This window comes from Silurus aristotelis, assembly GCF_946808225.1.
Source record: "Silurus aristotelis genome assembly, chromosome: 14".
Taxonomy (NCBI): Eukaryota; Metazoa; Chordata; class Actinopteri; order Siluriformes; family Siluridae; genus Silurus; species Silurus aristotelis.
The window spans coordinates 9,053,609-9,125,697 of NC_139587.1; the positions used below are offsets into that span (position 1 = coordinate 9,053,609).

The following is a 72,089-nucleotide window of genomic DNA, read 5'->3' on the forward strand; positions in this document are numbered from 1 at the left end:
TCTTTCATTAATGCTTTCCACTTGATGTTGGAGCATTGCTGTGGGGAATTACAAATGTATAAGGCACTGATGTTGGGCAGAGTGGCCTGGCATGCAGTTTGTTTTTCAGTATATCCTAGGAGTACTATGTTTGGTTTAGGACAGGGCTTTTTTTCCAGAACACCACAAACTTGGCCAGCTATGTTGTCATTGACCACAATTTGAGAGCAACAACTTTGTCATGCACAATGTCATGTACCTTTTAGTTTTATTGACCAAACCTACACAGATCTGCTAAAGGTAATTATGATAATTACATTAATAAAATTGTATTTCAATCTAATTAAAATATTTAAATATGAGCTAATAGTTCCATAGAAACCTAAAGTACATTAACTGTACAATCACAATAGTGTTATCAATGCCATTTTGTAAATGATAGGAAAGTATAGTGGAAATCAATATGCCCTCTATTTCTGTTCTGGCAAGATTTCACCTTGTATATTTGTCACACTTAATGTTGAAGAAGAGCTTGAAATTTCCAGTTTAAATAAAACACACCCTGTCCTTAATATGACTAAAAATAACAACACGCTGTAGAGTCTGTTTTGTTAAAAGAAAAAACAATCTCTATATGTGGGTAAAACTTTCAGATTTATTTAAAAGGCACCAGTTACTAAAAAAAAAAAAAAAAAAACCCCACTGTTTAGATAAATAATACCTTTAACGGAAGGCTGTGGCACTGAGGCCCACACACAACCATTGATACCTGAATGTTACACACAGTCTGAGAATTCAAATGACTGACTAAACTCGGAAAGTGAGGATAAATATGCTTTCTTTCTTCTTGTTCATCATCTTATCCATCTTCAGCTGCACTGGGGCCAGGCTAAATGTAGACATACGTACATTTCTGAAAAGGTGCATTTTCTTTTACTCTAAATATTAAGTGGCTATCTATTTACTGTTAAAAGCACAATGACATCTTTGTTTCAGTGTAGATTTGTTAACTGTAAAATGCTTGACAGCACTTCCTTTTCACCCATGTATTGTTGTCAATGGTCAATCCTTCTGAAGAAGAAAACAAAACACTAATCTTAAATAGGTAATCTGAGCAAACATTGTTATGCTTGGTGCACCAGTAGTTCTTGATAAACAAACTATGATATTACTTAAGTGTCCTCTGTAGTAACTAAGAAAAACCTTTTAAGTGAAATAGAAACTGCAAATGGAAGATAACTGTAGAAGATATCTGTGGCCTACAGGACTTTCTTGGTAATGAAACAATTACTTATTAACTTAAATTCATTGACTTTACTGACATTGTTTGCTGGTCTTGGAAACAAAAAAGGGAAATAAAAACAGTTAAAGGCTTAGACTAACAATAGAAATTACAATATAAAACAATACAAATGTTTATTTAAGACAAACATTTGTAACCTGCCAAACCTATTAAAGTATGTGTGTTTAGATTTTTATAATCGGTGTAAAATTAAATTAAATTAAATTAAAATTAATCTGTGTGCACATTAACTTCTTTGCTGCTCATTCACACTTCACACTTTAAATGGTGAATGAATTAAAGGCTTAATTAAGAAATCTAATATATAAGATATAGATATAGTGAAATATAATGGAGACTGATAAAACAAACAGTGTAAGAACACAAGTATTGGATAATTGATCATTTCCAGCTATATATGTTTCTTCCCCAAGCGGTTACCACAAAGTTAGAGGCACAAAATTGTATAGCGTTTTGACCTTAAGTGAACACCTTTAGGATTAATTGAAATGCTGATTGCACCCCAGACATCCTCACCCTACATCAATACTTGACTTACTTGGCTTTAATACCATTGTGCCTGAATAAGCACAAGTCTCACTCCAAAATCTTCCCAGAAATGTGTGGTTTATTATAACAGCAAACAGGGATTAAATGTGGAATGTGATGTTCAAAAAGTGGATAAAGACTCTTATGTTCAGGTGTCCACATGCTTTTGTCTATATAGTGCAGCTAGCATATAGGCAGAAAAATGTGAATTTTGAGAAATGTCAAAAGTTTAAAGTTCACAGCATTATCTAACAACAGATTGGCTTTTAATCAAATGATCAAATAAAACTATTTTTACGTGTGTCCTGTTCACTGAAAATAGAAAAATGAGATGATCATGCAGAAGGATGTCTTTCATTATGAATGTGACTCATTTTAACTTGTACTTTATTTCCTGCATAATTTCCAGCATCATTGTAAGTAATGTTTTTTATGCAGCATGTGACATTTGATGAAAAAGTGATAATTTATTTACAATTAATTAGACATCAGTTACTCATGTACAAAGCTGGTATAAATTGTTATTTCAGTGTTATCTATCTGGAGGTTAATTTAGTTCATTAGTGTTTTCAGCAATAGTTATGATCACAAGTTCTCTATTCAGAAGTTTTAGATTCTTAATGACCATCCAATAGGCTGAATGAACCTTTAAGCAACCAGACCTGAATCGATAATGAATTGTGTTTTAGAATACATTATTAAACATAAGCTTATTTTGAATACATGTGCTTTAATAACCACATGCTTAATGTTTTTAGCAGCAGTTGAATATAAGGCTTTATTAAGAAACACAATAAATATACACTAGATTGGCAAATGTTTTGCAGCACATTTTTTGTGCTTTGTTTTGAGCATTGCAGTCCACAATTAATCACAATTTGCTCTCATTTCCACACTTCTGGGAAGATATTCCACTAGATTTTGGAGTGTGCTTGTGGATATTTGTGTTAATCGGCCAAAAGAGTGTTAGTGAAGTTAGCCCTTGATGTAGGGTGAGGAGTCTATTCAGTGCTTCAATTTATCCCAAAGGCATTTAGTAAGATTAATAACAGAGCTCTATAGCAGGCCACTCAATATCGTCCTCCCCAAACCATGAAAATCATCGGCGGATGTGCAGATAAATATGCATTCTTAACCTTAATCAACTTCATGGTCTAATTGCAGCTAAGGGGGAATGTTAAATTCTGAGAAGCTGCATTTCCTTTTTCCTTTTTATTATAAAGGGCCATGCATTTACTATAAAGAAGTTTAAAATAAAAATGATTAACAGTACTTCCTTTTCACCCATGGGTTGTGTCCAAGTCCAAGGTCTGAATAAGGAAACGAAAAAGACTAAGCTAATTATAACAAGCTTTGGTGAACGTGACTCACCTTCGCCTTCAAGTACTGTTTCCTTTTTTTTATAATGAAACTATGAGATCACTTGAATGTGCCTTGTCCATGCAATCCCTAAACTCCATTTCCAAGAATAATATAGTGGCCTACAAACAAAAACAACACACACACACACACACACACACACACACACACACACACACACACACACACACACACACACACACACACACACACACACACACACACACACCACGCACTAAAACACACCTGTTACAATCTCACAAACTCACACAGACTATCATTCTCAGTATTTTGCAGTCAGAACTCAATTCATCTTGTACATCTGACTTTTACCAAGCTTTTACCAAGACTGTCTATGCTTGTTGCCTTGGTTTTCAACTGTTTGCATACATCTCTTTTTTCCTTAGCAAATATTTTCAAATATGGCTCCCGTATTAAAGCTTTTTTTCTTTCTTTATTTTTCCTTATTTTTTTCTCTAAATTGAGCTTGCAGAATTTGGATTTGTTTGGATTGTTGTCATTAGAAAGTTTGAAATGCAACTTCATCTGTCTCAATAACTTTCTGACAATGGGTCTGTTGAAGTTACTATGGAACCCTTGTTAGATAATTATTACAAAATAGAAGATATTAAATGACCTATAACATATTAAAACCCCAGTACTAGTAGTATTTTCCCACTGTGGGCACCTAGGGGACTTTCCTGACATTGAAAACAATTACTTATTCACACCCATTCACGCAAGAAAAATTTGTCTTAAAATACAAAACAAAACACAAATCTAATGCAATAGAAATATTTATTTAAGACAATCATTTGTAAACTGCTAAACCTATTCAAGTGTGTTTATTTTTGATTGTATTGATTGATTGTATTAGATTTTTGTTGTAGTTGTAGAAATGGGAATTTTAAGTAATATCTTGATAATGATGATCTATTTTTGTATGTTTGCTGTGTTCTATAAATAGCATTAAGAGATGATTATACACAAGAAAAGTCTTACATTATTAATATGATTCATTCACCTTGTAATTTATTTGCATACATCACAGAGTCAGTGAAACAATTGTTTATTTTATATAGTATGCCACCTTTTCTGAGGAACTATTATTTTTAGCCATTATTTAAAGATCTGGTATTCCTCTACAAATAACTGACCAAAAAAAAAAAAAAAAGTTATTTTATAATAGATAAGATCACAAAGCCACACAAATCCAGATCGCTAATGACATCTAATAGGTTACATTTGCATGACATGAAGCAGATCCTTTGGAAAGAACCATAAACAAATCCTGGTTTACATTGAATAATGTGATTATAAACCATTTCAGAATATATTTGTAGACAAGTAAAGGCAAAAAGTTCACTTCCAGAAGTTGTCCAGTATAAACTTATTGTGGAAAGGATGCTAGGATAGGTTTAGAGCACTCTTTATGAATACAGCAGCAGTTCTTAAGTAGTATATACTGTATAGATAAACGGGGGATTTCTGTAATTGGGGAGAATAAAAATAAATAATCTATCTGCTTTGGTTAATATGCATAAATCTATTAGCAAAAATCCTTAATATTTGCATAATAAGTAATAAGGTAAGTAATACTTTATTGACTTGTAAATAGAATTTAAACAATTGTTACAGTTTTATTACTGTAGCTATTGTTATAGTTGTACTTGCTGGAATGTGAAATTATATAGTACATCATTCAAAGCAGAAATTCACCTAAAATCTTCACCCAGATAAAACTTCATAATTCTTTACTACTAACTACTAATGTAATGTTTTATTGTAGAGTAATATCACACAGGATAGAATGACAGTAAATCTGTCCTACTGTGATCTGCATTTAATCAGTAGCATAAATAAATACAAATATTTCATTTATATTTTAAAAGTACAATAATAAATGCAAATGAGTAAAAAAGACAAATTACAAGGGCCAAGAATAAAATAATATACTGAAATTATATTCTATATACAAGAATAAATGGCTACTTGTTTCAATAAAATCTCTCAAGGCTTTGAATAAAATTACAGAATAACCCAGAGCTCTGATTGTATTTTGGCAGTTGTGCTTGGTGACTAATGTAATGCCTTGTGTGCAAAAGGAATTTTGTACAGTTGCATATATTGTGTGATATTTTCTTTATATTGTTTTATATTAATAATAATAATAAAAAACATATAAACAATAAACATCTCTATATATATTAGTGATAATATTGTGTCATTTTACTTGATTACTTTCCATCCCATACATTTATTCTCATTTCATTTTCTGTTGTTGTATAAACAATGTATTGTATAATGGTACAATTGATTATGTATTATTTACAGGTTTACTATTAACACATTTAAAGCTGTCAATAGACAGAGTCCATCTTTATAATTCATCTTCGTCATCGTTGATGCTGTGTTGGCTGAGGTCTAGTGAACTCAACGAGTCCGCAGGGGTTGGCTGACTTAAACCTGAATCTGTTTCAAAACCTGTTTGAGATTCTGTGCTGTCCCCATGAGGTTCAGTGATGTCTGTCTCATAGGCATCATTCAAGTGGCCATGCTGATGTTTTTTCTGAATTTCCTCAAATAGCTGCAGAACCTAAAAAAAAGAAAAAAAAGAATGATGAAATACCATGTTCAGTCTGATTATGTAATTTCTTCAAACTGTTTAAAGCACAGGTAGTTTTGTCTGTTTATGTTAGGTATATATTTTAATGTGTTGCCTTATAATTAATTGTAACCATAATAACATACAGTTACAATTAAATGTATACATTTGGTTGGCTTTTCACTGCAAGAAATTCTGTGCCTCATGCGCTATTCATTACAATTTAGTAATGCACACCAAGCCATGGATTATCTTTTATTTACATTATCTGCAGAGGAGTGCATAAAAGTGTTACCTTTGATTTAGGAATAAGGCCGACTCTAAAAAAGCCAATTTGGCCACTCTCGATTTTGGTGCAGTCCACTACAGTGGAAGCAATATTCTCTGGTGAAGGCCCATCACATAACACGCCATCAACCTATGTACAGAAATAATATTCCTTGTGGTTATACTGTATATATGACATAAACACTTCTTCTTTAAAAACACTAAGATGTACCTTGTCACCCAACTTTGCATACACCTGGTTATGATGGGTGGTGTCTGCTTCACCTGTTGGATTTGCTGATGTAACAGCAATTGGGCCCACCTACAGGGCAAATTGTAAAAGGCATTTAATATATATTTTATGACATCAGTTAAACTGGTCTCTTTATTAAACAAATTTTTACTGAATATTTGAAATGATAACACAACTCCATTGTTCAGCGATTGGAATTTCAACGTATTAGAGAGATTATAATATTTATGAGGCAAAATAGCTAATTCAAGCAAAATAGAAAATATAAAAAAATAAAATGACCTACCAAGCTAATTAGATGGTTTACAACAGTGCAGTCTGGGTTTCTGATGGCTATGCTTTGTGGTGTGCCGATATATTTTGATGAATCATTCAAACCAAAAAATTCCATCCATGGTGCTAAGGAACAAAGCAACATTGCATTTTGGCCCGTGTGTGATAATGCACGAAGGGTGTTAGTTTGTAATAGAATGTGCTGACATCTCTGAAGAATGTAAAGTAACAAACCCCTGGGAATGACCAGGCTGATGGATGAAGGCCAAGCTACCTCCATGAAGTCCCAGAGCAGTGGATTGATCTGTTTTTTAACTTGGTGCAACTGTTTAATAGAAGAGAGCCATAATGACATTGGACGCTCTTGAGCCTGTTTCTTCACCCTGCATATACAAATAAACATGATTAAAATAAAATATACATAGATTTGCTATAAAGCTATTCAACCATTGTTACAGATTTAAATATGTCTTTATCATTATTTATATAATGTAGATTAGAAATAAAACCCTATGGGGTGCTTTGTTGTAGGAAAATAATTACAAAAGGTGTGCTGTGACATAAAGCAAGGTTATTATTATTACTCTGAAATGGATTATTTTCTGATAAGCAAGTACTGGTGTGTTTTATAACCACAATTTGTCAATGATTCCAATTTTAAATGTATGCATAAATATCTATTACTAACTTGAATACATATTTTAAATAATCTATTTGATTACTAGTTAATGAATTTAATTTTAATATTAGTTGAACAGAGCCTTCTGAATTAGCTGTTAGGTCATAGCTAGTAAGAACAAACTCATAAATTTATAGTAAGAACCTGAATTACTTGTAAGGGCATACACATTTACATACATAGCAAATGTATCAACAACTTGTAACCAATCAGATTGGAAAATTTAATAATAATTTGGAATAGGCATTAAAATTGGATCTTACTTATAAGCCTTCTCAACAGCCTCTGGTCGATTGCAAGCTGCCACAAGCACATACACTGTGTCGGTGGGCACTCCGCATATTCCTCCATTCTTCATGATGTCTAAGAATATATATTTTAAAAGTCTTTCAAATTAAACCTGCACCCTAATTTAATCTAAATTCCTTGTTTAACGAGATTAACGTCTCACCTGCAATCTGCTTCACTGATGAAACCTTCCTGGAGGATAGGTGTGGACAGCTGTCCCTGCCTCCACCAAATCCTTTCAACTTGATCAGAGGACCACCAATAGGAAGGTGCAGAAACTCAAAAGTACAGTTCAGTATACTGGCCAAGAAAAAGTAGAAACTAACCAGACCAAAGATAATAGTCACACCAATGTCATAGCCATATGGCAGCACTCCTAATGCGTCAAGCAGAAAACTAATGATAATTAGCTCAAAGGTGACAGCATAGACAAACCATGCTACATTAAGAAACAGGGCTCCAATAGCCACAAGTACATTAAAAACCATGAAGCTGATGATTCCAACTGCTAGGTGGAACCCACGGACATCACCATAGAGACCACCAAAACGTGTCAGGCCCCATACTGTCCACATAATGCCATAGAATATAAAGGTGGTACTTTCTAGAGTTTTACCTCGAGCAAAGGCAACAGAACCACATAGCAACTGCAGGACACCACCTGAAACTACAGCCCATGGCAAAATTAGAACTGCTAAGGGGTCCTGATTAGCTACACTAGCAGTAATAGCAAAAGCTGCCAGCACACTACAACCATGGCCCAACACCTCAGCATCTGCATATTTTGAGTATCCTAAATAGGGAGCATGCAGGTCTTTGTCTTGAGTCCGAAGCATAAATTTATTGCTGCGAGCCAGATGATTCTTGAGGAGGCTTTCACCTGTGGGGATCTTTTTTTGAGAAACCTGGTTATAGAGAGTTACCAGAAGCATTAGGGCAGATGCCACAAATATAGCTGCTTGGACACCTTGTGTGCCGCCTTGATAGAAGCCTCTGGGTTGTGCAGCAATTGCTATAGCATAAGCCATGAAGAAGAGCAGGTATAGGCCATCAACCAAACTTCTGGTGCAACTAAACAAAGCCAGGACAAAAAAGAGCACTGCAAAAACAGTGGGGAAAGGTACTGGTGAATACGGCATTTGGTTTGTTAAGTCCCTCACAAGCACACTATACCCTTCAGAAAACTTCAATATAGCTGTGAAGCCAGAGAAGGTTGCTACCAAGGTGTCCATGGCTCTGTAGGATAGGACAGACACACCTAGCTGGAACACACCAGCTGTCCAAAGCCATGGGACATGGCCAGAGAACAGGCTAGGGACCACACTAAGCAGTGGACAAGCTAGCACACAGGCTGACAACAGGTTCATGACCAAACCCACAGCAATTACATTGTTATGTTCTTGACCCTTTGCTGACTGCTGACTGCTTTTATGCAGCAAATTTGTCCCTGGTAGGTTAATCTTACCATGTGAGATGTAGAAAAGCAGACGCCCACTGCCAAAATAGGCACATACAAAACAGACCAAGAGGTAACAAGCAGCAGTGGCTGACTGGCCAAAGCTTGCATTCGCCAAACCAGCGATTTCATGTGCACATGCCAAACAAATGGTGAGTGAAATAATGCTGAGGAAGACCTTCTTATGTAGAACAGAAATTAAACTGATGATTAGCAATGCCAAAGCAAAAGCTGCGAGACCTGGTACCATGGCATTTTTCAGCCCATTTCCTTTACTGATTATACCTTCCCCTGCAAGTATATGAACAAGTCCTGATCCACACCACAGAGCTGACACAGTCAGACACAGTGTGGTATAGAGAAAGCTGTGGGACAAACTTCGACAAAATCCTAAAACACAAGACAAGAGAAGTACTGTTTAGAACTTAGACTAGCAGATATGGTATAAAAATATGATGTACACAGTGTTTACAAGTAATGTAGGTACAAGTAAAGGACAGAATAAACAATTGAAAGATTTAAATAAGCAATATCAAAAGAGTCGGTTTTTGGTTTGATCAATTTTGCATATAATTTCATATTTAATTTAAATATACAGTAAATATGTTAATAAATATGTACAGTAAATATGATATAATATAGCTTTCAATGTATAATATAAAATGATACTGATTTTGATTCATGTAGAATATAATGTATCTTAATTTTTAAATAATACATCGTTCCTAATATTTTTACAAGTACCTTCATGCACCCACCTGCATAGGCCACCAAGGCAGCAATAATGATCAGCTCAATCCCCAGAGCAGTAGATGGAATTAAGGCCTTATCAGGCGTGCTGGCATAGTCATTAACCAGAAGCAGCAAAGAGCCTTGATTGGAAAAAAATTTGCAATGACCCATCAGATGTCTCCTAAAGATTTTTTTTTCCTTCTATAATTTTTTGCATTCAAGAATGACTATTGTAAACTTTATGGCATTCAGGTTGGTTAAAATCTTAACTTGAATTCAATATTCAAAACTTAAAAAAAAGAAGCTTATATAACCAGTCAGAAATCAGCAGTTAGTTAAAGCTTTTAAGAAACAGAGAAAACAGACAAAATCTGTTTGGATTTAGGCTATATATAGACTAATAAAACTACCAGCACCAATGCTAATCAGGGAAAATATATGTATTTATTTATGTATTTATTGATTGATTACACATTTTTAATAACTGAGGAACGATTACAGCAACTTATTATAAAATAAAGCCTAGCGCACACAACCTTTTTATATATACATATATAAAAACCACTGCTTCCGAATTATTGAGGTATGGAAAAAAAGGTGAAACATACCACCAGATATGCCCAAAATACCGATGGAGTAATGCAGTGATTCGGAATCAGATGAAAATTCTGCCATTATTACAGGAGCTGCTCATCCGTGAGCGCGCTGTGTCTTATAAGCAGTCCGAAGGGTGACGTCACATCTCTGACCTGCCCACTCGGCTTAGGTTTCCTGAAAGTCCCTAACTGCGTTGTAGTAAAGTGGGATAAGAAAAAAACTTATTTTTATTAAAAAAGAATAAACAGTATCTAGAGTGCTTTTCGGAGTAGTTTGCGGGAAATCCACCTTACTTAACTAAATAAATGAATGAATGAATAAATGAATGAATGATGGACATTCGGTGCTACCCAGATAAGGATGAGGTTTCCATTTAAGTCTGGTTCCTCTCAAGCTTTCTTTCTTATTCAATCCAAATTTCCTTTCCACCGTGGACACTGTCTTGACACTGGCTTACTTATTAGTGATACACTTATAGACACTATACTTAAAATCAGTGAAAGGATCGCATGTCACGTACAATAACGTGCATATTATATTACATTTATTACATATTACTCTTGTACATATTATTTAATTTACGTATTATTTAATTGCATATAAAATGATAATGTCACTCAGTGGGCGATTCATTTATGCAAATTATCATAGGCGGAAACGGGCATTTATTTTAATAAAACACCCTGCCAAAAGTAAATAAAATAAAAATGAAAAAGATTTTATTCTTTCTTTGCTGCCTGGTACCGGTGAGGGTGGCGCTTATTTGAGAATTCTATTTACTTTTAGCAGAAGGAAATTATGTAGACGGAAAAACAGAGGTTAAACAAAGGCTTCTGTTGTAAGTTACACTCGTATGCTGTCTGCTTTATTAAAATGTAACCAAAAACCAGCACGGAAAAAATATTGAAGGGCTTGACTCAGCATGATCTCACTGTGTAAACGTGCCTGTTCATCCTGCCTGGCAGCCACAATTGCGACCTCCTAAAAAGGCGTGGCTTCACCTGTGGGCAGGGCCACACTGAGCCTATATAAAAGAGTTGCGCACGTCTAAGGTTTGTCGTGGTACCGAGACAAAGCGTCAGTTCAGTCTTGATTAAGCGTCAGTTCAGTCTTGATTAAGCGTCAGTTCAGTCTTGAAATTCATCTCCTTATTACAAGGTAAGGCAAGGAAACATATCAATAACGAGACTTTATATATTATGAGCATTTAAATGTAATTACAACTTAATAACATAAAGATCTTTAAAACGTTTTTTATTCTAATGATTGCTATAAATCTTTAGCAAGTGTCAAGAATGGTTTCATGTGTCCCTGATGGATACCTTTATTCCTGGATAACTTGATCTGTAATCCTGCACATCTTTTACTGTATGGCTTTCTCTTGCATGTTTGTTGCCTGGAGATAGAAGTAATTATAGTTTACTTGGAACAAGCTCCCCAAGGGTTTCCTTGTGTGTCTGAATTTTTAATACAGCACAATGCTGTGTCATAGACACCCGTTGTTCACCTTTATTACTTATTTAATTGCTTTGTTTATTCTGTGTGGATTATTGAAGATTATTATGGAGACAATCCTGATATAGGACATAAGTAACAAATTTGCATCATATTAGGATCATAAACCAGCATATTCCATACTCTTTTTTTTTATTTTATGGATCAGCATCAGATGAGGCAAATTTCGATCTTATATGTGTTTTTCAGGTGCAATGGCAAAGCGTGTAGCAGTGATCCTTGCTGGCTGTGGAGTTTATGATGGAACTGAGGTCCATGAGGCTTCTGCTATACTGGTACATCTTAGTAGGGCTGGTGCCAAGGTAACACACCCAACCTCAAAAACATATTAAGTATTTCATATATAGTATGATTCATTTTAGTTTATTTACTAGGACATGTGCAGTTTTAAGTTTTTTATTAGCCATAATTAATGAGTTTAATAGATAAATTATCTTTCTAGGTCCAGATGTTTGCACCTAATGCTGAGATGATGCATGTTGTAAACCACTGCGAAGGAAAACCTGTGGCAGACAAACGCAATGTGATGCAGGAGAGTGCTCGCATTGCTCGAGGAGAAATCACTGACCTGGAAAAGCTTGATGTGTCTAATCATGATGCTATCATCATTCCAGGTCAGTCTTAGTAATATCGCAGTAGCCACAGAAAAATGTAGCATACCAGTCCTAAATATACTTAATTAATAGCTGGCATCTTAATTTTTTAAGAAAATTTATTTCATGGTTGTCCTAACTGTTCTGTTTAGGAGGCTTTGGAGCAGCTAAGAATCTCAGTGACTGGGCCACAGAGGGAAAGGCTTTTTCAGTGAAGCCCCTGGTCGAGAAGGTCATCAAAAGTTTTCACCAGGCTGGAAAACCTCTGGGCATGTGCTGCATTTCTCCAGTACTTGCAGCAAAAGCTATTCCTGGCTGTGAACTTACTGTCGGCCATGACAAAGAGTGTGAGAAGTAAGTATAATACACACTAACTGACATAATAATTGGACATATGTAAACTGCAATAATAATGTTTTTGTTACCTTTGCAGATGGCCATATGCTGGTACAGCTAAGACACTGGTGGAGCTGGGCTCTAAGCATGTAAATAAGCATGTGGGAGAAGTGCATGTAGATAAGAAAAATAAACTAGTGACTACTTGTGCTTTCATGTGCAATGCCCCGTTACATGAGGTGTATGATGGAGTGGGAGTAATGGTAACAGAAGTTCTTAAACTTGCCTAATTTGGCGTTTCAAAACTCTAATTTAACATTCAATTTCACATTTAAAGACCCATTTTATTCATGGTGAACATAGTATTCATTGTGTTTTTTTATTAGCTGAAAAATGGTTTCAAACAATAATAACTGAATGATGTGCTTACAATTTGGATATGTGCATTTAATAAAACATTCAAATAAAGCCTATGTTTGTGTGATATTAAATATCAGTGTCCTTTTTCATTTCCAGTTGCATATGTAGTATAATATGAAATTCAATTCAATAATTTAATAAGACAAACATTTTAAATAGAATTAAGACAAAAAGTTGTTACAATATTTTTTATTATTTTTAATATTTAAAAAATATTTTATATTATTATATATTTATTAATATTTATTCAATTAATAAATACGTGAATGACAGGTGCCACCAAAATGAGGATAAGGTTAATTTTTCAGTCTGGTTCTTCTCTCTCCTTAATACCATCTCACAGAGTTTTTCGTTGCCGTTTTCGCCACTGGCTCATTAGGGACAGACTTATAGATACTAAACTTATAGGCAATAACATATAAATTAAAACTTTATAACCTAGTTATCTCTGTAAAGGTGCTTTGGGACAATGTCTATTGGTAAAAAGTGCTATACATAAAAAAAAAATTGTCGAATGAATGACATTAACAAACCCTGTGCTGTTTATGTTTATTCAAGCAAACAGTTATCATTTAAACAGCATTATGGGGATTGGTACATTATTCAATCATTAAGTAGGGTAAAATCTTTGGAAAATGTATAAAGTCAATTAAACCATATGTTCATTGTTATAAAAAAAATAAATAGAAGGTGCTGTTCTGAGAAAATGGGTAAGGGTGTCTGCCATACAAGTTATAAATGTAAATGTAAAATTAATAATTGAAAGGATGCTTTGATCATTTACTCTATATTCCATGTTGGCTCATTACTCTTTTTCTCAGAGATCTGCCTTAAAAATAATAATAAACAGTACATCATGCTTTTTAGCTAATTATAGTTAATATAGCTAATTATAGTTACATTAAATGTGGTGAAATCTCATTTGAAAAGTTTGTTAAATATGTAGCTATGAGCAATTGTTGCCTTACTACCCTCTTCTCTGTCATGCAACTGAGAAAGAGCAATGTCCATTTCCTGTATTTCCTCTCATGTTGAAAAATCCTCTAATTAGCTAAAAGATTTACTAAAGCACTTACAGTAAAAGCAAGAATAATCTGATAATATAGAAATAAGTACATTAATATAAACATTTAATGCCGAATTACAACTGCCACTACTACAAAACACTACAGGCATTTATTTGGCTGGTTAACTGTATGTGTATGTGTATGTGTGTGAGTGTGTGTGTGTGTGTGTTTAATTTCACAAGGATCCAATTGATTTTTTTCCAAAACTCCCAGTAACTTTCTTGGCATGTCTGTTCCCATCCAAAGGTGTTAAGTGAGGTAAAGGTCAGGGCTCTGTGAAGGACAATTGAGCTTTCCACTCCACCCTTGTCAAACCATGTCCATATGGACCTCTTTTTTGCACCAGGACATTGTTATGTAGGATCAGGTTTGGGCCTCTTAGTTCAGTTAAAGGTACAGTGTAAACTACACTAGCCTACTGTTCGCAGAAACATCATAGACAAATGTGTGCTTCTAACTTTTTAAACTCTGTTTCCAAAAGTTTGTGGAAAATCCACATATGGGTGTGATGTGCAGGTTTGCACAGACTTTTTGATATGTGACCTAAGTTCTAATGCTGTGTAAAATGGTATATACACAATGAAATGTTATACACACAGGTGACTGACATTCATATTTATTAGGCATTTCAAGTAATATAAAGGTTTAACCAAACAGTACATAAATTATCAACCACTGTGGACTTTTGATATATCATTAGGAAAATCAGAACATTTTCATACATTTCAGATACATTATACACATTTGCATAATTTTTCTGCACAGCTCTAGTATCGATTTCATGGCTTCAGGACTGATTTCATATATAAAATAAAAACACATTTATTGCAGTAAAAGATATATCCAGGGTAATATAACTTATTATCTTTTGGAGCATTGTCAACTCTGATTGATGAATAGTAAAGCCAAAAGTGTCTTCTTTCCAAAGACTCTTTCCAGTCAATGTTTCCATTCAAATTTAGGTTGGTAATTTTCAACTGTAAACCAAAAGCAGGGGTAATGCTAACAGGTTAAATCACAGGCTTTTGGCTTGAGAAGTGGTTATACTTATCATGTCCACTAACCACTACTGTAGCATGGAATTGCCTTGGGCGTTCCAGATCCTGTCCAGAGTGCAAAGAGGATGTTACTATATTGAAGATTGTATTACCAGACTGAATGTATTATCGATGTGTACTGTTTGCTGAAATTCTCACCTGAATTGGATAAGCTGCAGTAGGAACATAACGAATCACAAAGCCACATCGCCTCTTTCCTGATGTGTTGGGATCACTTGCATGCACCAGGAGTCCATCGTGGATCTGCACATGACAATATCACAGAACTTCTTGGAATCTTGAAATTCAAACTTGACATACATTCAACATTTGATAAAAATATGCTGATAACTGAAGTTCTGTCATTTATAATGCCTTATGTTATTTCAGTCATAAAATATAAAGAATGCATGTGTATATGCTTACAGACATTTGCCCTGCAAAAAGGGGGCAGAGCAAAGACTTCTCTTTCTCGACGAGCTCCTCTGGAATTTCTTGATTAACAGTCAGCATGTTGCCTGCACGCTTTGCTTGGCGATGAGGCAAAAGGCCGGAGCAGTGACTTCCTGGTAAATAATAATAATAATAAAAAAAAAAACACACAACCTAAGATTCATACCTTTCCTACAGTGGTATTTACCTGGCAGCTTTTACTTCAAGTGTATGCTTGGTCAGACGGAAAGAAGCATTTATTTTTAGCAGATAATTAAGGTATAAAAACATAGGTAAAAGTATATTTCTGAACTGACTTAGCTATAGCTGTAGTTAGAGACCTTGCAAGAAAAACATTTAGAGTGGAAAAAAATTGAAAAAAGAACAGAGGTGTATATTAATTTCTTAGGGGGCACTAATGTACCTGGAATGACCTGCAGGGCACCGTTTTCTTCCTGGGAGTCATCCAAAGCAAGCCAGACAGAGACAACTGGCCCTCCATCAAGTCCCCAATACCTATGCCCACGCAAACAAGACATAAATAAAACATGGTTCCAAGCTTTATTTTACAGCAAATAATTCTACTCAAGCATGTAAAATCACCTACTTCATATCCTGATGCCAGGCCACATACGGAAGCTCATTTTCTTTATCAGATTTGTTCTTCTGACCTTCATTCTCTTGGTTTTGTGGAATGATATCTTTTCTCTCTTGAGTCTTGCTTGAGACTGGGTATTTGCAGATGAAGCGTGAGTCCAGCAGGAGAACATCAGGACCCAGGACTGCAGTGATCACTTCAAGAACTCTTGGGTGTTTGGTTAGTGCCATTACCCAGTCATACTTCATATGGACATTGTGCAAGCTGTATGAAGTGTAATCCTCACCTAAAATGAAATGTAGAGTAAATAGTTTATCAAAGGAAATGTGCAGCTATGATATTTAATGAGGAGAACAACATGGAGACTAAAATATCTAGTGTCATTGTGAGATCCAGTTATCATTGGCATTGGAGCAAAAAAAAATTCTTGTGAATCGGTTATTCCACAAATTACTTAATGCTAATTACTTAATGCTGTTTATTTTTTATTGAAAACAGGCGGCATTAAAATACTTATAACAGTAGAAATAATAATAAAAAAAAAACCTAATTTAGTTTAAATTAAAGTCATTATTATAATTATATAATTATCTTCATTTTTGTTTGCCCACAGAAGTAAAATTATGGACTCACCTAATTTTCTCTCCAGCTCAGCAAAGGCATCTCTGGCTTCATGCAGCTCCTCGGGGCTGAGTATAGGAATGCTGGTCACATAGCCCTGTTTCTCATACAGAGTCTGAACTTTTGCTTTCTCGATTCCCATGATTGTAGATGATTGTGAAGTTCTTTCCTTGTTCAGAGGTTGATATAAGCCTTTTGCTTAATTTCTGTTCCTCAAGGGCTTGAAGATTGTAGAGATATGTCTGTTTTGATGATGGAAAAGTCTGCTTTTATTCAGTGTAGGCCTCTAAAGAGTGATAAAGAGAGAGAGAGAGAGAGAGAGAGAGAGAGAAAGAGAGAGAGAGAGAGAGAGAGAGAGAGAGAGAGAGAGAGAGAGAGAGAGAGAGAGCATTAATAGAGAAATAAAGAGCAAGAAAAACTTTTAACAAACCCTGACCAAGACATTTTGTTCACCCCACTTTCAGAGCAAATTTATTCTTGACTGTTTATGCAGTGCCACAGAAGTCTTTGGTTGCCAAAACCTGTTCCTACTGAGTAGCTTAATGGGAAAATACTTTAATATTGCTCAAATGGGTGGAGAACCACTGGCTTCTTCAACACTGGTACAATCCATGGCACTGTGTTGTAGAAAAGAAAAAAGTTCCACAAAATACCTTTTATATCAGATTGTTATAGGAGCAATCTCATGCTAGTTTAAATACATAAGACTAAATGACTGTCCTTTGTAAATAAATGCTAACTTTTTATAATAACGGTCACAATTTTTGACATTAAAAGAGGCACATAAGTGACTATAATTTAAAGTGAAAAGCAATGCAGTGCAGACCAAAAGGATAAACAATATATTGTTTACAATATTTAGTCATATCACCACAGAGGGAAGATTTAGAAAGCAAAGCTCTACTACCTGGTAAGACTGGCTGATGTCTCAGCTGGAACTTGCTGTCAACTGCAGAACTCCTCAGTCTTATATACATACGCTGTAAAAAAATCAGGAATTTCCTGCATTGAAACGTCACAGTAGTTTTGGGTCCATGCCAAAAAGCATTCAATTTTAATCTCTATTCATGTTTAATGGGTGTTTGTCAAATATGACATCATTTTTTTTTTATTCTGTAGAGGTAGAGTTAGGGGGTGGAAAATTAGAGGGAAGTGAGAAACTGAACGGATTTTCAAAGCGGCATTTCCTGTTATAAACAACTCTGAAAAGAAAGAAGTGTTCAGGTTTTCAGAGAATCAGGACTAACTGCACGTAGCATCTATTAAACAAAACAAACTAAAAATAACCACTTCAGAACAGACAGGTGTTCTATGGTGCCATCTACAGACTGTTTTGTAAAAGTTAACCACTTATAATGACAGATTTCTGGAAATCTAAATCATAAAATGACAGATGAAGTCTGATTGACATGCCAGATTTTGGAATTTCTCAGTGTATGTCATGTGACTATCAGTCATGTGTCTTTTGTCAAACTCTTGTCACATGCTGCATTTCTTTTGACACTATCTATGTCACTGTCTAATAGAAAAGTGCTCTTAAAGATGAATTAAAATGACAGTAAAAATTATGTTCATAAAATGTAATGCAAAATTACAGCAACAGCACATATCTGATCAACACTATCTTGCTCTTTCACTTGATTAAATGGATGAAATGCCATTTTATTTGTGAATTGATAAAACAGCATCTGCAACAATAACAAACAAGCGAATAAACAAATAAAAACAAACAAATACATAAATAAATATGTAAAATGTATTTAACACTTGTTCCTAATTCTGCTTTTGCAACACTTAAATGTTGTATATGTACATAGTTAAAAACTCCATTTATTCACTATATAATAGCTTATCGTTATACACAAGTCATCACTGTATTATTACAAGGAATGTGATATTAACATATAATGAGCTTTTGCAGTGTATCAATGTTCACTGACAACAATACATATAAATCAAAATGAACTTGAAGTGATTGCACTTTGGTTGAATTAAAGTGGATACACACAATAGGTATGACTTCACCATTTTTCTGGTCAATGCTTGGTTAAGAAAGGAATGACTCAAGGGACTTTATATTGCACAAGGAAGCAAGCTTTCAAGAAAAGTGTACATATTGTTATTCAGGGGAAAAACAGGGAAGTTTGTTTCATATGTCTTTGTTTTCGATGACAATAACCTAGCAAACAATGACTTCTAACCGTATCAGGAAATGTCATAGTTTAGGTTTAGATCAGAGAAGACACTATGGGCAACATAGATCACATGGGCAACCTTTCCAAATATACATTTTATGTTCAGGCATGATGCAAATGTAACAGTAGCTCACACATTATTTCAGTAGTTTGTGTAGGATTTTACAGATTATTCCTTTTACCACTGCATTGTTCCATACAGTGCATAACCTCAATGACAAGCAAATGACAAGTCAAGTCAGTGACAAGTCACAAGAAAGCAAGCTTTCAAGAAAAGTGTACGTGTTGTTTATTAGGGGAAAAAACTTAGAAGTTTGTTCTATATGTCTTTGCTTTCGATGACAGTTCAATAACCTAGCATGTTTTTCATTGTTTAAAGTTCAAGTTCACGTTCATTTCTATAGCGCTTTTCACAATTGACATTGTAACAAGGAAGCTGGTTAACTTAAAAAGTAAAAAATTAACCTATTTTTGCCATAAAAGTTAGCTGTTAATATTAAAATGGACCTCACACTAGTTCTCTAAACACATTCCTATGTTGTTTGTTCTATTGTTTGTTCTTTTCTGATTGGGTAAGAAGACATGGTAGCCAGAGATGTCTTTATTTGGGCTCACACATCTCTGGCTACCATGTCTTCTTACCCAATCAGAAAAGGTTTTAGCTTAGGTTTTTCCAGTGTGTTTGTATATATATATATATATATATATATATATATATATATATATATATATATATATATATATATATATATATATATATATATGTATATATATACACTTGTCTGTTATCTGCATTAAATTAAAAAAGAATATATGCGCCATTCTGTGTGCTGTGTGATTCTTACCTGATCAAAAAAGACACCACGGGCATCTTTGATTGCATAGAAAACCTCTCCAAATATAGTTTTTTGTTTGGCCATGATACAAATGTAACAGTAGCTCACACATCATTTCAGTAGACTATTTGTGTAAGATTTTACAGATTATTCACATGTTACCACTGCATTGTTCCATACAGAGCATAACCTCAGTGACAAGTCAATGAAAGATTATGAAATTGTGTTGGGTTTCACTAGATAAGATCTAAAAGATCTGACAAACTAATTGTGGTAATACTGCCTGCATTTGTGGCCTTGTAGAAATATTGAAGATGGCAATCAATGCCAGTATTTCATATAATTTATGAAGTAAATGTTGGAATGCCATTACATTTTTTTATTTATTTTAGTAATTTAATACAAAAAAGTTAAACTCATATATTATATAGATTCATCACACACAGACTGAAATATTTCAAGTGTCTATTTCTATTAGTTTTTATGATTTTGGCTCACATTTAACAAAAACCTACCAATTATAAATAAAATAAATAAAAAATGTGAGTACTTCATAAGACCAATCCAAAATTTTTTTTAGTAAATTGTTGGCCTTCTGGAAAGTATGTTCATTTAATGCAGTGGTCCCCAAAGTTTTTTTGCGCCATGGACCGGCCATGTCAGAAAATATTTTCACGGACCACCCTTCAAGGTGTGATAAATACAACAACAAAAAAAATGATACAACCGGCATAAAAACTGGTATTTTTTAAATATAATAATAAACGTGAATCCCCTGTGTTGTTTTTTGTTGATTTGGCTAGCTTGGGGTTTTAATTTTAATGGGGTTTTTTAATTGATTTTTAATCAAGTGTTACAGACTTGATAAAACACAGTGGACCAACACCATCTGAGATACTGAATTTTGGGTTTTCATTAGCTGTAAGAGATAACCATCAAAATGAAAAGAATTGAAAAACACTTGAAATATATCAGTCTGTGTGTGATAAATCAATATAATATTTGAGTTTCACTATTTGTATTGAATTACTAAAATACATAAACCTTTTAATGATCTTCTAATTTATTGAGATGCACCTGTATTTTAGAGTAGTCAATATGCAGCTTGTTTAGCAGTACATATTTACTGTCCTCTATAACTCAACATACAGCCATTATTGTCAAAATAACTGCCAACAAAAGTGAGTACACCCTAAGTGAGCATGTCCCACAGGTGCTCAATTGCTTTCAGGTCTGGAGACATACTTGGCAGCTCCATCAACTTCACCTTCAGCTTTCTCAGCAATGCAATTGTCATCTTGGTGGTGTGTTTGGAGTTATTATTGTTGGAAATGTATTTATGGAATGATTATTATGTTGAAAAACTGCTGTTCAGCCCAGTTTCTAAAGGGAGCGCGTCTTGGAAAACCTCTGTATGTCCCTGGCCATTTTGTTGTAACTCAGTTTCAGGGTTTTACTAACCTTCTTATAGCTGAGGCCATTTTTGTGCAGAGCAACAATAAAAAATTTCCAAATCCTTTAAAGAACTCTTTGCCACGAAGTGCTATGTTAAACAGCCAGTGGTCAGTATTAGAGAATTGTACTCAAAATGCCAAATTTTCACTTCTCTAATACAAGATATACAAGTATGGATGGTCCTGTCAAGCAGACAAAAACATTATATACATTACATATATATATATACTGTACATATACAACAGCATTGGGAAACCTGATTTTTCTATTCGTATCTTCCATGTAATGTTAACATGCAATTGTATAAGATGTCTTAGAAAATTTGAAAACTTAAAAACAAAGATTTTCTTTGGCAGTAGGAGACCCAAACCTGTTCTAACATGACAATGCCCCTGTGCACAAATTTAGCACAATTAGGACACAAGTTTGAGGTTAAACCTGCTATAGAGCTCTGACCTCAAACCCTGCTGAACACCTTTTACATTAATTGGAGCTCTGGCAGCACCCTTTTCACCTTACATCATCTGACTTCCCTAAAATGTCTCTAAATGAGCAACCTACATTTCAGAATCTCCATAAGGATATTGTTATAATCAGGACTGCATTATATCACAAATAAAAAAAGAAATCAGTTGAACTGGTATTTTTTATTTTTTTTTTATACAAAATGGCATTTATTTTTTTTTTTATAAAGGAAAGTTATACAATTTAAGCATAATAAAACTATATACAATAAAAACAAACAAAACTAAATAAAATGCCTTAGATACATACATTTCAAAATACGTTCTCAAAATTATTTTATGCTGACAGTGTGTAACATCAGAATACAATCAGAATCTTTTTACGCTCAACCTGTAAACAGGTGTAAACGTGTGTGTGTATGTGTGTGTGAGCGAGTTTTGGTTGACTGATTAATCGGCAAAAATCCCTACCGAAAGTCTTCGTGTTGCGTTATAGAGTACAAGAGCGGCCTCTAGAGGCAAATTACTGACGCCAATGGTGTTTAATTGAAGTTTCTTTTTTTAAATACATTTTTGGATGTTACTGTTTTTATTTATTTGGCGTGCTAAAGACAAAAGCTAAATACACTGATAAATATGTAAAAAGAATAACCAAAAATAGCAACAAATTTAGCACATAGCCTTCAATTAAATCACATTTAGAGCTGGATTTGTATGTCTTATTTGTACTCCAGGTGCACATGGTTCTCACAATGTTTTGGACACATGAAAGCTGCTCTGTGTTCTTCTCTTATTCTTCTCCTCTCTCCTCTTGGTCTTTCTTGGTCATTATTACAGCGGTGGATTAGTGCTGGCTCCTGCCCTGCTGGAGCTTTCTTCATCAAAAGCCGCTGCAGGAGCTGCTTATCTGAGCGTTCCTTGTGAAAGTCATCCTCATATACCTTCAGCTGGATAGAAGCATAACACAAGAATCATGTTTATATTATGATGTATGATACAAATAATGCATGATGGAATAATGTATAAGGAAGATTCATTGACTGGGGTACCATTTATGTCCCACTAAATCCTAAGTCCTAAAATTTGTGCTTAAATAATTGCAAAAGACACCCTTAAATGCCGCACAACCTATCAGCATGTATTAGATAAATAAAATGAAACAAAAACATCACTACAGTATTAAAAAAAAAAACAGCATTATTGTCTGTCCCATTCCACCATAACTGCACTGTACCTCTGCTTTAAAATATGGTTATTCAAATATTATAATTATGCAATATTCAAAACTGGTTCTTTTGAAAATGTTACATTTTACACTAAATGTACACTAAACCCTGTCTCCTGAGCATATTAACATATTGGAATATTCTATATGTTCAGCAGGGGTCTGTATCACCCAAATGTCTTGAAAAGATCATGGAAAGGAAAAAGTTATGTGCACTTTGTGTTTTTCTTTTCTTTTCTTTTCTTTTCTTTTCTTTTCTTTTCTTTTCTTTTCTTTTCTTTTTGTTTTGTTTTTGTTTTTATTATACTTGATGATGAAATTATTCAATATTTTAAATGATTCTACTATAAAGATTATTTAAAAAATATTTTTGTTATTATAAAATATTAACACTATTATGAGTACATTTTGTGTATCTGCTACCATGTTACTCCACCCTGTTACTCAATAATATTAGGCCACTTAAACAGCAAAAAATCAAAACAAACTAATTTTGTTCATAAGTATTTGTAAGTAATCATTACTTTGTAATTTTGTATTTTAGTTGCAAATATTCAGAGAAATAATGTTTGTGTATCTATTAGCTCTATGACAAGAAAAATATAAAAAAACGGTTACCATTTTACTTTCAATACTGTAACTCAACAAAATGAATCCACCGGTAAAAAAATATTAATAAAATGTTTAATTTCCTAAATTCAAAGTTGAAAACGATTTTTAACAAGTTTAATAAGGGTTCTTTAAATTCCAAATTCATATAGAAAGTTAACATGATTTTCACAATTTATCTAAAACTTTTATATTTAGATTTTATAATTTGTATATTAGTAATTACTCTCTAATTATTTAATTGATTTGTTTATCTTGTTTTGTTTAGAAAATAGTAATATTATAAATCAAAATGATTTATGTTAATATTCCTCAATTAATATATAAATCTGAGTAAATTAAAAAAAAATATTGTTAAGTATAATGTATAAATTCTTGATCGAAGGATTTTGAAAGTCCTGCCATTCAAACTAGGCCACTGATTAGAATATTCTTTCCACTGACTCAATTACAGAATCAAGGATTTCATCCAGAAGTGCATTTAAAATATACTTGTAAAAAATTTTTTATATGATACACAGATTTATTATATTGATTCAACTTATTCAATTATTCTTTGACTATTTATAGTTTTCATATAACCTACAAAACATTGAAGCTGAAATTGTAATTTGTAGCCTTTAAATGATTGTTGCTGGAAGTGAGGTATTATTGAATCTTTTGTTTATTTAGTTTTGTTTGTTTGTTTGTTAGTTTAAACTGATCTGAGCTAACATACTAAATGGCCACGTCTTGAATCAGATTTTGCGTTAAAATGTACAGAACCCTTAAACAGTTTCTGCACACGGTCTGATTATCTCAAGAAAGTGTAATACAAGGCAAAACACAATTAAGTAGATCTTCCTCAACTCACCTGTTCTTGCAAAAGTGCCATCTGCTGCCTCATCTCTCCTTCACGACGTCGGAGTCTCTTGTTATCTTGAAGCATGCGCTCATGGTCCTTGTGCTCTATTTTATAGTCTGCTTCATAAATTTTAGTCTTAAATAAAGATAAAAACAAACAAACAAACAAAAAAAGCCTTTTTAGAGAGTTCTGAAGATAAAAGGACTTTCACAGTGGCAAATCAAGAAAAGAGCAAGGATGTAGCATTTTATGTGTTGTTATATAAATGGCTTTGGCTATATATAAAGTATAAAAGACAATACCTGAGTAGACAGTGTAAAACAGTAATTTTTTTCTTGTTATTATATTAATTTTTTGATTATTTTGTGGTGATGTGTTGATTGCAGCATATAATAGCTAATGATAACTGTAGTTGTCCTTCAAATAGTGGTATGGTATATCATAATGGTTTTTGTACTGGTAAATAAAAAAATAATAGCTTCAGTCGCATAGTTAAGGTTTTCAGCTTGTTAGCTAACAATAATTGAATAAATGAATAAATGAATAAATGAATAAACTTACTGATCATGTTAAAATTTATTTTTTGTGATATATTGCTATTTATATTTATAATAACAAGCCAATATTAGGAATGCTGCTGCAGTGTTCATAAAAAGTCTTGTCAGTGTTAACATAGAAAGCTAGCATGCCTATTTTGAAGCATAGCTATGTTGAAAAAAAATTACATATATAATACACAGTCCTTTACCATGGAGAGTTCAATTTAAAACCATTCACAAAACTGCTAAAAAAGAACCTTTAGTAAGGCGTTCCAATATTAAAGGAAGAGGGATTTGCCCTGTGTTTGTGGGTAAAGACTGCAAGCTATTTCAGTGCATTAATCTCATAAATGAAATTCTACAGAAGCACAGTTTTAATAAAAACAATTGTAAACACAAATGAATGTGGTGATGGTTTCATACGTTACAATTTATAGGCACACGCCAGCATAGCCTATATGTATGCAACGACAAGATTTGTACCTTACTTGTAATTACTAGTGATGTTGCACAGTCATTATAAAGAAGCTCACACTTTAGTATGACAATAATAATCTATAAGATATTTGACCTGCCCCAATGGATGCTTCCATGTGGTTTAATGTCAGTGATACTTCTGTTTTCAGTTTATTAATTTTTATTGTTATATGATTTGCAATGGGTTCTCATTTATGGCTTTAATATGAAAACCAATTAGCCAGTCACTGGCCATATTTAGTTTTCATCAGTAGCGAAGAATAATTACTAATTGCAGCTGGAGAGTAGAGGGCACTTACTGAAATGATTATTGATGTAAACCCTACAAAGTTATTAAACTTAAACTTATCAATTATCTCTTTATTACCACATTTGTTACAATGTTCATGAGGCTAAATAGAGCAGAGCTGTGTAAATGTAATAGAGGTGTCGGCCCTTACAGCTCAATTAAAATATTCTTTCAGTGGGGAGACCTTTTATAAGCTTGTCGTTGCTAAATATATCAAACGCATGATCTTGCACCATTAATTGTTGGAATTAATCATACCATAATTTTTTGCAGCTGTAGGAACTGCATTTAAGAATAAAATGTTTTGGATTACTCTGAAAATAAGAAGAATATAGTAGTACAAAAATAATTTTAAGAAGACCTATTCAGAAGAGGCTCTTTGGAATTGCCAATGCCAATCTTAAAATAAAGACTTCTGTTTTGTGATTCACAGGGGAGCACTAAAAGCATGTCCTAGGCTGATGATCATATCCACTGGGTGGAGCTATCTATCCACTTAAATTAGATTTGTGTATTGCAGCTTGGGTTGCAGTGTAATTTAGGGGCATATAATTTGGGAGCAGACTTCCATCTGATCTTTCAAACACTTATCCTTCACACAGCCCCATCTGTCAACAAATTTATCTCCAAATTGCAATCTGCTGAAAGATACTCGCTCACCTGGCACCTCAAGGCTTCCAGCTGTTCTTTTAAGTCCTGAACTTCCTTGATGGCATCATTCTGCTTCTCGTGGCTCTCGGAGGGTGTTTGGCTGGACCGGGTCCTGTGACGGAGCTCCAATGATGTGGCAATGTAAGTGGAGGATTTGGGACTTCTCTCCAGTACATGTGCTTCTGGTGGACCCAACATGTTCTAAAAAGGAAGAAAACAGTAAAGATGAAAATAATGAGTAATCCAATGAATACCCAGATTAAAAATGTATGCGTGTGTGATAACACAAATACCAAACAAGTCACCTGGGTCCCTAAAGCCCAATCTTTCAGGGTATCAGTCTGGTGAAGACGGCTCTCTAGGAGGCTGGTGTACTCTTGAAGGTGCTGATTTTTCTTTAGCTCTTGCATCAGTGTGTGTTCATAGTATTCACTTTTATTCTGCACATAAACACACATTTTAATCACAGTGAGCACATGCAGCACTATATTGAGTACCAGTGTCAGTATTTACATGCTGCAAAAGAATATGGGATCTATGCAAAAGCAGAGATATTTATAATTCCTGATCATAGGGTAATTTATATTTCATTATATATAAAAGTCAGAAGCTCCTACATTATGTAATGTTTACTGCAGGCACTCAGTCTTGCAAGCAATATCTACAAGTCTTTGTTTCAAACCCTGCCTGCGCTCTATAATGCAAAGAGAAAACCTAATTAGTAAAACGACAGTAAGTGTTGCTGTGCTGTTGCAGTGTGCAGTCACTGAAGGACTGAGTGCAATACCCCTGATCAACTGACTGCACTTCGCAAGCCCTGACATTCTGCCAAAACCCATAACACTTGGCACTTGTATTTATAACAATTCCCATTTTATAGCTCAAGGAAATTTAAGATGCTAGAATGGCGGTTTAACAACCTTTCAAATACAACAAATCTTTACAGTCATCCAAGACACTAGCTAAAACACTCATGGCCGAGCATCTTTATTTGCATAGCAGTGATCATATAACAGTGACATGACCAGCAGCTCTGATAGCTCACTAGTGGCTTGAGCCATGAATGAGTTGGGTATAGTAGTTATATGCTGTTTGTGTATTTAAATTGCATGCTTAAATTTTACTCAGAATTTGAGACTAAATCAATAAAAAGATTTGTCACTAATTCTATGCTGCCCTTTTACTTCAAATTGACTATAAACTATGTAAAAATATAATGCATTACTCTATGGTATAGTGTTAAGGTACTTTTAAACAAACTAATAAGGCAAAAATTATTTTCTTTTCTCACTGGGCTCGTATTTACGATACTGCTGAGAGTACTGGACACTGTGTGTACCTGTTCATGTTCCACTTTGATCAGGAGTCTGCTGTTGAGTTGCTTGAGGGCCAAACTTTCTTGCTCTAGAGCCGTTACCCGCTGCTGCAGACCTGCACTCGTGCTGCGGTAGATATGGTCCCAGTCCTCATTTAGCTTCATAAGCTGTGACACACACACACACACACACACACACACACACACACACACACACACACACACACACACACACACACACACACACACACACAACACACACACAAACACCTTGGAAAATCAGTGTAATCCAGGAGGGTGAGCATAAAAATTTTATTCAGACCTCCTGCTAAACTGTTCTCTGTATTTCCTCAGGCCAATTTTATTCTTTTGTGATGCCATAAAATGAAAGAAGGATTGGAAGCAGACAACACAATATGAAAAAAATAATTTTAGCACAGCGAGATCCTGCTGCAGCATATATCAACACACTATCAGCTGTATATATGTATGCAGGAAGCATTTCAGCTGGCATAGCAGGATACCTTAATAAATCAGAGAATGCTTTTAAAATTTAAATAAAGAAAAACTATCCATTTTTCACTACTGTCCTTTTTTTAGATCGAAACATGAAACTCCCTTTGCTGTGGGAATCCTTGCTCATTCTGAGCCAGTGTAGCCTAAGACAGCTATTTCTACAAATCATTTTGCATTTAAAAAATTAGTAATGTTCATCTTTGTACGTGTTAATAAAAAAACTGCACACAAAATTGTTAGTGGTAAACTAACTAAATTGAACTGTGTGTGATTGTTGAGATGCTAATTTGGTGTACCTCTTTGTTGAGTCTGCGGAGCTCTGTGTTCTTGTTAAGTAGTTGAAGTTTCTCCTGGTCTGCAGATGTAATAGACATGCTTTCTGTGATTAATGTTAACTGATCCTCTCCAGACATGAGTCTCTCTGTTCGGGTCAAATCCTCCACTTGTCTGCACACAAGAATTTCAACCCTAAGCATCACCAACCTTTATACAATAGCAATATTGCATTCTTAATTCTGAAGATGCTTGATATAACATGATTCTGTAAGTAGTTTCTATAGCAACTACTTACACAGCAACATGGATAGCACAGGAATCTACACATATACCTTAGTAGTTCATGTATTGAAGTGTACATTTAACATTTATAGAAGGATTATAAAGCTGTAACTTTCATTAATTTTCAGACAGAAAATGTTTCAGGTCAGAAGACTTTGTCGTTCCATCATTACATAATATATTTGGTCTTATTTCAACATAGACAATAAATATTTATTGCTGCTATAATGTAATTGATTACAAGAAGTAAAATGTTTTCAATGGATGTTCAACAATGTGAAACATATATAAAAAAAAGAAAAGTTTATTTTAAATAATGCAAAATTGTTAGCTATGACAAATTGTTGTTTTATAAGCTGAATAAAAAGTGCTTCAGGATATCTTTTAATGGAAAGCAATCAAAATCACTCGCATGTGCATTTTCTTAGGGTATTTTCCATTTGTTTATTTTTAAAAATGCATTTCTAGGTAGACTGCAATACATTTTGAAAGATAGATTAATGTAAAACACAGATTAATTACATTACAGCTATTGCAACAAAATGCCTTTTCTAAGTAAATTTTTAAAAATTTATTTTCTAATGAAAATATTATATATCTGTATATAATATGTAGTGAATATTAGCTTTTAGATAACATGGTAAGCCTAAGCTACCATAAAATCTTTGCTTAACTTTTGCTGTTGATGTTGATTAAATGTTGATGTTAAATAAATGCAGCATCACATATTTGCATACTGTTTTAATTCTATTTCGATTGCAATCCTGCATAACAATCAGATGAACAAGATACTAATCCAAATATTTTGCCATTTGACTATGGATTTATAGAGTTCAGTGTGTAAAGAATAATTTTATTTGTCAAATATGCATCAGCAATTTTATACTGGTGGACTTCCCAAAAGCCACATTCACTGCAAATGCTTAAATGTCTTTCTACAAGTAACATTTATTTTATTAATAAATTAATCAAGTAACCATTATGATAATCCCAAGTTGAAACAGGAATGTGTTGTATGGAGTTATTATGATTCAAAACATGATTATCAAAATAGCCAATATTGAAGATCATTGGAGATCATTGGACTCCAGCTTCTAAATATAGTACAAAAATGTACACCAATAATGAACTGATTAGCTTCATAATATGGGTACATGCCATCTTTCTGTCTACTGATGTAATTTCTTGCAAAGTAACCAGTAGTATGTTAAAATTATGCCCACTGTTAATGACACCTTTCTTTGCATAGATCACATTGTTTCAGAATGTTTGCTTGCCTCTGAAGAGATTAGCAACTTAAGAGCTACCAGTTCAAAACATTTTATAGTTGCCTTTAGTTGTGGCCTTTAAAAATCGAACTGTAATAAGATCGCCATGAATTTCACACATTGTACTACTGGTGATGATGTAAAAAAAAAAAAAAAGTGTATATTCGTATATTATCAAAATCTCATGCAGTACATAATAGCCATTCCAGGAAATTTGAGTTAAAGTTCATAATGAATGATTTCATAGCTCATATCTAATGAGGAGGCATACAAGTTACAGTAATGCATAATATTTTGCTGTGCAAAGACACCTAACTCCCACAACACTCTAAATTAACATTTAGAAGAAGAGGGGATTTCAGAATTAGGTGGGTACTGGAATTCACAGTCCTTGATCACCAGGGACTGAAGCTTATTTGACCTCAAAGCATATGACATACATATACTCTATTTAAAGGATCAGCCCTGTTTCCCCATGTGAGCATTTTCTTTCTCTCATATCTCGTTTTCCTTTCCTGCCCAAGCTAAATAGAATTAACAAAGAAAAAAGGAAACAAAATGTGTGTGTATGTATATATATATATATATATATATATATATATATATATATATATATATATATATATATATATATATATATATATATATATATATATATATATATATATATATATATAGACACGTTTTCCAAAAAAAATATAGAGAGCCTTATCACCATAAGTTTCTGTGGCTAAAATCTGATTGAATAAAATCAAATTGTGGCCAACATCATAAATATTTTTTTGAAAAATGGTGTGGGAATGTTTTTATTTACTTTCTGACCTCTAATCTAATCTCATTTAGCAACAGTGTCATAATATCAATCTGCTTTTACAAAAGTGACAAGAATACATATGGTAAAATACATCTAAAATATTGCTAAGTTCAAATGATTTTAAATAATTGTTTACTATGTATATAAAATATAATTATAGAATGAAAATTACATACTGCACAGCTAAAATTTGACCTACCGTGAGAGTGAGGTTCTTTCTTCGTTGGTCTCTTTAGGGAGAGAAAGCTGTTTTGAAGATTTCTCCTCTGACAGTGATGATAATGAGCCTCCATCCATGGCACAAATTTTCACTAATTTATCGTGATAATTTAAACTTATATCCACGAAGGAACAATCAAACAGCAGTGTGTATCTCTGAAACCACTCGGCACTAAAGCAGGAAGTCTAAATATAAATTCCTTCACTTAAATGCAAAACATTACAAAAAGGAAGTACATTTGCTAAATGTGGCGTTTAGGAGTGTTCCAGATCCTGATGATAAAAAAGAATGATAAAAAAATAAAATATCTTATTTTTTGTAGATTTATCTCTAATACATGGTGATAGTTTAACACCCTGAAATGATATGACTCTGTTTTGCTGATATGGTTATTAAAGTGACACGAGAATAAGGAAGTGTGACGCCATGCACTGTGGGGAATTTCCTCACTAGCATGTGCTTTTAGAGGACTTTCTGTCTGCAAATTCTAACCTTATAATCAAACCACAGACTTCTCACCATTGATACAACTTACAGTATACATCACTTTAAAACCCTAAAATACACAGAAAATGCCATAATGGAAACTTTTTAAATATCAACTTTGACCAGTGCAGGTCAGAAGCTAAGTGAATAGAATAAAGCAATCATTGGAGGATATTTTTTTGGTGCCTTAGTGTTTTGGATTACTTTTATACTGGTTTCATGAGAAGTGAATAATAGCTGTAAAGCAGGTTGTAACTTTAACATATGAGATGATTAAATCTACTGTAGATCTAGATTAATTAACCTTCTTAATTTTAATAGTGTTTAAACATACATGAATCTTAATTACACCGCAGTGCTATGATTAAATGGACTGTGAACTTTTTCAGGCTTATTGAACAAAAAACCCAGATTACACCAGTTGTATCAATAGACGTAAGGGTAATAGGATAAAATTTTTTTTGCAATAACATCCTACATTTTAGAATAATAATAAGGTAATTTTTTTTAACAGTATGCCAACTGTAGCTACACATTAATAAGATTTTCCTGAACAAATTGTTCAGTGTTAATCAGCCCCAGTGTTCAAAAATAGCATATCAGGAAGTGTTTTATTTCTGTTATGCAGCATACATTTTCTAGTAAGGATAATTAGGTCATACACATCAATAGTCTCGGTTATCATTGTGGAATATCTGTGGAACAATTTAGTTCCTATTATTGCTTACAACAAGTCATTCCCTCACCGGGCTTTCTTTTTTTCAAATTTTTCATAATAATAATGACAAAAATGTTTTGCTTCACTTCTTAAGGAAGTCACCCTTATAACCACCCATTCTGAAATGACTGGATACCTTCTCAGCTTTATCCAGGATTTTCACAGAGACCTAAAAAGGGGAAAATTTCACTATATCAAAATTTACAGTTGCAGTTTAATGTGAAGGATCCACCATACAACTGCTTGTTAAGGTTATAAAAAATTAATGAAGTGATGGCATTCTGCCAGACCTGCTCAAAAATGCAATTAACCCTTTTCTAACCATTCAGAGGTTCATTAAATAGTTCTGTGTTTTCAATAGTGCAAGGTACCAATATGTTTACACTGTACTAGCCCACTGAGTCTAGAATTAATAAAAGCAAGGCAATATGCCCTCCCCTCAATTGTTTACAGTAAATATTTACATATAAGCTATACCATAAAATATTAAAATTGAAATTCATTTCTTGCTTAATAACTGTTAGTAAAATGTTTTATTAATATATAGAAAATATATGTATGTATTATGTATATATGTATATGTATTCTGTTCATTAACTTACCTTTACTACATTCTTTAATATAGTTTATGGAAATGTGATAAATGGATGTTGCTGTTTGTATGGTATTATGATACTGCTATGCCTGTATTATGATGCATTTTATGATACTGACACATTTTTATTAAAATACCTAATTAAAGCAAGTAATTGTTATCTTCTTGACCTTATAACAATGACATTATTTATAGCGTTTGCTATGGTATAAGGTTAATCACAAAAGGTTAATTACTATGCTGATAAAATGGACATAGTAATAAACATAGTAATAGCATTGAGCTATTCTCAAAAGGTCACTACTTTCATTTAGCAATCACTCTACACTACACATCGATCAAAATCGGCCCAGTTTATCAACTAATCATTTTACTTTAAATAGAAAGAAGTTTATCAATGTAAAATAAAATAATTCAGTTGCCAAATCATCAGCTCTGATTACAATTTCATAGTACACAATGTAGTTAGCGGTAATAAATTGGGGTGTCTTGTATTTTTGCACTAGAAGTGCTAAGATTATCTTGTCTCAAGCTTATCACAAGAAAAACATAGCATTTGTCATGCATATGCAAAGCTGCAGAGACAGAAATAACAATGCATAGGTATTTTACAAAAAATTTCTTTTAAATAAATAAACAAAAAGATATATTATATTATATTATATTATATTATATTATATTATATTATATTATATTACATTATATTATATTATATTATATTATATTATATTATATTATATTATATTATATTATATTATATTATATTAAACAGTTTAAAAAATAAAATGATCCTAGTCAGGGTTAGCTGGTTATTCACAGCAACACAGAGATAACTTCTAAAACTACAAACAGACAGCAACAATTCCATTACTATATTTTATTCACCATTTTGCTCAAGTGTGCAGAGTTTTCCTTTCCAGCTTGAATACCAGCTTGTGTAATTATTGTACCTCTAGGCTACCTATAAGAGCACTGAAAGCAAATCTGCTGTGCTGCTGATGTTTCTTGTTGCAGTGACGCTACTGGGATAGTTTTTTTTTTCCTAGTAACTCACATTAAAATAGTCATATTCAGTTGAGTGGGATTGAACTAGATAACCAGTGCCCTTTCTCATTTGGAGTCAGTAGCCATGATTCCACCATCCATTAAACGAGATCACTTGTGTTTTGCTGTATCTAGTATTATGCAACTAAGGCTGAGAGAGGTGTTCAGGGGCAATGACTTTAATGACTAAAACCTGTCAAAGCCAGGTAGAAATTACACACCATTACTCTGTAGATTGATTTCTCTCTGCCTGAAACACCACATAGCTAAAGTGAGAAAATAAGATGAAAAGGAAGTGATGTTTACTGGTTAGCCATGGTCCAATGAATGCTGTCATTTAACATATCACCAGTAGAGTCAATAGTACAGGATTTGGTTAAAGACACATTTATTCTGTATTTGTAGCTGTCAAAAAACTAATTAGCTTTTTTGCATGCTTTGATAGCATTCAGGTTCTTCATTTAATGAATATGACAGCATAATGCCATGCCACAAACGATCTGTGAGTTATTGTTTTGAGTCATTTTGTTGAATTGACACCTTCACAAATAAAAGGTTTTTACAGGAATTTTTTTTACTGTCTTGAATTTTGCTTTTATTGTACTATGAATGCATCTGATCATTTACCCACATGGAACAATAATGTTAATCATAGTAAACTGGAATTAACACAATCAAATCTGTCTTTGCAGTTTCAGCCCCCGCTTAGTGAATCACATGGACCACAGTGCTCTAACAGACATTAGGATGTTCATCTGTGCTTTCCAGTCCTCTTTAAATGTGCCCTCTTTTCCCACACAAACCTATAACAATATGATGATGTTTCTCTCTCGTCTGTTTCTACATTACTTAACACTGACCCTTCTATAAGAGATTTCCAGTAAATGTTTTCATCATTCAGCACCAAGCCGAAATTATTTTTTTTTATTAATTTTTTTTGAATGGTTGAAAATAATAAATAAAACAAGACAGATCAAATTAAATGTGAAACTAAACTAGGAGCATATGCCAAAGACACAACTGAAAACCCTTTCAATGAGTGTCCTAAATATCTGCAGAAATTGCGAGAAGGATTTATGTGGCAGCTTGCACTACACCAAGCGACAATCCGTGTGCATGTGTGTACTGTGTGTGTGTGTGTGTGTGTGTGTGTGTGTGTGTGTGTGTGTGTGTGTGTGTGTGTGTGTGCGCACGTTTGCTGCTGTTGGCAAAAAGAGGAAGCTTTGCCAAAGGTGCATAATAACAAAACACACTAAAACACCTTTAATCACCAGGTGCAATTGTCCATCATGTTCTGTAGAGACAGACATATATATATATATATATTTATATACCTTTCGCATTTGTGGTATATATATATATATATATATATATATATATATATATATATATATATATATATATATATATATATATATATATATATATATATATATATATACACCAATGTGGGGCATATATCCAGTGCTGAGGTGTCTATCAGTAATCCCTGCTTATCTACCAGACAAACACACATGTGATGTGCCATTCTGCATTATATTTATCTAGACTTAAATAGAAAATAACTTCAGCAGACACTGCCAAAAATTTGAAATTTTTTTTTAATTAAAATCTGACTAGGCTAATATAAGTATTATGTTAGGATTTCAATGGCATGACCTTGTATAGTATGTGCTCAGTTTTTCAGTGAAACTTGAGAAAGGTGTTGGAAGAAAGTCAGATTTGGTGACACAAATTTTAGTCTCCTTCATTTCAATAACTTATGAAATATTAAACACACCATTTTAAGGTGGAGGATAAAAGACTGATATACTGATCATTAAAAGACAAAGCTGGACATTTACTTACATCTACTGTAGACATGAATGCACACACTGCTCTATTTTTATCATGTTATTTAATAATGATATGATTTATTTTTGTATAAGCATCAATAAAAACAACAACAATGTAAATTTGATTTTGTGTATTTTTATTTGAGTAACAAACACTATAATAAGCAATAGTCATTAATCCTTATTTCACCAAAGATGACATTTACCAACGATTAACCAAAAAGCATTGTTTCTGCTGCTGCTGCTGCTACAAATGTGGTGTTGTCACAGACACAGGACCACATATTCAAGAGCATATAAGCTGGTATTATACCCTATAATTGTATTGGTCCTTTTAGTAAGTGCATCATCAGTTGAATTCACTATAGCCAAGCCATTTTCTCTGAGGCTTTACCATGATGAAATTGCAAGTAAATGCATTCATGATGCATTTCAAAGAAAACTGTTTGCCTGAAATACATGGAATGCAAGTTCAGCATCAATAAAAACATTAATAACATAAGCAATAACAATACATTTTTTTCCACCATAGCAGTTATTATGCTTTTGTTCTATTGGTCATTAAAATGCTCGAACACTACGGTTAAAATAATTCTGGTCAATTACGTTTTACATTGTTTCCCCTAAAAAATAGTCCTATCCCTTAAAGCAGAAATTGTGTTTTTGCCGTTATTCATGACAAAGAACTGGCCTTATATTTCCATTATAAGTGAATTGTCTTTTTAAGTAAGTGAGTTTTAGTAAAGAAATGGTTTGTTCTTTTCTCAGTCCAGGGAAATGTTTTGAAATCCTTATTGATATTAATAATTAACCATATACTACGCAAGTAGTGGGTAGAAATTAGATTTTCTTATAGTATATTCAGCTCCATGTCCTAAAGCTATGCATTGCACTCAACAACAAAATAAACCTAAACAATAAAAAAGTCATTTTAATATTTTCTACAACAACTTGAATGTATTAAACCACCATTTACTGTGGACCAACTTTATCAATAAAACAATTTCAGAAATCAGGTCAAGCAAGGCTAAGTAGGTGTTTGCATTTCAATCCTAACAATAAATCCACAGCTTCAAGTTCCTCTTTTCAAGCATTAACTAGTGAATCATTCAAAACACCTGTGGGTTTATTAAAGGTCAGAATAACTAATTTGCTAAAATCTATGATACATACTGAATCTAATCTAGCTGCCTGTCCAGCTTTACAAGTGAGTAAAGCAAAAAAAAAAGAACTTTCAGTATGCTGACATATGATTTTAGTCCTAAAGCATTTAACCGCAGTTGGTATCATGTGGTATTTTCAGCATGCCATTGTGGAAGGTCTTGTTCATTTGCATGCATTTTAGGGAAGTACGCTGGATGCTGGTGGAGAAATTGCTGTGCCTGCACTAAATGATGAATGAGTTATCATGCAAAACGCTCCTCAGAAGGCCTTTTAAAATACACACAATGTCAGAACTAAAATGGCTTTTTAATTAAGAGCTTGATGTGTGTTCAAAAACACAGCTAGGTAAAGGAGGCAAATAGGGCCAGCATTGTGACAAGCTTGTGACTTATGAACAACATCCAGCTTATAGTGAGCAAGAAAAGAAGGAGAAATAGCTGTGTTGCTGTTGCTGTATTGGGGTTATTTATTGATATGAGAACTCTGGACTAAAGCCACGTTAATTTATCCCTTATATTTGACAGCAGAAAATTTTCTGAGATATTGCAACATCATGCTAGAAACTAATTTGTCCTTATGTCATTTAATGCTGGAAAATCCATTTCTAATCCTGGAGTAGTTCTTCACCAAAGATTGTGATCATGTCCCATCAATCTTACGCTTTGGCATCTAGACTGACTAACAGTAAGTGGAAAATTCAGAATTTAATTTGTCAACCCTCCAAAGGCTTCGAACATGGAGCTATGTGCTCCTGCATATGTACATATGCATGACTGTGTTGTTTTACAGCCAGAAACGCTAACCTATGGCTTTAAGTACATAAGGAATTCTCTCTCTAAGTGTCTGCAAGTAGTCAAATGTCTGTCTGAAATTTCTACTATTCTGTGAAGTTTGTCATATCTGACAAACTTCAGTCATCTTAACTTTCTGAATACCTTCTCCTTGACATTTAACAGCTGCCCTCCCACACACAGGAGAGGAAAAGTCCTAGACCTGGTTTTCACTTGCCCTACCCCAGCTACAAACTTGATTGCTACCCCACTTCAAATTTCTGATCATCACATGGTTTCCCCATAAAATCGTCCTATCCTACCTAAAAACAATTTTAAACATCTCTTTCTTATCTCTCCTAACCTCCACTCCATCTCTCCCTCCTCTGTAACTTTCCTGTACTCTTTCATTTCTTCCCAACCCTGACTCCTTTTTCTCTCTGCCCTTGGACTTTGCCACTGACTCTTTTCTCTCTTCTCTTTCCTTAACCATGAACCTTCTCTGCCCCCTGACCACAAAACCCAAGAAGACGTCTTGTCCCACCCCCTGGCTGTCAGAAGTCTTGCGCAGCAATCAGCGAGAACTCAGATCAGCAGAGAGGAAGTGGAAAAAATGACAACTTGACATGGACCTTGCATCTTACTGTGCACTCATGACAAAATTTTCTTCAGACGTGACTTCTGCTAAAACTGCCATCTACTAGGATAAGCTCAAGGCCTCTGCACAAGATCCTTGTAAGCTCCACAATATCTTCTCTTCAATACTTAACCCCATTGCTCAACCTGCCCTATCCTCCCTGACTGCAGACTTTACCTTCTTCTTTGATAGAAAGCTTAAGTAAATCTGCCAGACCTTCACTTCCTCCCTAACGATGACATTTTAAAGCCAGGAATCTGCTACTCCTTCATTGTCAAGCTTCTCAACCATAGGAGATAAGATACTGCAAGTCATCCAATTTTGCAATCCCACCACCTGCCCTCTGGATCCAATCCTTTTAACTACAATTCAGATCATCTCACAAGTCCTGCTGCCCTTTATCTCCACAATCATCAACGGGTCCTCAACATCTGGCCACACTTGTGTGAGGCGTATGGTCTGAGCACTGTCGAGCAGACCTTCCGCTTCTGTAACCTCTAAACAATTAATTCATCTGTGTCTCTCTCTCTCTCTCTCTCTCTCTCTCTCTCTCTCTCTCTCTCTCTCTCTCTCTCTCTCTCTCGCATCACCGGAATATTCACTTTCAAGGCGAGTGTTTGTGTTTGGCTTTGCCCTTTGTTGCAATAAACTGTTTTGCTTTCACTTCGGCTTTCACCTCCCGTTCATCGCATAACATTTAACAACAAAAGGCATATGTGCACCAACTAACAGCAGAGATTCACCAGTATACAATACAAACAAAACAATACAAAACAAAGCTTTATTATATTCCCCAACATTGCAAACACAAAGATCGCTCACAAAATCACTAAAAACGTGTGGGGTGTAGTTCGTTTTTACAAAAGGCTAACCAGTGTCAACATTAAATTCTCGAGTAATTTCACTCTGACACAGCTCTGAAAAGTGTCCTACACCTGTCGGATCTGTAAGGCTTGATTTTTTCCGCCACTTCCAAGAGTTTTTCTGCGGCTGCACAGTGCCGATCGAGATAACCGACGTTAAGTGGCAAATTTGCCCCCCCCGTGCTTGAGATATTAGGGTTCGTAGACATAAAAGAATCGCTAGACAAAGCGACAAAGCGAGAACTTGGCGGTTCCACTTCAAAAACGTCGACTTAATAGGGTTGGCGAGTTAACCGAGGTCGAGATAAGTGGGTTTGACTGTATTATACTTTTGTCTTATTAATTTGCATACATTTTTTCTGAAGTTTACTTTAATTTTTGGGTCATTTTTACAGGTGACTCATGTGTGTAGTGATATTTAAATTCCCCACATTGGTATTCATACCTCAGACATAACAATGGACTATGGGATCATTTACATACAAGGTGAAGTATGCTAAAACAGAGGTCGGTTTTGGTAACATGCAATTCTGCACCTGGATTTAAAGCCAAATGTGTACTCAATTTTAGTTTGAGCAAGAAGCCAGTGCTACTGTATGATAATTTGATGTAAGCACAGTGTGTCATGCTACAATTCATGTTTTGGTGTATATATAATAATAATAAAAAATAAACACTCAAATGGAATTTGAGGCCCAAAGTGTATTACCTAAACCTGCAATTCTAATTAATGAATTAATGATATTGTCACTTTAAAGACCATGAAAAGGGACAGAGAACATCTAAAGATACAGAACCATAAACATATACATTTCTGAATACAGTAATAAATGGTTAATTTAATAATCTATTCCATAATTGAAATGTGCACAGAAAGAGCTTAAACCCAGTAAAGTGTAATGCATTTACATAGTGTTTTATATAGTATACTTTAAGTATGTAGACTAAGCTAAAGGTTGATTGAATTGTGTTAGTGTTACATTTTCAGGTTTGGATTATGACCATATATTCTGGTGTCACCATTAATAACATAGCTTTAAACAGAAGATTCAGTTACGTTATTACACATGGTCTATAGGCTAGGTTAAAAAACAGATTTGAAAAGGAGAGCAAATCAATAGAACAATGAAACTAAAATGTAAATGTATTTTAAATAGTTGGTCTTTAAAAAGAGGTCATTAGTATTTAAGTAATTCTATCAGTATTAATAAGTGCATGTGATTGTAAATGTGGACTTTATTATGGAAAAAAGGAAGCATAAAAAAAAATTTTTACATATGTGTGTGCATTTGAACAAATGATCAAGGTTATTGTAAAAACAGTAAATATCTTGGATGATGATTAATAAAGAAGTGTCATTTGTATCTATTTAAACATATAATTAAATTCCATAAATTTCAGAAAACTGAACTGCTTTTTAAAAAATGATTTTACATTGTTCTACATGTTAAATGTTCTACAGTGCATGTCGAAAGTTTGAGACATCAAGTCTTTTATAATTTTTAAAAGATGCATACATGTTTCTTTTGTTTATATGCAACCACCTTTCAAGAATTGAAGAGTTACTTAACAATTGTTCAACTTTCTTTTTCATCAAAAAATTGTATATTATCATGTATAAATGTTTGCTCTCTATATAACACTTACAGAGCTTAGACATATGCTTAGGATCACTGTCTTGTTGTTTTGGTTAAGTTCCAATTAGAGTACTGCAGTCCCTGCAGAATTGCATGGTGTTAAAGTATGGAATGGTAGCCATGTTGTTTAGTATTCCTTTTACTCAGAATAAATTTCCATTCCCTCCTCCAAAACAACCACAAAACAATAAGCTTCCACCTCCATGTTTGACTGTGGGTGTGAGGCAGCCTGCTAACACTTTCTCTACTGTTTTCTGTCTTATATATATATATATATATATATATATATATATATATATATATATATATATATATATATATATATATATATATATATAGGTATATATATATATATATATATATATATATATATATATATATATATATATATATATATATATATATATATATATATATATACCAAGTCTTTATATATATATATATATATATATATATATATATATATATATATATATATATATATATATATATATATATATATATATTATTATTATTGAGGGAAAACAAAATCCAAAACTACATCGCCCTGTGTGAAAAAGTGTTGCCCCCTATTAAAACTGTGTTTTATCACAACTGAGTTCAATTTCTCTAGGCACACCCAGGCCTGATTACTGCCACACCTGTTTACAATCAAGTAATCTTTTAAATCGGACCTGCCTGACAAAGTGAAGTAGACCAAAATATCCTCAAAAGCTAGACATTATGCCGAGATCCAAAGAAATTCAGAAACAAATGAGAAAGAAAGTAATTAAGATCAATCAGTCTGCAAAAGGTTATAAAGACATTTCTAAAGCTTTGGGAATCCTGTGAACCACAGTGAGAGCTATTATTCACAAATGGCAAAACATGGAACAGTGGCGAACCTTCCTAGGAGTGACCGGCCGACCAAAATTAACCCAAGAGCACAGCGACAACTCATCCAAGAGGTCACAAAAGACCCCACAACAACAGCCATAGAACTGCAGGCCTCATTTGCCTCAGTTAAGGTCAGTGTTTATGACTCCACCATAAGAAAGAGATTGGGCAAAAATGGTCTGCATAGCAGAGTTCCAAGATGAAAACCGCTGCTGAGCAAAAAATAAATAAAGGCTTGTCTCAGTTTTGCCAGAAAACATCTTGATGATCTCCAAGACATTTGGGAAAATACTCTGTGGACTGACAAACAAAAGTTGAATTTTTTGGAACGTGTGTGTCCTATTACGTCTGCTGTAAATTAACACCGCATTTCAGAAAAAGACATCATACCAACAATAAGATATGGTGGTGGTAGTGTGATGGTCTGGGGCTGTTTTGCTGCTTCCGGACCTGGAAGACTTGCTGTGATAAATGAAACCATGAATTCTGCTGTTTAAAAAAAAATCCTGCAGGAGAATGTCCGATCATCTGTTCCTGACCTCAAGCTGAAGCGAACTTGGGTTCTGCGTTAGGACAATGAGCCTAAACACACCAGCAAGTACACCTCTGAATGGCTGAAGAATACCAAAATGTAGACTTTGGAGTGGCCTAGTCAAAGTCCTGGCCTGAATCCTATTGAGATTTTGTGTCATGACCTTAAAAAAGCGGTTCATGCTCGAAAAACCTCCAATGTGGCTGAATTACAACAATTCTACATAGATGAGCGACCAAAATTCCTCCACAGCATTGTAACAGACTCATTGCAAGTTATCGCAAACGCTTGATTGCAGTTGTTGCTGATAAGGGTGGCCCAACCAGTTATTAGATTTAGGGGGCAAACACTTTTTTACACCACTTTGTCAAATTTGGAATTATTTTCCAGTTATTTTTCAGTTTATTATTGTCCAGTTCAGGTCGGTATTTGCCTTTTACCTAGTTTGTCGCCTACTACTTATTAAATAAAAAGTTTAACTTTATTTTCTTCAATATACTTGGTTTGGTTTTACACAAAATGTTGTACAATTTATTTATTATGCTTATATTAACTTTTCTGCAGAGCTATTTGTGCATAAATACAGATAATTTCAAGGGATTCACAAACTTTTCTCACATAACCATAATAAAACTTTGAATGTCACATGTATGTGACATTTACCTCAGTATAAAAAGCATCTGAATGCTTCCTGATGGTGCCCACAAGCCGCTTTTTTGGTTCATTATTTATTTGTTTCATAAAAAATCTAATGAACGCGGAAAAAAAAAAAAGCAGAGGAATAGAAGCAAATGTGAACTGCAATTACAGCAGCTGCTCCAGGCTAAAGACAGATTATTTATCAAGCCTCTCCAACAAGACGTCCACAGATTTAATTTGCAGGATTTATATGAAAAAACGTTCCAAAATCTTCAGAGTAGGGAAATCCATCTATTTGGAGGCTTTGTCGTCACTTTTTTCTTTCATTTTGAGAGAGCAGTTGAACATGAAACATTTGTAATGCAAGTACCATGCATAAGAGAAATGAACACTGTTTACCTAACATCACTTTTGTGTTTTGCAACAAGTAATATCACCAATATAGTGTTCTTATTCACACACTTTCTGCCTATATATATATTCGCTAAACATTATACATACATACATACATACAACATCATTTATACAAAGCTATGAAAGCAATCGTAACACCAGCTGCAAATGTGGACTGAATGATACCCCATAGCACTTAAAAAGACAAAAATCCTTTAGGGAAACTGAACAAAAGATCATTCAGAAAGGTACGGGAATGATAAATTCCTTCTAAATGGAGATCTATGATTCTCCAAGCAGAATAGGAATATCTGAGTCCTCCACTTTTATTACAATGGAAATAATCTTATCCAGCCCAGTTGAGGTTATCATACCTTGCCAGTGCTTTGTGATTACTCAAATGCTGCTTCTATTTCATCTTTCACTCCGTATATGACTTGTATCAGAGCTAAGCCCATCCTGTTTTCATAGATAAAATTACCAATATATGGTCTAATTTTTTGGCATCAACTTCTAATTATGTGCTGTTAATAACTGTTTTAAATAGGATAATTTTTTACTTTTTCTGCAAGCAAACAGAACCACCAGTGGTCATAAATAAATACACAGAATAGTATAAAGAGTGAAATAATAAAAATTAAAAGCAGCTTGGAGACATAGTAATTAGCTGACCCGTTTAGTCCAGGCAGTCAATGGAATCAATGTCTCAGAGAGACTGCTAAGAAAAAAAGATACACTGTAATAAACCTATCCATATCCCAGACACTTCGTGAACTTAGTAAACTTGGACTTCTTCAGCAGTTTAGAGATACCATGGCAACAATCTAGAACACTGAGCTCATAGATGTAGCTTCCCCTTTATGGGTATTTGTATTTTATGTAAAATACATCAACATAAGAAAGCTTTACATGTTTATTCTGTTTCTATATTTGAAATTTAGTAGGAAAAATTATTTTAATTGCTAAATGATCTTATATAAATATGACACATGCCTATTAGGAAAGAGTAGATTTTTCTTTTCTTTTTTTTTTTTTAACCTGAGATTCCACTCTCTTGAAACAATTTGACTTACAGCTGTTGTACAATTGTATAACATAAACAGGGAACTGAAACCAATGATGCTAATCCCACTTCAACTTTTTCTTGTTTAAAATGCAGTCAACCAAGATGATAGACTCAGCAATAGGCAAAAGAATATTGCAGGGTTTGTCCACAATGAGTCAAAGCTCATGTGCTCAATGACTTTACCAACATTGTTTGGAATATTATAGTAACCTTGATCATGTTGGTATTTTAAACGATACCTTTTTATCACATGCAAACATGATGCATACATTTTTATGGCAACTTTTCCAGGCAGAGATAGCCCCAAAATAAATGAAGCTAAAATATTGAATATTTCTGTATAATGTAAGCATCTAGGCACATGATAGCAGAAATAATTGATGGCAAGTTTGGTGAGAATGAACTTTTTATGTGAAATTTTAAAAGTTGTCAAAATTGTATTCTATTGATAAATAAAAAAAAATAATAATCTTTGCAGTGATTATCATATACTTTTTATAATACCAGACCTTAAATGTCTCAAATTTACATACATGCACACACCTTCTCATTTAAAAAAACAAACAAACACACCTTCCTTTGTTTTCCAACGTATTTCAGAAAATAAATAAGTCAGTTTAATAATTGCTTAATATCTTCTTCTTCTTCTTCTTCTTTCGGCTGCTCCCATTAGGGGTCGCCACAGCGGATCATCCGTCTCCATACCACCCTGTCCTCTATATCTGCCTCTTTCACACCAACTACCTGCATGTCTTCCCTCACCACATCCATGAACCTCCTCCTTGGCCTTCCTCTTTTCCTCCTACCTGGTGGCTCCATCATCAGCATTTTTCTACCAATATAATTCATGTCCCTTCTCTGCACATGTCCAAACCATCTCAATCTCGCCTCCCTTACCTTGTCACCAAAACATCCTACATGTGCTGTCCCTCTAATAAACTCATTTCTAATCTTGTCCATCCTTGTCACTCCCAACGAAAACCTTAACATCTTCAGCTCTGCTACCTCCAGCTCCACCTCCTGTCTTTTACTCAATGCCACTGTCTCTAATCCATACAACATCGCAGGTCTCACCACAGTCCTATAAACTTTCCCTTTCATTCTTGCAGATACCCTACTATCACAAATCACTCCTGTCACTCTTCTCCACCCACTCCACCCTGCCTGCACTCTTTTCTTTACTTCTCTAACACACTCTTCATTACTTTGCACTGTTGACCCCAGGTACCTGAACTCCTCCACCTTCTCCACCTCTTCTCCCTGCAACCGCATCACTCCACTGCCCTCCCTCTCATTCACACACATGTACTCTGTCTTACTCCTACTGACTTTCATTCCCCTTCTCTCAAGCGCATATCTCCACCTCTCCAGGCTCTTCTCAACCTGCTCTCTACTCTCACCACAAATCACAATATCATCTGCAAACATCATAGTCCAGGGAGACTCCTGTCTGATCTTGTCCGTCAACCTGTCCATCACCACTGCAAACAGGAAAGGGCTCAGGGCCGATCCTTGATGCAGTCCAACCTTCACCCTGAACCAGTCTGTCATACCTACTGCACACTTCACTGCCGTCACACTGTCCTCATACATGTCCTGCACCACCCTCACATACTTCTCTGACACACCTGACTTCCTCATACAATACCACAACTCCTCTCTCGGCACCCTGTCGTACGCTTTCTCTAAATACACAAATACACAATGCAGCTCCTTCTGTCCTTCTCTATACTTCTCCATCAACATCCTCAAAGCAAATAAGGCATCTGTGGTGCTCTTCCTCGGCATGAAACCATACTGTTGCTCACAGATGGTCACCTCTTCTCTCAGCCTGGCTTCCACTACTCTTTCCCATAACTTCATGGTGTGACTGATCAACTTAATTCCCCTGTAGTTACTGCAGGTCTGCACATCTCCCTTATGTTTAAAGATCGGTACCAGCACACTCCTTCTCCATTCCTCAGGCATCCTCTCCCCTATAATCCTGTTAAACAATCTGGTTAAAAACTCCACTGCCATCTCTCCTAAACATCTCCACGCTTCTACCGGTATGTCATCTGGTCCAACCGACTTTCCATTCTTCATCCTCCTAATCGCTGCTCTCACTTCCTCCTTACTAATCCTATCTACATCCTGCTTCACCAACTCCAACTCCACATCCTCCAACCTTCTCTCTCTCTGATTTTCCTTATTCATCAGCTGCTCAAAATACTCCCTCCATCTTCTCAACACACTCTCCTCATTAGTCAACACATTTCCCTCTCCATCCTTTATTGCTCTAACTCTGCCTACACCATTTCTCTTTCCATCCACACCATGATAAAACAGTTTAAACCCACCTCCAATGTTCCTGGCCTTTCTCCCTTTCCACTTGGTCTCCTGAACACACAGCATATCTACCTTTCTCCTCTCCATCATATCAGCTACCTCTCTCCCTTTACCAGTCATAGTACCAACATTTAAAGTACCAACCCGAACCTCTACTCTCCTACACTGCTCCTTTTCCTGCCGTCTCTGTAGACGTCTTCCTCCTCTCCTTCTCCTCCTTCAGCCAACAGTAGCCCAATTTCCACCGGTACCCTGTCGGCTAACGATACCTGTGGCGGTCGTTGTTAACCCGGGCCTCGACCGATCCGGTATGAAATTCTCATTTGTGATCCGCATATTTGATTTGGCACATGTTTTACGCTGGATGCCCTTCCTAACGCAACCCTCCCCATTTACCCGGGCTTGGGACCGGCACTAAGAGTACACTGGCTTGTGCCCCCTTAATGGCTGGGTTTAATAATTGCTTAATATATTGGTTTTAAATAAAGTTACTTAGTATCCAGGTAAAATCTGGCGTTTTAATAATTCTGATTTATTTAATATATACAGAAGTACAATAGGCCATGCATTAAACTTTTTTCTCGTTTTATCATGATCATGACTTAATGTTTTTGTGATCTCAGCATGAGTTACATTTGCATTTACATCTGCGGCATTTAGCAGACACCCTTATCCAGAGCGACGTACAAAAGTGCTTTGAGTCTCTAGCAATGAATAAATCTACACTGGTACGCAAGATTACAAACTTAATATAAATATAACTCTTGAATTCTACAAAGCAAAACTGGAAAGTGCCAATTTAAGTATTTCAGGAAGAGGTAGGTCTTCAACCGTCGGTTGAAGATAGCCAGGGACTCCGCTGTACGGACTTCTAGGCAAAATTCATTTCACCACCTCGGTGCCAAAACAAGGAAGGGCCTTGAAGTATACTTACCTCTCATTCTGAGAGAAGGTGGTACCAGTCGAGCAGTGCTGGAGGATCTCAGACAGCGTGGTGCAGTGCGAGATGTGATGAGGTTTCTGAGGTTGTTTTCTCGTGATCACAACATAATTTTTTTATCATAACAAAGGTTGTTTTCTCATTATCATGACTTAATTCTCAATGACTTGATCATGACTTAATTCCCTGTGCCCTAAAGCACCAGAGGTGGCAGGGTTAACAGGCCAATCTCCCAAGAGCATTGAGGAGAGGTTGGCACCATGTGCACCCCCTCTAGTGGAACCTCTCTGAGGTCCTGATAAGTCAGGGCCTTTTCAACCTAAGGCCCCAGGGCTGCTATAGACCATATGGCCCTAGCTGTCTCTTTAGTGGCAGGTCCACCTGGTAGGCTTACAAGACCGCCATAGTGTGCAAACAGCCTCAAGCCTGATCCATCGGGCCTTTCAGGGATGATGCAGCACCAGGGGACTGGTACTGGGGAGCAGAAGACTGGTGCACAAGGGGACCAGGGGGCACTTTTCAAACCAGGGAATCGTCCCATAGCTGTACCCTTTCTGTCCCACTACGTTTGAGTAGAGGAAGTCATTCGGACTAAAGAGGCTGGCTGAAAAAAGGCTGTCCCAGGATCTAGACACATCAGTGTGCAGATCTGGTAAGAAGGGCAGGCCCCGGCATGGAGGCAGTGAACTTAGGATGCGAGACGTTTCGCTGGCAGTAGTCCTGCCCGTCTCACTCGCGCTTCAGTGTTCCTTCTCTCTTAGCGCCCGCCCGAGTTTCCTCGTGGACCGGCACACCTTTTCTCGCATCCACCCGAGTTTACTTGCCGGCCGACAGGTCTTTCACCAGCTCCGGCCCGTGCTTAATTCACCTTCCGGCGACCCTTTCACTCGCCTGTCTGCTTGGTGTCTTTCTCTCCTTTTTATTGGCATCGCCAGACTGAAACAGAGCGCACTGATTAGTCTCATCAGCTGCAAGTGTTCCGGGCGGCTCCGCCCTCCACTCCCTCACCGCTGGCACACTTGGAAAAATGCACTGGATCTGGCAGGTGAGGAAGAAGAAAGGGACAGGCCCATCTTCATTTCCTCTGCCAGGTCCAATTGCGAACAAAATTATCTCAAATGCCGCTTCGCTTCGCTATGGTTCAGAGCGTGGTCTCGCTGAGGCGTTCCCAAAGCTTTGTTGAGGCAGCTCGGGTTCCCAAAGGGGAAATTTTTTTTTTTTTGTGAGAATAACAAGAGAACAACTTTTGTTATGTTGAGATCACGGGAAAATTACATTTTAATTAAGAGAAAACAAGGTGTATAAGCCTAATGAACCCATGATGAATTAGAACATTGCAGCATTACCTGTTAAATTGTATTTCTTTGCTTCTTTATACAAATAGACGTAGTGTATTTCACCCTAAAAGAAACCAATAAAAGATACATGTTCAACATGATGAGGTAAGGTCAGACACCATAGATTTGGCTTCTGTGTGGAAGATGCCTCTCTTAAGACATGTACATGATAAGTACAGGTGTAGTGAACATTACCAAGATGAATTATTTAATGTCATACTTTTTGCCCGTTTGGAGAAAAAATTAAAACAAAGACAACAGCACACAAATCAAAGTACAAATTACAGAAAAGCTCTGATGATAGATAGATTTTGGGGATAACAATGCATGAACCCATAAGAGTGTTTATGAATGATTCCATTGTTGAGATGAAGAGAGATATTACATTTCAGTATCCCATCTAATATTATGACAAGCTGTCACTGAAAAAGGAACTTTTTGTCTTCTGAGCACAGCTTTCACCAAAATCTCACTTTGGTAACTAATATATTTTGGAGACTATTCTCTTTGAATTTGGATAAAGACCAGCAGAATAAATAGCAAATGAGACAGCAAGACATTACAGTGACCCATCACTCATTTGGCTTTAGGGAAAAAACTAATTTGGCCAGAGAATGTTTTTTTTATTGCAAATAAATTGTATTTCAATGGGACTTTGCAAAATCAGGCATTAATTCCAAACACATGGTGAGACTTAATATAATATGCACATCAGTGTTCTTCAAAATCTCATAAAAGTGAAGTATTACCATAAAGGCACTTGAGCAGAAATGCCACCTTGTCAATTGCAATGTAATAAAATGATAAACAGATGTTTCCAGTGATACAAATGAAGAGAATAACTCAGAGAAAAAGTACAAAGGCCTGTCCTATCCAAATATACAAAAAGATAAAGCAGTAGTCTTACTACAGGGCTATGACAGATTACAGTCATTATTGCTTCTGTAAGTCTACTCTTTTCACCTTTTATAACTTCTGTTAACTGTTTATCCACTAATGGGATGGAAGTGCCTGTCTTGTATCCAGATATCATCCAGAGAACCAGCAACCAATTTTTACTTCCGTTTTTAAGAGAATATTCTGTATTAAAATATGCTGTTTTATTTTCTGATACTTTAACTATTGTAAATTCAGCAGCATTACTCGTCAATGTGTTTTCAATTATTTCAACAGCTCTTATTTATTAATCCATTCAGGCTTTGAGAATAGTTTACCATACCCAGATTATTGGAAGGTACAATGTTTTAATAATTTTCCCCATTTTAAAGTTCTGCTAGCCAGAATTGGTATCAACAATGTATTTGTCAGGGTGGAGAAACCAATGTGACATAGAACAAGGTTTTAATGATTGAACACAGAATCCACACACATAGATACTAGCCATACAGGGTAAAATCCAGAATGTCTTGAGAGACACAGAAAGCATCCACAGTACCGACAAAGTCCATAAAATTAGTAATATCCTTTAGAAAGGTAAAGTCCAACAAATCTGTATAATCCTTAGAGAGGTAAAGTCCAACGGAAGGTTAGTTCCACTAGAAGTTAATCCATGAAGGTTCCTCAGCATAAACTGTAGAATGGAGAGGTCTCTGAGGAAGGGCGGACCTTAAATAGGGATGAGATTAGATAGAGATAGAGTGGAGATGAGCGCCAGGTGCAGGTACTTAGTATGATGTAGAGGTGCTGTGGGCATGCGGAGTGTTGAGGGAAGGCGTAGCAGGTGGTTCCCTGACAGTATTATTGTTGTATATGTTTTTATCATGTTTTTGATTAACTCCTTTTAAAACTATTTTGTTATTTCTTTGTTTAACGTTTGTGTTAAGAGATTCTGAAATATTCTTATCATAAAACAAACAAGCTTTCTTGTTTTTCCCTCAAGATAATAATTTACAACAAATCTTTTTTTTTTTGCTTTATCGGGCTTAATCACCACTTTTCTTTTTTTTTTATGGTGATGATGGAAATGATTGCTTCTTTCTTTCTTTCTTTCTTTCTTTCTTTCTTTCTTTCTTTCTTTCTTTCTTTCTTTCTTTCTTTCTTTACATTGCATCTGGAAAGTATTCACAGTGCTTTACTTTTTTCACATTTTGTTATGCTACAGCCTTATTCCAAAATCGATTAAATGTTCCTCAAAATTATACAAACAATACACTATAATGACATCATGAGAAAAGTTTGTTTGAAAAATTAAAAACAACTAAAAATCACATACATAAGTATTCACAGCCTTTGCCATGGCACATGGCCTTTTGCTCAGGTGCACCCTGTTTCCACTGACCCTTGATGGACATGATTTGGTAAGGCACACACCTGTCTATATAAAGTCCAACAGTTAACAATGCATGTCAGAGCACAAACTGATCCATGATGTCCAAGGAATTATTTGTATACCTTTAAGGAAGGGTACAGAAAAATGTCTGCAGCATTTAAGGTCCCAATGAGCACAATTGCCTCTATTATCCATAAATGGAAGATGTTTGGAACCACCAGGTCACCCAGCCAAACTAAGTGATCGGGGGAGAAGGGCCTTAGTCAGGGAGGTGACCAACAACTCAATGGTTTCTTTAAAAGAGCTCCAGCGTTTCCCAGTGGAGAGAGGAGAACCTTCCAGAAGAACAACCATCTTTGCAGCACTCTACCAATCAGGCCTGTATGGTAGAGTGGCCAAACAGAAGCCACTCCTCAGTAAAAATCACGTCAGGCCATCTGGAGTTAGCACCTGACTTACTCTCCGACTATGAGAAACAAAATTCTCTGGTCTAATGTAACAAATATAGAGTGTCATGTCTGAAGGAGAACAGGCACCACTCATCAACTGCCAATACCATCCTTACAGTGAAGAATTGTGGTAGCAGCATCACATTGAAGGGGTGTTTTGCAGCATCAGGAACTGGGAGACTAGTCAGGATCAAAGGAAGATGAATGCAGAAATGTATAGAGACATTCTTGATGAAAACCTGTTTCACAACGATTCATCTTTTAACAGGACCTTGAGAATATCCTTGAATGGCCCAGCCAGAAGGCTTAGGCTTTATTGGCCAGATTAAACAACTCTGGAGAAAATTACTGTGTACCATTTTCACTCCCCATTCAACCGGATGGAGCTTGAGAGGTTCTGCAATGAAGAATGGGAGAAACTGCTAAAATTGTTATCCCAGGTTTGTAGCATCATATTTAATAATACTTGAGGCTGTAAATGGTACCAAAGGTGCTTCAACAAAGTATTGAGCAAAGGCTGTGAATACTTCATATGTTATGTATCACAGACACATACATACAGAGTAGGAAATGCAGTGAAATGCTTTATACGACTGTCCAGCATTCAAGTACTAAAGGAATAGATTTTAAGGATATAAACAATGTAAACATAAATAAATAAATAAATAAAATGAAGAAGATTAAAAAAAGTATAAACTATTGAAATATATGAAAATATATGTACACATATGAAGGAGAATGGCAGCTATTGACAGTACAAATTAAAGTGATTTAGCATGATTGTCCTTAAAGTGTCCATATTTGCGAGTTACGGTGTCATAATAGTGCAAAAAAAGTTGTACAGAATCAGTGAAGATGGAGAGAGAGGTCCAGCACTACATGCTGGGTGTTTCCTGGTTTAAACTCCGACTGGCCTGCGGGAAAAAGCTTCTCCTTATTCTCTCTGTGTTTGCTTTCAAGGAGCAGAATCACTTCCCTGAACGCACAAAAAAAAACAGTGCATTGTTGGGAAGTCTGAGGTCCTTAACAATCTTCCTGGCCCTGGTTTGGTCACTGCGTGCTGTAGATGTCCTTGCAGGTCAAGGAGCTTGGTGCAGATGGTACGTTCAGCTGACCGCACCACCCTCTGGAGGGCTTGGCTGTCCTGCATGGTGCTGTTCCCAAACCAGGAAGTGACGCTCTCAATGGTGCAAGTGTAAAAAGTCCTTAGCACCTGAGAGGGTAGTTTAAAGTCCTTAAAGCGTCTCAGATGGTACAGGCGCTGACGGGCTTCTTCAGAAGGGTGTTGATGTGACAGGACCAAGACAGGTCCTGTGTGATGTGAACACCTAGGTAACAGAAGTTGTCCACTCTCTCCACTGTGATCCCGTTGCTGTTTAGCGGTTAGTATGACCGCTCCTGCTTTATGCTGACGTCCACTATCAACTTCTTTGTCTTGCTGACGTTCAGAAGAAGATTGTTTTCCTGGCACCATCTCTCCAGGTTTTTAATCTCCTGTAGGTAGGTTGTCTCATCGTTGTTGGAGATCAGGCCAACCACAACAGTGTCGTCAGCAAACTTTAAGATGGTGGTGGAGTTGGAAGTGGCCACACAGTTGTATGTGTACATGAGCAGGGGGCTCATAACACAACCCTGGGAAGCTGCAGTGCTAAGGGTGAGGGTGGATAAGGTGTGTTTGCCCACCCATACGGCTTGTGGTCTTTCTGTCAGGAAGTTGAAGATCCATTTACATAGCAGCAGGCTGAGTCCCAGGACCTCCAACTTAGACGTGAATAAGAAATACAAATTTACATGTGATTCTTTAATTTTTTTTATATTTAAAAAATGTTAAAAGATTTCAAACAAACTTCTTTAATGTTATCATTATGAGGTATAGTATGTAGAATTTTGAGGAAAATAATCAATTTGATCCATTTATACTTTCTGGATGCCATGTACTTATTTATAATTTTATAAGTATTAATATGGTACTGAAATATTGTAAATTTAAACTCCTACAGATACAACATTAAAAGACTAAATACATTTTGCTCTGACTTAGAAATAATTATGTTGATTAATAGCATTCCTTTTACAGTAGAAGAGCATGGAACATTTCCAGATTAGCCAGATTAGAGTTAGTTGTTGGGGACAGACACAGGTTAAAAAGTTGAACTTTTTATAGAAATGCTGTAAATTCAGATCCCAGCACCACAAAGCTGCCACTCCTGGGACCTTAAGCAAGGCTAATCCTTAATTGCTCAGGTATTAGTCGCTCTGGATAAGGGTGTCGTATTCTCTCTTTAAAATACTCTTTTTCCTCTGTCTTTGCTTTTGGGCTTCACTTTTATGTTTAAAATGTTATCATATTTTATATTTTTACAAAGTGGCCTGTTAGAAATTAAGATGAAAATAAGTGATGTAATTACACTGACTTTTAAATTAAAGAATTAGACTATTAAACAAAGTATGTTTTCCAAACTTCACCTCTCAAAATCATGAAAACCACGGGTTGCCTTTTAAACTCCACCACATAATAAGAAGTGCTGTTGGCCTAATTGGGCTGTATCTTAACAGCTCCAACAGATTCCTGAGAGAAAAGAGTGCTTGTATTACTTTTCTGCTAAAAACCAATGAAGCTTTCAGTAGCATAATTTGGGATTATGCTGTCTGCATGTCTAGTTCTTTATCCCTCTACATACCACTGTACTCTTTCTCCATTTATAGAGATTCCTTCTCAGGTGTTGCTGTCTTTGCTGTCTGGCTTGCATGCCATAATATGTGATTAATCTTCTCTCGCAGGTAAGTGAACTAGCAGGAACTTCAGTATTATGGTTTGAATTCTGCAGGTCACTAGTGCACCTTTGTAACAGGCTGTTAGCTGGCAGGCACTGCAGACTGTACACAATGCTCCATTGTTCATAAGGTCATATCGGTTTATTTTTCATTTAACTGAAGGCAGGTTAAGTTATTTATTTTTCCACAAATGAAAATTTATTTATTTTTATTATTTTTTTTTTTTTAATGTTCCTGTGATTATTGTACATATCTGATTATGATTGATGTCCTTCTTTTTGATTGTGATTGTATTCTGAAATGTATTCAGATGAAAAAAATTAATAATTTTCACTGTCATGCAGAGATATGATTTAATATTAGACAATTAATTATGCATAGAAATTAAGGGGTAAGCAAGAAAAACACTTAGCTGATAAATGATAACAATTATGCTTATTAGCTCTGTGGCTGATTGCTACATTTCTAATTACGTTGATTATGCAGTTTTTAATGATACCTTCCTTGATAAAGTTTTATTGTGTTACAAACAACAATGCTTGATATATAATAATGATAAATTCCATAATGGTTGGAATAAATAGATTTTCTTTTGTCGTAGTAAATTATCTTGCCTTAACTAGCAACCAGATCAGCTTTATTGTACCTTGGCATAGATTCTACAACTCTCTACATCTGTCATTCTTTCTATAGATATTTCCTCAGTTTGGGTTGTGATGATGATGATGGAGAGTGCTGTCTAACATGTCACTCCAAAACATCTCAAAGGGATGAATTCAATCCATTTTAATTTGTATAACGCTTTCAAGAATGAGCAAGCCACTGATGACTGTTGCAAAGAAAAACTCCCTGAGATGGATAAGGAAGAAACCTTGCGAGAAACCCGACTCAAGAAAGAACCCATCCTCATCTGTGTGGCATCAAATGTCCATTTACTAGTTAAACATTGTTGAGGTGTGCAGTGATGAGCCATTGTAGCAGACTGTTGACATTAAGTACAGTCCAAACATATACTTAAAGATCCTGGGTTGCTCTGTAATTTCATGGATCCCCAGGCTGTTTATGCGAAAACATAGAGTCCCAGCTGCACAGGGTGGCCTCCAATTGAAGAGAACCCCATTCAGAGGGAGGATGCTGGGATAAGGAGCAGAATCAAGGAGAGGAGAGGGACAGGAACACTGGTCACTGTGCCACACTGTTTTAATTTGTTAGTGTTTGATTTTGTCATGCCCAAACTAAAATTGAATCTTGGAGAATTTCAGGGGTAATTATAATTATGATTTACAATGCCCCGTCGTGTCCCAGCTGGTAGCAGAGAAGAAACACAATATAGCATGTATATTCTTTAGTTTAATCAAGGATGTAAGTAAATATATAGGCAAACTAGACAGAGACTGAGGCAAAACTATTCCTTATTTATTTGCCACATACTTAATTCAGGGTACTGTTCATTATTTACAATTAAGAAAGTAGTTACTATGTGAAACTTTAAGGTAAAGGGCACAAAGGCAGCATAAGCCACATACAGTACTTGTATTATGTTATAGAAATGACAGATATGCATCTCCTTATGCAGAATTAACAGACAGTAAAGGCTGTAGCATATGACTCATATAATTTCCGTACTCATTAAACCATCCGGTAAACTCTTGTGCACTGTTTAACGGGGTGTGGTCATACTGGAAGAGGCCACTCCCATCAGAATAAAATTAGTTCATCATGAGATAAATATGCTTAGTAATATTAACTTGTAATGATTTCCAGCTACACTTCCCTGGACAAGAGGTTCTGAATAAGAGCAGCAAAATAAACAAATGCCTTCCAGATCATAACCAAGAGCAGTTCCTTTGATTTGCCATCCATTTGTTAACACACACACACACACACACACACACACACACACACACACACACACACACACACACACACACACACACACACACACACACACATACACACACACACACATTTATCAGTAAAAGGTGAGTGCTGTGTCAGCGTACTTTAGTAAAGGCTATGGTGATTTTGCTTCACAACTGACTGCACATCTCTTCTAACCCACTGCCTTCTTACAGCTCTCATCTCTCTCCATCCTGGCCCTGTCACCCTCCAGTGAATGCGGAATGATTCCTCTGTCTCTTTTTCTTTTACTGGATAAACAGTACAGCCTCAAAATATGAACTCAATTTCTCTTTTTCCAGTCTATACATACTCTCTGTACAGTATATTTTAGTCACATCTATTGTCCATCGTTTGTGGCTGTCACCAAACGTCTTCACCCAAAAGTCACTGGTTTTAATAAAAGTATTGGCCTAGTTTGGCCTGAATGTAAACCTTGCATGGTGTGCTATGATGAACGGCTGTCCTATGTGACCAGGGTGCATTCCCACTTCAAAGCCAGTGTGAAATTGCCACATTACAACTCTGACCATAATAAAACTGTTACTTAAGATGATTTATGATTATGAGGATGATGATGAATGAACGAATAAATGACAGATACTATTAATGACATTATATATATATATATATATAATCACTATATACTTGGCAAGAGATTTTGCATATTTGTCTAATTTGTATACAATAATTACCATACTAATGTGAACCTATCTTTATGCTACATTTAAATGTAACTAAAAAAAAAATTTACAAAAAAATTTAAGTATTGGATTTTAATTAAATATCTTTTATTCCATCTTTGATAATCTGAATAAGCTGCCAAACATCTGCTTTGTCCTATAACCACACCATCATTTCATTTATATCCTTTCATTTTTATAGTGAAGCTATTGTTAATACAGAACCACAATTCATTATTTGTCACTTTAATTTATCTAAGTACTTAATTCAGATGAGTAGATATCTAAATGTATGTACCTGCCTTAGTAAAGACCACATTTCATCTTTTCATCATCAGACTTTTGAGGTCTCCATGGCCATTTTAAGGTTAAGGGGATCTTTCAACATTTCTTTTTTTCTGTGCAAAACAGTATTTTATAGTAGCCATGACTATCTTTCTGCATCTGATGTAACTTGGCATAGAGGTCAGTCCCAGTGCAAATGGAACACATCTAAAGTGAGAAATACAAGCCTAGACCACATCTGTGGCATACTATTAAATGGATAATGATCTACAAAAAAAGTCTGTAGTAATATCAGCAGAATGCCACTCACAAACACAGCAGACCCCAGGTACAAGTTTTACAAGTAGGTTTATTTTCTACTTTGGGCATATGCCTCTGGCATTGTAGTCAGTTAATAACTTTCACATATGCTGTAGATTGATAAATGTTTTAATTGCTTTGATCATGGCCACAGACACACAGACACACCCTTGCTGCAGAGACCTCTTAAAACTCACCACTACCTTTAGAGTTATTGCATGAATGCCTTTACAGGATTATTATTGAGTTTTAAAAAAGGTGAAATGCAAATGTGTTTATTTTAGCCTATATTAGCCTGTTTTCTATATGTTGGCGTGTAACTAAACAGTGTAAACTGTATTTAAATTTATAGCACAGTGCAAAAATATGAGACACAGTTTTAGAAAGTCTTTGTCTACGACATTGATTTTCTTGTAAATCTTACTATGTCATTAGCAAAAAAATATAAACTACCCAAAAGAAATACAGATAAAAAAATTTATTGAATTGCAAAGGGAAATATTTGTGCATAATTTTTCATTATCACTTAAAGCTAGCACATTTTTACTCTGATGTGTCTAGAAGAACTGTAGCGAGTAAAAGAAAAACCAATGTGAAACAAAAACCAAAAATCAATGTTAACACATATTTTTAGTTAATTTTTGTAGATGCAGAAACATTTTATTGTATTATTTAAAATGTATCTTTGCAATGTATAAACTTCCATAAGTCTCTTGTACAAAGTGTAATGTAATGTGTTTTTAAAAACAGAATAACAACATATGATATTACATAAAAGTCAATTAAAGGAATGTCAAAAAGAAAAAGGATGGCTGATGGACCACTTTGGATTTCATTAATCAATAGGACAACCCTTAAAAAGAATATGACTAATAACATTTTACAGTATATGAGTCAGCAGGCTCCCACATTATATGAATGCCTGTGAAGCACATTTTTCTGATTGCATTTTCCAAGGAAATTGCTAAATGGTGATCTATTCAACATAAATTGACTATCTGGACTGCGTGGTTGGTTTGTGAGTCACTGAACTGGTATATTCAGCGAAGTAAACATGAATCTCTCATACACCCACTTACTATCGCTCTCTCAGATACACACACACACACACACACACACACACACACACACACACCCACACCCACACACACACACACACACACACACACACACACACAGAATCTCTAGAATTATTGGCAGCCTTTATGAAATGAGCAAAAATAAATATATAAAACAAACATGCAATAAGTTTTACATTTACACACATGAAGACTCTCTACCATTTTATCACTTTTATACACAACCATTTCTGTGTTAATTCTGTAGGGTGCCCACCTAATGACCCAATGATGGAAACCACTGGTGTGGGTGAAGGTATTCTGCGTGTTAGTCCTTCTAGCACGGCTGTAAAAGATTACTCAAATAGATTGCACTTTGTTACATTAATCTAATTTTAACCTCTAATCTGACTCCAATTTATAATAAAGATTAAACTTGAATATCTCTAACTCAAGCTGATCACCTTATTGGTTGTATTTCTTCTTTAATTTTAGTAGATTATTCTAAGCATTCCGTCTTTTCAATGAATCATTTATTATGGTCCTGGAGTCGCTTAGAACCTTGTGCTCAGCTAACTATACCTGCTCACGGAGGCACATTGGCCAATCCGAATCTTAGTCAGAGGATATAACGGTAAACTACTATTCATTGATTTAGTTACTTGGTCATAACTTGCTAACTCAGTGATAGCCGCTATACATGCTATACATATATCGAATGCTTCCATGACTGTTTCGCCAAATTTCCTTAAATACCCAACCATCGTAAACACTTGTAAATACAAAGTGGTAAAAGCCTTTCACACCCTTTTTTGGAACAGGATGTACCTAGACCACCCGGTAAGGATCTTCTCCGGGGCAACCCTTATGTCAGTAGGACAGAATTTCCGCAAACCTGTGGTCTGTTCTACTGATGTGGGACTTAGATCATATTTTCAATCACACTGAGACCTTTAAAATGATACTAAACATGTGAGGGTAAAATGTATACATTCCTAAATTGTAATTATTACATGATGCAAGTAAAGTAAATTGAATTCCGAGGCCTTCTCAGTCACCTTTCCATGATCCAGCCATCTCCCCAGGAGGGAAAGAGGGGGGCTCAAGGATGGGTGACTGGGCAGCTGAACAAATGGCTTTCTCTCCTCAGATCAAAGAGATCCTCTCCTCAGATTAGAAGGTTTATTGTTTTGTTGCATGTTAGTTCTCGGGGTCTGGCCTCATTAAGTTGCATGGCAGTTCTCGGGGTCTGGTACCATGAACAGATCTGACCATCCTTACAATTTATATGTCAATTTTGGGTAATTTTCTGTTAGAATTATCCATCTATGGCCAAGTCTTTAATTCCAAGCAGGTTTTGAATATAAAAAAGTTGGTATTTTTTATAATACAATTAATATTGACGTTAGCTGCAAAACAGTGCCAACTTGTTTTGCATTGACTATGGGTACATTTTTAACCCTTTAAAATGTAAATTAAATTTAAATTTCTGAGCATAATGTTACATAAACATGATTTGATCTTGCAACTTTTTTTAAACTGTAACCCAGTTTTAAGTTGTATCAAAAATAATTGGTTGTTTAGATGAAAAGTTTTCAAATAAAAAACATGGCATAAGAGGTCACTGATGGCAGGGTGTCTTCTTTTGGGTCTTCCAAACAACAAACTAACACTTCCTATTTGATGTCCCCTAGTGGTCAATACTTGAAACTGCTATGGGTTAATTTAATATTTTTTTTCAGGGCTCTGGTCCATAGCCAGGGAGGGCTTATGGAGCGACATGGGGGATGAGACTAACAAAGTGTATAGGAGGGCCTGGCAGGAGCTGTGAGCTGTCTGGATAAGAGTAAGCTTAGAGAGAGAGTGGGAGAGAGAGGAAGATGGAAGGAGAGCGCTCATGAATAGCAGGCCAGGGAGACTGTGTTTTCATTCAGACTGAATGGTGAAACTTGTAATGAGAGACCATGTTCTGTGTCTTTGGCAAGTTAATGAACCCAGGGCTGAGAGGACTAAAGACAGAATTCCACAGTGTGCTTTAGTATTGCAGACAGCACTTGATACCATGGCTTCTAGCTCAGCAAAATGTATTTTAAAGAAGACATTACAGGCTACCACTATGTACTGAGTTTAACTCTTTGCTAGAGGCCATAAAATGGAATTCGCACCTGTTTGGGAGAGCCATGCCCCCAACATTAAATTAATTTGTGATATTACTCAACAGCAAAGTTAACGGTTCATATTTAAGTTAATATTTAAAGATTTACGAATTTACATAATTATTAAGAAAAAAAACTTAAGTATTTATTTTTCAATTTGCCTATGAGATTTAAATATTGCCATTTTTGTGGCAGCTTTTTATGGCGTTTTACTATTAGGAAAGGTTGAGGTTGCAGTGTCATCTTATACTCATACTTTTGTGTGTTATTGTTAGTATAGAGATGGATGATCCGCTATGGCGACCCCTAAAGAAGCCCTAAAAAATAAGAAGACTTTTGTGTATTATAGTGGACATGGATTGTTTTCTTAAAGGCCAGCAAGTGAACAGAAAAATGTGACAAGATACATAGAAACCCAACAGTTTCCGACTAAACATAGAAGAAAGTAGCAGCATAGGTGTGGTCAAGTGCCAATTTGGAACGGGGGGCAATGCCATGGAAGGTGAGTCGTAAGGATCCCACATCTGATTGATTTTTGTTGAAGACTGTTCAATGTTAAAAAGTGGGGAAAGAGATACTGAGATGGACTCACAGAACAGTCTGTGTATATATGTACACATTCACAATAAAGCCTTTTTCTATATTTGGAAACTGGTGCATCTAATTACCTCTTCCGTGAGCCAACATGCTCTCTACACAGACACACAACAACAATCTATTTGTTTATATTAATAGAACTTGTCTGACAAGTGTACTATGAGAAAGGGTTAAATAGAACTTGTTCTTTTTTGAACAGTATGTCAAACAATAATAGAATATCCACAACCACCAGTACTGTAATTGCTTGAAGAGTAACCACAAGGATAGTTGAAGGCACATAAAAATGCTAACAGCATTATTTGCCTATCTCAATGGACTTAAAAAAAAAAATGTTATGATGACAATACCCACTTTCTCACCCCACCATTAATGTCTCAGCTTCGGATCATAGTAAAGAAAAATAAAAAGTGTTTACAACATTTATAATATTTTAAAGTGTATATATATATATATATATATATATATATATATATATATATATATATATATATATATATATATATATATATATATATATATATATATATATAATAAACAACAAATATCAGTTTGTTGTTAATAAATATTAATTAAAAACAATATTCAACTATCTGGTTACATCGGAATATAGGAAAGTTTTTATGGTTTTACTTTGTACCTTGTGTGACCCACCACTACCAAAATAAGAGAAATTATTAGCAGCCTAAAATAAACACATTAATGCACATACCTTCGTTTCCACAATGCGTCCTTTAGTCTCAATGGGAGTTTAATGATGAACTCGGGACAGTTTAAGTTCAACCAGTGTGTGTGCAGAACTTTGGGGACTCATCAGCATTTAAGGAAATATATCATCCAGCTGAGCTTCCCTAGTTAAGCAGTGAATTACAGTGGGCAGAGGCCAATTAGCATACTGCAAACAGATCATGCTGACTGGCCATTATAAGTCTTCATATGCACTTAAGCCATGATAGTATTTTCAGTGAATACAAATTTATATTTATGATAAAGACAATAGACTACTATGGACAATGGACAATGATGAGATTAACAATAAGGATTAAAGAAGAATAACAGAATGACAACAGTGCAGAGATAACATGAAACATAATGCTGTACTGCTATTTAGGAATCAATGTCTCACTGACTTATTCTGTTTTTGTTCACCATTTTAGTATCCTTTAGTCTAGGGTCACACTTGGACTAAAGACGAAAGAAAGAAAGAAAGAAAGAAAGAAAGAAAGAAAGAAAGAAAGAAAGAAAGAAAGAAAGAAAGAAAGAAAGAAAGGAAGGAAGGAAGGAAGAAAGAAAGAAAGAAAGAAAACAAAAGAAGAAACAACAATTCAGTCAATCAATAATGGAAAATCTTTGTGAGGGTTTGGAAGTAAAGCTACATTTAAAATCACTGTATATCTATAAAGTGCTCATACTAGTATAGTATAGTATTTTAAGGGGAGCTTCTTTTTAACATGAGACAAAACAACAAAGTGTGCACATTGGTCTTTCTCAAAACACCAGTCTATAGGCTTGTGCTATTAATCACTGGTTATATCAGAATTTGTTATTCATTACATATTGAGTTTAGCAATACTTTTAATGAAACTGTGTGCAAAGATATATATCTATTATAAATCTAAGGTCAATATTTATAAATTATGTTCTAAACTAGGGTAAGTATAAAGATTTATTATTAATTGTTTTATCTTGTTTTGTCTGCAAAATGTTTGACACCTGCTGAAGTAAGATAATGATGGTAACATTATTTACTTAATATGTGTAACCCAATGCTTCATACAATGTCTTTTTAATTTAAGGCTGTTTTGTGTTAAACATGTGTGCAAGTGTTTTGACACTTTGGGGATGCTTCTTAGAAATAGTCGGTTACATTTCAGACCAGATTTATGCACTTGTATCCTGCCTCTCTCTGCACATTGCATTTGTGTCCCCTTTTTTGGCACTTTATCAAAAGTCATTTTACTGCATAAACACAGAAGCCAAATACTGAAGAGGACAATATTAACATAGTGTAAGTGTAACCACATTATGCTTAAACACCTCTTTTATTTTCTTTGTATTTCTCACTTATTTTTTTGCTGTCTACATATTGAGAGCTTCAGTGCTATGCTTTTAAAGGCTAAACAGCTGGAAGCTTCAGGGAGAAATGAGGTGAAAGGGGTTATTTGTTTCCTTTGTTGGCAGCTTTTGGTAACATGGATGTGTCACGGGGTGACAAATAAGCGGAACTGTTCCTCCCCATTCTTGTTTCCGGTGGGAGCGAGTTGATTGTAACACCAGAACAGTTCCGGGTTTTTCCGTGTAAACAGGCTGACGGAGCTTGCTAATGAGGGAATGAGTGGCAGCTGGGCAATGAGCAGAGATTGGGCCACGAGGGGTATGGATTTGTGAGGGGGATTATAAAAGGATCCGGTTGATGTGCAGCAGGGGAAGAAACTTTGGAGCGAACTCTTTGGGGTTGAGGCAGACTGGAGGAAATCTTTGGTTGTTGATCCCGTCGAGCAGTACACGAGAGGGCAGATCGTTAACGGACGGGAAAGACTGTATGCAGAGAAGGAAGAGCTGGAGAGCAGTGGTATGATTGAACTGCGTTATCTCAGATAAGTGTTGTCTGCCAGTCCTATTAGGAAGTAAATGCCTGTAGTGCCCGCTACCTGCTATGATGTGGTGAAGCCACCCCGGCGTTCAGTGAGTTCTGTTGTGAAGCCTTTCAATGTCAGTTGTGTTCCCATAGTCAATCACCTACACAGCTTGGATGTACAGTTTGTCAGTTGAGCGGAGAGAATCAGCCGGGACCACGAGAGGAGACCCTAATTCACTGAGTTGATGTGAGTTGCAGTGCCTAATGTGAAGTGAACACGTCTGATCATTTGAAGTGACTGAATTGTGCACTGGTGTGGAAACTGTAATTTTGTGTCTGCCCGTTCTCCAGTTGGCTACTTGTGGGCTCTGAAGGTCAAACTGAAATTAATTAACTGCTGTGTGTTGAGCATATGCTGTACAGGAATGCAGCTCTATTCTGTCTGAGTTGAAGAGGATTTATGAGAGATCTATGCATTGCTGCTCTGTGGTAAGATCTAGTTATTGATTGTCAAATCCTGTACTCACCACTGTTCTGAACCTAGAGAAACTGTCCTTCGCCATTGAATGTTGCTACTACTGCCCTGTGGAAAGAAGACCCAGTTGTTGACCGTTGAAACCTGTACTCATCCCTGTGGTTCTGTGAACGTAGAGAGATTGCCCTCTGCTATTGAATGCTGCCATCACTGCCCTGTGGTAAGAAAATCTAGTTGTTGATTGTCAAATCCTGTACTCACCACGGTTGTTCTGTGAATGTAGAGAAATTGTTCTCTGCCAAGGGAGGCGGCCATCACTGTTCTGTGAGGAAGTTACTGTCCGCCGCTGTATTTCAACGGCCGTCGGCTTGCGGCAGGGGAGTGGCCCCCAGCTAGTGGGTGCATCCCGTGGAGGGAACGAGAGTTTCCCGGTTGCCATCTACGACGGACTATTGTATTGCGTCAGATGACCCCCTGCCCGATCCTTCCCCCCTATCCCAAAAAGAGGTGACACTCAAATGATTGATGCTGTCCTTTGAGAAGAGTAACCCTTTCCCTTGTTGTCAATTTCCTACCAGTGCCTGCCGCAACCCATATCTCCGGTTGAAGAGGAGCCGCTGTGCGGATCCTCACCTGTGTCTGCTCCATTACTCATCTTTGGCCGAAGAGGAGTTGCTGTGCGAATCCTTATCGGTTTTAGTTTGAGATTGGACTTATTTTAACTAAATAAAATACAAGTTTTTGATATTAATTACCTTGTCTGGTCTGTTGGTGTCTCTGGGTAACTCCTCGAGGTGGAACGTTGTGAAGGGGCGGGAAGGCCACCCCGGCCTGTGACAGATGGCTTTGCAACAAAATATCTTAATTAGGGAAAAGTTTATCAACCACAATGTCCTATGTGCTTTGCTATCCATCTGCCTTTCTCTCTAACTACACCAATTCACTTGTGGTGAAATAGAGCATGGTGTTTAAATTTCTGTCTGATTTGAATGCTTTTAAATGCTATGTGTTATAGAGTCGCTGGTGCTGTATGGGGTGTCACTGAGCTGCAAACCTGCATAAAACAAGCTAATAGGTCCTGTCTCCCGTGTAATCTAGCATGAATGGAAAAAGGACAGTGCAGAAATGGGGGCGGCGGATGTTGCATGGCAGGGCATTGTACAGTCTCTATTGTCATTAGCAGGCAACAACGAGTACTTTTCACATTTGTTGTAAGGGAAGGGTGGTTTGTTTGGTCTTTTTTTAGATCATATGTGTCACCTCAACTGCTGGAGTAGCAGTAGATTATGTAAATAGGGAGGACAATGAGAACTGAACAAAGGAAATAGAAAAACGAGAGGAATGAGACTCCAATCACATTAGGAAGCCAGGTCCATTAGCATTGTATAATAAATGATCGAGGTTGGAGATGTATAATTAACCTATTATGTTTGGTTCAGGTCAAAACGATCTATTTAAAGTCTTTCTAAGAAGCTTCCACAGACTTCCAAAGTCCATATAATAACATCAAATCTAAAATCAAATATATTAAAGCAATCAAGCATCATTGCATTAATAACACATTTTGTAACGGTACCAAATAATCCTATAAAAAATTACTTTTCACAAATCTGCTGTGTGAGACTTTACTGTAAAAGATAAGGGCATGTTTCAAGAATAGATATTGAGTACATGGCCAATGTTAGCAAACTCAAGCCCAATGCATAATGTTTTAAAAAAATGAAATGTTTTATTTCATACATCATATATCTAAAACCTACATAAAATGTTTAATTTTGGTAAAATGTCAAGGTCTGGTCATTTCAGTCTGCAAACATCATTTCCCAGCATACACTGTGCCCTACAATAATGGTCATCCCATTATACATTTACATATACATATACCCGTTATAGTTTCTTTGTTATTTTGTTTTATTTTCTTTGTAATAACTATTAATGTTTGTACCATTTAAATAGAATATCTGCACTTGCATCCACCTTTGCTTTAATTACAGCTCAATTCCAATACTTTAGTGTGTTAAATGAAAATATTTATATTGTATTTAGGTCTTTTCATAGAAAGATGGGGTGGAGAGTTATATTGCCAGTCATGGTTTTTTATGAGAAATGGATTACAGTTCAATGAATAAAACACAATCTACAGTAACCTATTATCCAAATTATTTTGCTCAATTGCTTTATGATTAACAACTGGGTGGTTGAAATTGGTAATAAAGTCCATATTTTGAATACAAATTTTATTGAAAAATTGTACATTTACTTTATTACATAGGAAAAGGAAAACAAATCTTTAAATTTCAACATAGGCACCGGTGGCATCAACTTGTTTTATTGCTGAGACCTCCTGAATCTGTGCCTCCAAGTCCTCCAGTGTATGAGGCTTTGTCCTGTACACCTCCTCCTTCGAGTAGCCCCACAGTTAAAAAAAATCACATGGAGTTCTGGACTTTTGAAGGCCATTCATGAAGTCTGTGTCATCCTAGCCAATGTCCTAGAAAATGGTAGTCCAACCACGCATGAACAGTAAGAGAAAAATAGGGTGGTGGACCATCCTGCATGAAAATGAGGTTGCCTAATTTTTATAGCCATTAAAGTTAATTTTCACCCACCCTGTAGTAGGTCTTAGTATTTTATAGTAATAAAATCTGTGCTAATGAACATCTTATGTTTTCCTTACTAATTGCTGCAGTTATCTATTAGTTATTTAACTGTATTGTAAAGTTTTAGCAAATAGCAGAAGCTGTTAATTTGAATATTTATTACATTAATTAAACTCTAAATGTAAAAAAGACATCAATGGAAAGTGCACAATGAAAAACTCAATGGGCAACTAATGGTTACAAACAATGGTAAGGTTAACAAGTAAGTCAGGCCGGCCGTGTGGGTGTGTGTGTGTGTGTGGGGGGGGGGGGTGAGAACTGGAGAAGTGTGGAGAGCGCATATGAATCACCAGAACTTCTGCTTCCCATTTCTCGGAATCAATACACATTTATAGAAATGGAATGCAGTAGGGCAAATGAAGTGTTCATTAAAAGTAAATCTATTTGTCCAAACTTTCATTGTTTCTGATGAACAACTCTCTGTGCACACCACAGCAAAACTGTTTTGGGCTGAAAATACCAGAAAACATTTTAAATGGCATTTAGGGGGCAATATTACATGTTGGAAGCAGCATTCCAGTTTTACATACTTTACCTACAAAATCCTTCAAACGATGCAAGCCAAACCAGTGGAGATGTACAGTCGATCATGCAATTTACAGTCGAACATGCAACATGTACAATGGAAACATGCACAGGTATACTATTAGCTTGCTGAGTGAGCTAGCCAGATCATTGGATGTTTTACAAAATAAAACTTTGTATAAAACTTAAGATTGCAGGTCAAAGTTCATATCTCCATGTTCTGCTCAGAATACAGTAATGAGAAAGGGGCATCTCTGCTAGTAGTAGTAGCAGCAGTAATGAAACCCCAAAAGCCTTCGTCTTAAATATATATATATAATAATATTATTAAGTTGATAAACTACTTCAGTTATAGCGTTACCTATTATTACAATATCGCAATACTATTGCCTGTCAGGATGTTTTGCACAATCACTGATTAGCCATACTGTTAATTATTTTAACATTTTATTTTATGAAAGCAAGGTTACTGCTCTGAGAGCAACAGTAATAAAAAACATACATTTTTGATAGAAATATTGCTATATATTTAGTTAAAAATATATATATTTATTATTTTACTGTTAAATATTTTATACTTGATTCTTTTTCTTGTTTATAAAAACATTGCAGTTTATTTTATTTAAAAAAATGTTTTTAGGCTGACTATTGTTAACTATTACAAGTGTCAAGCTTAGTCAAACTGGACAGCTGAAGAATGGTGCATAAGAAACTGTAAGATGTTTCTGCTGATGATTGTTGCAAAAAATGGTAATTTGTGCAGTGGCCGAGAAGTGCAAAACACTAACAAATCCAAAAACAAAATAACAAATGCAAAAACAAAAACAAAATAACGAATCCGAAAAAAGTAAACAAATTCAAAAACAAAATAACAAATCCAAAAACACAACGAAAAGTCAGACAAAGCGGAAAAGGTAGGTGCAGTTTGTGAATGGAACACTTACCAATCTTTGGACGTCATTCAAGATATACAGGAAGTATGAAATCTTATAACTTTGCTTCTTGTACATGTGTAAAGTTCTCCGTATACTTTAAACTATTTTTTATTACGATTAGTGCACCTTTAAATATTAGAATATAACAAAAGTAAAAATAAAAAAAATAAAAAACATTTCGGATTATTATTTTGTGTTCGGATTTGTTATTTTGCTTTCGGATTTGTTAGTGTATTCTAATTTGTTAATTTGTTTTCGGACTTGTTAATGTGTTTTGCACTTCTTTGCCACCGTACATTTTAGATACTACAAGCTTAAAACAAGTTTGTTCATTTTCCTCTCTCAATAAGGAATTTTTGCTCACAGACTTGGCACTCACTGGATGTTTTTGCACCATTCTGTGTAAACTCTACAGACTGTGCACAAAAACACCCAGGAGATCAGCAGTTTCTAAAATACTCTAAAGAGCCCATCTGGCACTGCGTCACTATATAATTTTTCCCATTACAATGTTACCATTAACTGAAGCTCATTTAATTATTTGTGCATGATTTTATGAATTAATAGATAAGTACAGTACAGATAGATAGAGGCAACTTTCATGTCATTGTATAGTACAGGCAACTAAATGCAATTTATTACGTTTAAATATATATGTAAATACATGATGTTAATGTGTCAAAAATTCATGTACTATATGTTATACCTTGTTGGTATTTTGTATTTATTTATGTGATTGCTATTTTATGTAGGCTATTTTGGATTATGAATCAAGGCAAATTAAAATGAATCAAAGCCATTTTAAAATAATGAACAAAGTATTATGTAGGAATGTTTATGGTAAAGATACTGGGAATAGAATTGAATGATTTTTTTCTTGTTTTAATACACCACCAACACATTTTACATGAAATTTACAAGTTGCATGTGAACTTTAAACCCCTAGTGGGCTTCCGACTCTGATCTTAATATATATTTTATAATATCTATGATCCAGTATCCAGATGGATGGCCAAATGCCATGTCTGTTATGAAGTCTTTGGTATTTAGTAGATGATTACCCCTGGTATTAAATAAGTTAGGATGATAAACCATGCAGTTTTGTGGCTTTCCATGCCTGGAGTCTGACATTGCTGCCCTAGAACCTTGTCAATTTCTTGGCATATACACACAAACACCTCATTGCACAGACACACTCACAGGCACACGCACACGCACACGCACACGCACACACACACACACACACGGCTGCTAGGCAACATCTCCTCAGTGGAGGACAAGAGCTGCCTCATTGTTCCACAGGAGCATCTGTCTCAAGGATTTTTCTTCTGTTTTCTTTGAGAGAGAGAGAGAGAGAGAGAGAGGACATGATATTTGAAAAAGGACAGAAAAATTTAAAATTAAGAACAATTCTTAAGCTATAGAAATGTCTCACAGTATTTCTACTAATTTTTCAGCTCATTCATTTTGTTCTCTCTTACTCAGGGTACATAAGTACACCTTATGTTCAATTAAAGTTACACATATCATGGACACAGAGAGCATCAGGACTAAAGCTAATAAGGAACAGCACATGCTTTAGAGCTGGCAATAAGTATCAAATAGAAACACTGTCTTTAAAAGCCATATTAACCATTAGAACTATATTTTTAATTATTTTTAATTTGAAACACTGATTTGAATTTCCCTGCTTAGGTTGGGATAACTACCTGTAGCATTTCCATATTATGTATTTCAGTGTCTATTGAAATGATCAGTTATTACACTTCTGGCCAAATTATGCACCAGCTAATGTAGTAAAGGTTTTGAAGTGAACAGATATCATTATAGTTTAAAAATTATACTTTATAGTTAAAGTAGCTTTCATTTTAGAATATAATTGAATAATTTTATAACATAATAATAATTACTTTAAGTAGCGTTATGAATGTTCCAGCAGAAATAATTTTAAACATTCAACTAACTAAATGTAGTTATAATAAAAGAGATATTTAGTTGACACAATTAGGAAATAAATTGAACCAAATATAACAAGTGAGGTTTCAGTTTTTCAAAAATATTGTTTCGAACAAAACAAAATTGCTGGGGGTTTTGCCAACACAATTTCAGTCAGAAGAGAAGCTTTTTTTCATTCAGAAAATGCCAATGGTTAAACTGTCACAGCTGATGATAATAGGCTGATAAAAGCAACACACCATCAGTGTCTAAAAATAACTAAATAATAAATGTTTGGTAGACAGATGCGAAAAGAGATGAAAACTTAATAATAAATGGTATATGAAATACTAGTATTAGTCTTACAATTTGTATTTATGACTAAACATAAATGTAATAACACCCTAACTCTAGCTTCAGATGCCATTTCTGAGCACCATCGTCCATATCCACATCATCCTAGTTCATCTTAACTTGTGCTCTAGTACCAAGAAGGTAAAAATGATCTAATTAAGCATGTTCCTATGACCATGCAAAAAAGTCATGTATGCATTTGTGCTTAATAGTGCTTGCATATTTTTAACTAAAAGCATTTTACCAAATTCTAATTGGTTCAGAGATTGCTACAAATTACATAGTATGTTCTTATATTGATTTTTTTTTAAATACAGCCAAATAATCTTTTACATTGTATATTGTTTTATTTCTAATGTATGCATTGGAAAGAATATGAGACAATAGATTTCCAACCTGCCTGTCATTCAAGAGATCAAAAATATTGGAAGATGTGACTGGCAGGTGCTCTTGTTGCTAATTGTACCTTATTATATTAATTGTTTAAACAATTATAGCTCTAAAAGACTACTTTTGATTTTGCAGCCTAGGTTTTGCCTTGGTTGTTAAAATAAACTAACATGAAGACTCAAGAAATACATATGAAAGAAAAGCAAGGCATTTTAAATAAAAAAGAGGGAAAATCAATGCCCAATGCTCAATGTGCTATGTCCATTGATTAAGCAATGGGCATAATCATTTGACATAACCAATAAAACAATTTGGATTAATCTGAAAAAAGAAAAAAAAAACACTAGTGCACTAAAACCTGACATGCAAGAAGTTGGCAAAGAAAACAACAGCCATACAGGTAGTAGCTGTGATGAAAACTCCCCAAACTCTCAAAAACAGTTTATGACACCATCAACAACCTCCTTAAGTCAAAGAATAAAAAAAATTCACAAGCCAACATTTGAACAAAAATATAAAGGCCAAAAGATGCAAACAGAAGGCTAGATTGGACTTTGCAAAGAAATACAATCATTTAGAGATTTTGGAGTCCCCTGGTGGTCTAGTGGTTAAGATGCAGCGCTCCCACCGCTGCGACCCGGGTTCGATTCCCGGTCAGGGAACCATCCCCAGCCACTCTTAGTGCCGGTCCCA

At 35.2% G+C, this 72,089-nt stretch overlaps 4 protein-coding genes across 5 annotated transcripts; 1 reads left to right on the forward strand and 3 right to left on the reverse strand.

The window, feature by feature from the left end:
* Positions 1–4,172: 4,172 nt before the first annotated feature.
* Positions 4,173–10,438, reverse strand: LOC310737389 (uncharacterized protein). The gene is made up of 9 exons (XM_083561696.1): positions 10,331–10,438; positions 9,749–9,862; positions 7,698–9,380; positions 7,510–7,609; positions 6,802–6,950; positions 6,581–6,693; positions 6,274–6,363; positions 6,070–6,192; positions 4,173–5,765 (listed from the first exon to the last, which is right to left on the reverse strand). Exons 1-9 carry the CDS (start codon positions 10,395–10,397, stop codon positions 5,550–5,552), a joined length of 2,655 nt encoding a protein of 884 aa, XP_083417822.1. The 5' UTR covers positions 10,398–10,438; the 3' UTR covers positions 4,173–5,549.
* Positions 10,439–11,373: 935 nt separating this feature from the next.
* LOC310736298 (glutamine amidotransferase-like class 1 domain-containing protein 3, mitochondrial) lies at positions 11,374–13,254 on the forward strand. 2 transcript variants are annotated; one of them, XM_083559719.1, is made up of 6 exons: positions 11,374–11,392; positions 11,437–11,477; positions 12,024–12,136; positions 12,277–12,448; positions 12,580–12,781; positions 12,861–13,254. In XM_083559719.1, exons 3-6 carry the CDS (start codon positions 12,029–12,031, stop codon positions 13,051–13,053), a joined length of 675 nt encoding a protein of 224 aa, XP_083415845.1. In that variant the 5' UTR covers positions 11,374–11,392; positions 11,437–11,477; positions 12,024–12,028; the 3' UTR covers positions 13,054–13,254. The 2 variants fall into 2 exon arrangements, with proteins under 2 accessions (XP_083415845.1, XP_083415846.1); XM_083559720.1 differs by lacking the exon at positions 11,437–11,477 and having other exon boundaries at positions 11,382–11,427.
* A 1,596-nt stretch (positions 13,255–14,850) lies between these two features.
* Positions 14,851–17,982, reverse strand: LOC310737186 (L-threonyl-[L-threonyl-carrier protein] 4-chlorinase). Its single transcript, XM_083561392.1, has 7 exons — positions 17,846–17,982; positions 16,951–17,224; positions 16,327–16,603; positions 16,144–16,235; positions 15,714–15,853; positions 15,447–15,551; positions 14,851–15,353 (listed from the first exon to the last, which is right to left on the reverse strand). Exons 2-7 carry the CDS (start codon positions 17,078–17,080, stop codon positions 15,261–15,263), a joined length of 837 nt encoding a protein of 278 aa, XP_083417518.1. The 5' UTR covers positions 17,081–17,224; positions 17,846–17,982; the 3' UTR covers positions 14,851–15,260.
* Positions 17,983–22,059: 4,077 nt separating this feature from the next.
* On the reverse strand, positions 22,060–31,615 carry LOC310736522 (uncharacterized protein). Its single transcript, XM_083560069.1, has 7 exons — positions 31,193–31,615; positions 28,650–28,800; positions 27,862–28,005; positions 26,828–26,962; positions 26,532–26,723; positions 24,576–24,701; positions 22,060–22,835 (listed from the first exon to the last, which is right to left on the reverse strand). Exons 1-7 carry the CDS (start codon positions 31,288–31,290, stop codon positions 22,608–22,610), a joined length of 1,074 nt encoding a protein of 357 aa, XP_083416195.1. The 5' UTR covers positions 31,291–31,615; the 3' UTR covers positions 22,060–22,607.
* Positions 31,616–72,089: the final 40,474 nt, after the last annotated feature.

Bases quoted from the DNA above. Each gene is read 5' to 3' on its own strand.
- LOC310737389 (XM_083561696.1), bottom strand. From the start codon at position 10,397: ATGGCAGAATTTTCATCTGATTCCGAATCACTGCATTACTCCATCGGT. The intron at 9,381-9,748 runs GTGGGTGCATGA...CTTGTGTTTTAG, and splicing joins TGCCTTGGTGGCCTATGCAG to GATTTTGTCGAAGTTTGTCC. The intron at 6,694-6,801 runs GTTTGTTACTTT...TTTGTTCCTTAG, and splicing joins CAGCCTGGTCATTCCCAGGG to CACCATGGATGGAATTTTTT.
- LOC310736298 (XM_083559719.1), top strand. From the start codon at position 12,029: ATGGCAAAGCGTGTAGCAGTGATCCTTGCTGGCTGTGGAGTTTATGAT. The intron at 12,449-12,579 runs GTCAGTCTTAGT...TGTTCTGTTTAG, and splicing joins TGATGCTATCATCATTCCAG to GAGGCTTTGGAGCAGCTAAG. The intron at 12,782-12,860 runs GTAAGTATAATA...TTACCTTTGCAG, and splicing joins CATGACAAAGAGTGTGAGAA to ATGGCCATATGCTGGTACAG.
- LOC310737186 (XM_083561392.1), bottom strand. From the start codon at position 17,080: ATGGGAATCGAGAAAGCAAAAGTTCAGACTCTGTATGAGAAACAGGGC. The intron at 16,604-16,950 runs GTGAGTCCATAA...ATTTCATTTTAG, and splicing joins TGAGCTGGAGAGAAAATTAG to GTGAGGATTACACTTCATAC. The intron at 15,552-15,713 runs GTAAGCATATAC...TGTCATGTGCAG, and splicing joins TTTTTGCAGGGCAAATGTCT to ATCCACGATGGACTCCTGGT.
- LOC310736522 (XM_083560069.1), bottom strand. From the start codon at position 31,290: ATGGATGGAGGCTCATTATCATCACTGTCAGAGGAGAAATCTTCAAAA. The intron at 28,006-28,649 runs GTACACCAAATT...TGTGTGTCACAG, and splicing joins TCCGCAGACTCAACAAAGAG to CTTATGAAGCTAAATGAGGA. The intron at 24,702-26,531 runs GTGAGCGAGTAT...TCTTTATTTAAG, and splicing joins TGGAAGCCTTGAGGTGCCAG to ACTAAAATTTATGAAGCAGA.